The 72,089-nt window shown below is 44.9% G+C and overlaps 3 protein-coding genes and 1 pseudogene across 3 annotated transcripts in view; 2 read left to right on the forward strand and 2 right to left on the reverse strand.

The window, feature by feature from the left end:
• Positions 1 to 4,930: 4,930 nt before the first annotated feature.
• LOC123401049 (SNF1-related protein kinase regulatory subunit gamma-like PV42a) lies at positions 4,931 to 6,748 on the forward strand. The gene is made up of 3 exons (XM_045094764.1): positions 4,931 to 5,517; positions 5,641 to 5,980; positions 6,070 to 6,748. The coding sequence occupies exons 1-3, from the start codon at positions 5,003 to 5,005 to the stop codon at positions 6,532 to 6,534; spliced, it is 1,320 nt and encodes a 439-aa protein (XP_044950699.1). The 5' UTR covers positions 4,931 to 5,002; the 3' UTR covers positions 6,535 to 6,748.
• Positions 6,749 to 31,213: 24,465 nt separating this feature from the next.
• On the forward strand, positions 31,214 to 35,582 carry LOC123401050. The gene is made up of 6 exons (XM_045094765.1): positions 31,214 to 31,596; positions 32,160 to 32,292; positions 32,480 to 32,583; positions 33,145 to 33,289; positions 33,371 to 33,511; positions 33,682 to 35,582. The coding sequence occupies exons 1-6, from the start codon at positions 31,556 to 31,558 to the stop codon at positions 35,266 to 35,268; spliced, it is 2,151 nt and encodes a 716-aa protein (XP_044950700.1). The 5' UTR covers positions 31,214 to 31,555; the 3' UTR covers positions 35,269 to 35,582.
• Positions 35,583 to 57,619: 22,037 nt separating this feature from the next.
• Positions 57,620 to 57,825, reverse strand: LOC123406707 (annotated as a pseudogene).
• Positions 57,826 to 64,494: 6,669 nt separating this feature from the next.
• LOC123404042 overlaps positions 64,495 to 72,089 on the reverse strand; it is an 8,598-nt gene continuing 1,003 nt past the window's right edge. Inside the window, exons 2-4 of the mRNA XM_045097953.1 lie at positions 72,080 to 72,089; positions 71,875 to 71,976; positions 64,495 to 65,035 (exon numbers count right to left, since the gene is read on the reverse strand). The exon at positions 72,080 to 72,089 is cut by the window's right edge and continues 89 nt beyond it. Of these exons, the coding sequence (XP_044953888.1) occupies positions 64,894 to 65,035; positions 71,875 to 71,976; positions 72,080 to 72,089 (254 nt within the window). The 3' untranslated portion in view covers positions 64,495 to 64,893. The remainder of the gene's footprint in view (positions 65,036 to 71,874; positions 71,977 to 72,079) is intronic.

Raw genomic sequence — 72,089 nt, forward strand, 5'->3', positions numbered from 1 at the left:
GGGATATATCCTGATCCAAATCGATTGGGGATTCCTGCTCCTGGATTCCGGCGCAGCTAGGTTAGCACCTGGATTCCGGCGGCGAGGGAGAGAGGAGAGGGCGATTTTGTGCGGCGGCGATGCCGTGGTCTTCTGCTCCTGGATTCCGGCGAGCGTCGGGGAGGAGGGATACGGATGCGAGGTCGCCGGTGCGCTACCGGGAGGACCCTATGGCGTACGAGCCGGCGAAGTTATGCCACTGCACTCCACGACGGAAAGCCCCGAGATGGATTTCTTGGAGCCGTCAGAACCCGGGGAGGAGGTATTACGCGTGTGTCAATGCAATGATTAGCCAATTTCTCTGCTCATTCTTCCTCAGTCTTATGTTCTTCTTCATTTTCTGCTCAATCTGATTTATTTGTTTTGTTCAATTGCATAGCATGGTGGTTGTGGGTATGTACAATGGCATGATGATCCGTTGCCCAAGTTTTTTAGTGATTTAATTGGAGATTTGAGAGATGAGGTGCGGAGGTTGAAGGGTGGAGGTGTTGTTGCTGGAACTGAAGATTCATTTGGTGATGTTGCTGGAACTGAAGATTCATTTGGTGTTGTTGCTGGAACTGAAATGCTGGCTTTGTCTCTGCAAGAGCAGTTGAGGTTGAAGAATGAAGATATGGATGCAATGAAGAGCAAGTATATGAATGTGATATTTGTATTGATTGTCTTTGTGATTGGGTTAGTGCTAGGGAAATTTGTAGTGAACTGAAGGTTGTAGTGCAATGCATGGATCTTGTATGCAATCCATTTATGTTCTGTCAAGTTGTGGAACACTATTTGAAATGCAATGAAGAGCAAGTATCTGCAAGTATCTCTGGCATTGCTGATATAATGTTTGCAAATATCTCTGGCATTAAGATAGCATCTGCAAGTATCTCTGGCATTGCTGACATAATGTTTGCAAATAGATTACAAAAGCTAGGACCATAGCCTTAATATCTCTGGCATTGCAAAAGATTTCTGTTGCAGCACAACCTTAATGTTTGCAACACATCAAACTAGGCAAGATTATACATTGCCACTAGCAGTAAAGTATTTGTAGCTAGGAATAGATGATGCAGGAGCTCTCTTTCTCTTATAGCCAGTAGATGGCCTAGGTTGTGCACTTGTTTGCCCAGCTCTTGCTCTTGGGGGCTTAAATGCAGAAGCTCTTGCTGGTGCAGTAGCAGGTGGAGTAGATCTTGCTGGTGCAGTAGCAGGTGGAGTAGCTCTTGTTGGTGGAGTAGCTCTTGGTGGTGGAGCAGCTCTTCCTGGGGTAGTAGCAGGTGCAGGTGTAGTAGCTCTTGTTGGTGCAGTAGCAGGTGCAGATGATGTAGCTCTAGTTTCCTACATGGAAAAATTGCAGAGAACCAACTTAAATCATTTAAATTTCAGGAAATCATCTAAAATTAATAGAACAAACTGAAATCATTTAAATTTCACCTTTGTTGTGTCTCTTTTTTTGGTACTCTTCTTAAGGTGTGCATTCTTCTTTTTGCCTCTCTCTGGGTTTTGCTTGCAACCTGATCTGTTGTGTCCAGCAGTGCCACACATTGAGCAAATAATTACAGTGCCATGCTTGGTCATTTTTTTGCTGGGCTTAGGTTTCTCAGTTTCTTCTCTCCTTCTATCGTTATTCTTAGGCCTGCCTGGCATGCTATCTGGTATGGTTGCATATGATGGAGCTTGAGGTCTTGGTTTCTCAGAAACAGGCCGCATTTCCTCATCTTCCACAGGCATCAAACAATGTTCATAAATTTTGTTGAAAACTTCTACAAAATAGCAAGGGGCAATGAAATCTTCCACATTTTTTCCACACTTGTAGATAGCTGTTATTGCATGGGAACAAGGTAGACCTGCTAGCTGGAAGTAGCCACATGAGCATGTCCTGTTCTCAAGACTCACTGTGTACTGCCTTTTTCTCCCAGTGACAAGTTTCACTTCAAATCCATCTTTGCCATTCCAAAGTACTTCCATGAATTGGGTCCTTGCTATGCTGCTCTTCAATTTTTTGAATGCACTTGGACATATTTTTCCAAGGAAGTTCTTACCTTTTTCCCTTTGTTCCTGAATTCTAACCATAACCTTTTTCCTTATTTTTTCTTGCATTGAAATTATTGGATAAAACCTTGCTTCAACAATTGCATGATTGAAGGATTCACACAAATTATTATCAACTGACTCACAATTGGATCCCACTGGAAAAAAAGCCCTTGCCCAGTGCACTGGCTCTGTTCTCATGATGTTTTTTGCACCATCTGGTGTTTCTTGGGCAAGCTTAGCTTTATAGTAGTTGAAATCCTGCTTGTTTGCTGCTTTGGCAACTGCCCAGAACTTCTTCTGCCACTCATGTGCCCTATGCTTCTTCCTCCAGTTGGCATAAATATGCCTAGCACACATTCTGTGCTCTGCATTTGGCAAAAAATCCTTCATGGCATTTATCAGTCCTTTCTGCTGATCTGAAATGAAGACCCATCCAGCTCCATTGTTATTAATGTCAAGATCTTTAATTAGCAGGCCAATAAACCACTTCCATGTCTCATTTGTTTCCCTCTCAACAACTGCCCATGCTAGTGGATACATTTGATTGTTTGCATCTCTTGCAACAGCACACAATAGCTCTCCTTTGACAGCACCTTTAAAAAAACAACCATCTAAACCAATCACTTTCCTGCAGCCAGCCTTGAATCCCAACTCCGGTGCATTAAAGCAGACATAGAAACTCTGAAATATGTTATGTTCCATGTTTGTTGGATCCAAACAGACTCCAACAGTGCTTCCAGGATTACTTCTAAGTAGCTCCAACTGATAATCAAAAACCCTGGTGTATTCATTCTTCATTCCAGCCCTTAACTTATCCATGACAAGCTTCTTTGCATGCTTGCACTTAGAAGTTGATACATCAGCAAACATGTCCAAAAGAACTGTTGCTTTCATGCTGTCAATTTTCCACATTGGATTAGCTAAAATGAAGTGCTCATATCTTTCAGCAATAACCTTAGCTGTCACAAGTCTATTCTCCCTGTTTTGTGCACAATGGTGCTCATCATTAAATGTTATGATTTGAAACCTGCTTGTTCTTGAGGTTTTGGCTCCATAAATAAGCCAAGGGCAGCCAGGCCATCCACACTTAGCCCTAACTCTGTTACTCTCTGACTTCAAGAACACAATGCTTTTTTTGGTCACAATTCCATATTTCTTCAATGCTTTCACAAGCTGATTCTTGCTCCTGAATACCATTGTCAATTCAAAGTGTGGAATTTCTGAGTCATTATTGTATCTTGGATACTGGCTCTTCCTCCTCACCATGTGCCCATCAGAATCTTCATCATAAGAATAATCCTCATCAGATGAGTCATAGCCCCACTGTTTCTCCTCTCCCTCTAACTGATCTTCCATATTTGCAATTAAGTCAATAGGAATAGCAGCTGTTGAATCACCTGCAATCCAACTCTTTGTATCTCTCATCCTCTTCTTAAATTTTCTAGCATGCCTTCTGAGCTCAACAACCTCTGAATTTTCTCCACTGTCCTCACTGTGTGCTATGTACTCTGTATCTTCTTCAGAATCTGTCTCTGTCCTCAAATTGCTATGATCATGCACTGCCTCTGTATCTGTATTGCTGTGAACATTTCCTTCATCAGGACTGCATATTTGAGAAAATATGAACTGAGATCCTGCCACGTCATCAACCTCATTGGGCACTGTGGTTTTGCTTGCCCTAGGCTGCTCATAGTGTATGTTGTTCATTTGAGTGAGCACACCATTATCATCTGGTTCTGCACTAATGACCATGTCAGGTTGTTCACCTTCATCATCATCCATATGTTCATCAACAAGCTCATTCTCATAATCACTAGCACTGCTGCTGTACTCACTGTCCTGCTCCCCATGATATTCCACATAAATATCAGCTACATCTCCAACACAAATGTAGTCTGATACACTAACACAACCACTGTCATCAAACAGAAACCTCAAACCATCAGCTAGTTCTTTCCCAGGAAGATGAAAATACAACTTCATCGATTCCTTATACTCCAGATGGTCTTTCAAATGCCCTTGAACTTCAAACAATGATAACTTGTCCCTCTCAATCTCTGAAAATGCTTCATCTCCCCCCACATAATCCAAAACACCACCAGTGCGGATGAACTGTCCCCCAAAATGAAATCTGACATTCAAAATCTCACTAGGGTCCATGATTGAACTGCAAAAAACAAGAATATATCACTACATTGTGCTAATCTGAGCTATTGGACTGATAAAAACGCACAAAAAATCGCCAAAAAACCCTAACTCTGTAATCGCAAAAAATACCCATTTTTCCTCTCTCAAACCCTAGCAATTCCACTGTCGCGAGAGCTTTAATGGCAACCACAGGAGGAGGAGGACGTCAGAGACAGTACCTTTCACGTCGCTCGTCGTCAAGCCGTCACGATCGTCCAAGTAGAACCGATTACCCTCCCGTCGCCATTGTCGCCGCTCGAGCAGGGGAATTTCGGGGGACGCCTCGAGTGGAGAGATGGGAATTTCCTGGGCCTTATGGGCCGGCCCTAATTATGTTCCCAATTTGGACTGCAGCTGCCATTTTATCAATCCCTGTTTGGAAGTGTGCTCAGGGTTCATATTAGACAGGGATTAGAGAGTTCAAAGTGCTAATTACCGGAATTAGGAGTTCAGGGTTCAATTTAGCTAGGGTCTACCAGTTCAGGGTTTATTTTGGACTTTTTCCGTTTATTCCTACAGCGAAACTTTAGACGTGGTGGTCGGTGGCTCGCCACACCACGTTGCTTTCCACACGGCAGCTAGGCAGGCGACGCAGGCTCGCTGCTCGCCACGTACACCCTCACTCGAAACACCCGATCCGGAAGCATTAATAACTCATGTCCGACAGACGCTCATCTCCACACTTGCTTGCTCACTCCGGTACCGGTGCAGTGAACTACTCCGTACTACTACCAAGAAATACCTTCAGAATCGGCAAATGGCGCAGCTGAGAGCGTTCTCCGACGAGCAGCAGCAGCAGGAAGCGCTGCACGGCCACGGCGGCGTCACCAACAGCAACAAGAAGGCGCGCGCGGGCCTGTGCGGCGTGCTCCGGGAGCGCAAGGTGGTGGAGCTAGCGCGCGGCAAGCGCCGGCTGGTGGAGGTCCCCTACACGGCGACGCTGGCCAACGCGGCCAACGCGCTCCTCGCCGGCCGCGTCTCCGCCGTCACCGTGGCCGCGCCGCCGGGCCACTGGATCGGGGCCGGCGGCTCCTTGATCGTCGAGTCCGACCCGGCCACCGGCGCCGCCCGCAAGCACTACATCGGCATGGTCAACATGCTCGACATCCTCACCCACATCGCCGAGACCGGCCACGACGACGACGACGCCGTCGACGATGGCGGTGGCTCGCCGCCGGTCGACCTCGACCGCCGCATGTCCGTGCCGGTGTCCTCCGTCATCGGCCACTCCTTGGAGGGCCTCACCCTGTGGACGCTCCACCCGAACACGAGGTACTTCTTGAGCATGCGTAGCCTGCGATTTTTGTACATACCGCTTTGATTCCTCGCGACGAGAATCAGATCATGCAACCGTTCGCACATTGCTGACTTGTTTGTGATTGACTGCGATTGAAGCTTGCTGGATTGCATGGAGACGTTTAGCAAGGGCGTGCACCGCGCGCTGGTGCCGCTGGAGAGCTCGGCGGACAACGTGGTGGCGGTGGAGCTGGTGGAGTCGGCGCCGGTGTACAGGATGCTCACCCAGATGGACGTGGTGAGGTTCCTGCGCGCGCACGGCGCGGAGCTCGGCGGCGTCCTGTCGCGCACCGTGCGTGAGCTCGGCGCGGCGAGCGAGGCCGTGCTAGCGGTGGCGCGCCGCACCAAGGTCATCGAGGCCATCAGGACGATGCGGGCGGCGTCGCTCACGGCCGTGCCCGTCGTCGACGCCCCCATCGATGCCTACATCCTGCAAGACGTAAGACGCCGCCGCTTCCTCCTGCATCTTGCTCTATCCGTTCTGTTCGTGTTCATCAACCTGACACGGCTGCTCCGTTTGTCCGGCAGGGGAGAGGGAAGAAGGTGGTGGAGACGTTCTCGGCGACGGACCTGCGCGACTGCCCGGTGGCGCAGCTGCGGTCGTGGCTGGGGGCCAGCGTGACGGAGTTCAAGGACAAGGTGGCCGAGTACCGGCGCGAAGGCAGCAAGCCCCTCGACGCGGCGGCCGGCGTACAATCCCCGGACGAAGGCGACACTATTAACACCGCCGTGGACGCCGGCACCGGCACCGGCAACGAGGAAGAGAAGCCGCCGCGGACGCGGGAGATGGTGACGTGCTCCTTCGAGAGCACGCTCGGGGAGGTGATCGAGAAGGCGGCGGCGAGCCACGTGCACCGCCTGTGGGTGGTCGACGGCGAGGGGGAGAAAGAGGGGATGCTGCGCGGCGTGGTGTCGCTGACCGACGTGCTCCGGGTGGTCAGGGAGGCCGCCCTCGGCGAGGACCGGGAGCTCCACGACATCGTGTCGTCCTAGAGCTAGCTAGAGGAACATTTAGCGGGGTGTGTGTTTCCGACGGCGGGCGGGCGTGTGCGTGTTACGTCCCTGCCGCTCGCCTTTTGCTAGAACTGGCATGTAGTGTAACGTGTCTCAGTTTTTGGTGCTCTCCTCTTTGAGTTCCTAAAAGCTTTCCAACTGAATGTAACCTTAATTTCTCGATCAACTAATCGAACTTTCGACATTTTTTTCATTTGAACGGTCACCGAGGAGAGGATCTTCATCTGAATATATTATTCAAAAGGTCATCCCTTAAACTTTGGCTAATTCAGTTTATTATAGGAAAACCGGATCAGAAGGCATGACCTAACAGGCACAAAGACTAACATCAAGAAAGACATAAGTATATCTAAAGTGTTATCGAAGAATCACAAGTACTAAAACGCATCATACCTGTGCGAATCAAGCACACACGATTAGCAGGTTGGGAAGTATCAAGCACAACAGAGGATCAATCCATTATTAACGAGTGTCCAATCTAAACACGAAACGATTGGCAGGTTGGAAAGACACCATTGCCGCGTTATTGGGAAAAAAAGAACCATGAAGCTGCGTTATTGGGAAAAAAAGAACCATGAAGCTAGCATGAAGGTCACCCAAATGGCAGACGAAGAGAAAGACAAAAAGAAGAGCACAACCAGTAAAAAGGCCTTAACTTCGGCCTCAACTTCCATCTTCATCTGACCAATGAAGAGAATCTTGAACGTTGGTCGTCTAATCACCACCCAACAACACCCCACAAGGAGAGAGTTGTCGTACGAGAACGAAGTGGTTCAAGGAGAAGCACACGCCGCTAACCTGGCTTCCGAAGGAAGAACCAAAACCACACCCAAGCTAGTCTCATTACCACCGTTGGTCCCTCCGTCTAATCCCTGCTTCAAAGATGATGATTCCACTAGTGCTGATTAAACAGACAATTTATCAATCAAATTAATCCAGGAATAAATCATGAGCATGATGTTCTAACTCATGATCATATAATCGTGTACTAGACTGATACTAAAAACATCTTTGTAAATCACTAATACGACTAACAAAGTAATAAACATGAGCGGGGTAAACGAGTTATACCCTCAGTTAGGTCAGTTGGCTAAAGCGACGGCGGCAACGTCCTCGGCGGTCTTCTCAACGGCGAGACCGTCGGCTTTGGATGGCCGAGACATGACGAGGACGTTGACACGGACATAGCGAAAATAGTCGAACGAAGGCAAGTAATTGCGTAGGATCATCCCCCAAAACCTAATCGCTTTCGTACAAGATCCGAAGAGTCGGGGTTTCAGAGGCCCGCTCTCATGTCAACCATGTACACGGTGAACGACACGAAGTCGTCGGCGGCAACAGCAAAAGGAACGACATGGGCAGTGCGTGTGCAACAGATGTGATATGTTTGACACGCGGGCTACACCCACATCTGAGTCGGCAACAACCCACGATCCGGCGTCTCAGATCATGGTCCGTCAACCGTGTATGCGGTGACCGAGGTGGAATTACCGGCGGCATTAGCAACAAAAGGAACGATAAGGACGGTTCGCATGGAGCAAACGTGATATGTTCGTCGCGACGCGACGAGGCGTCAGCCGGAGGAGTGAGGACCACTTCTCTTCTCAAGCGTCAATAACATGTGGAAGGGAGTCCCTTATAAGGAGGTCCTACTCTTTAGATTAACGGCACGAGATTAAACTTCCCACAATCCTTTGTCATGACACCTATATGAGTTCTTGAAGATTTTTCTCGAATTGTTTTATGGGCCAAAAACTTACCCGGTATTTAAACAATTAGTTTATGTGAGAGAAGCGCTGTTCTTTTTTTAGAAAACCACAGGGGCATTTTTCCCGAGGAAATTAGACAAGCATTCTTCTCTTTTCCAAGGAAAATCAGAGAAGCATCACTCTAGCAACATGAGATGGTTCAAATCGAGGTAGATATATCTAGGTAGATATTGAGACGCCAAAACCCGCCAAGTTGCACTGAGCACTAGGTGTGCGGGATGTCGGAGTGTGCCGCTCAGCGGTTTGTGACGTTTTTTGTCCGGTTCTTTGTTAATTAACGGGGCAATTCTCTTATGCTTAATTAATGGATGAGGCAAATCTTTTATCTTTGTTTCAAAAAAAATTTGCCCCTTAGTGCCGCTCAAGGTCATCAAGAATTCGCCGATCAAGGTCACCAAGGACTCGAATGAATTAGGGTATCCTTTAGGATTTGAACGAAGAAGTGACTCGAACAAATTAGGGTATCTTTTCGTATTTGAACAAAGAAGTAGAAAATGATTTAACATCAAATAGAAAAATAGTCAAGTCATCAATGCAGATATTAATTTCATTATAACTATAAATTTTATATGTACTCCTTTCGTCATAATTTATAAGGCACGGTTAAATTTATTTGTATTTTTACAATAGACAAGGTTTTAAGGCGCATTGCATTACTTCTAGCAGCTAATTAGTACTTTATTATACTACTTCTATACGCATGCATAGTAAATGTTATTTTTCTATCCATCTCACAGTCAATCAATAACCATCTACGTTTCAGAAAATTTCCAAGCATGCATTCAAAAACGTGACGGAGGAAGTATTACGAACATAGAAAATTATAATGACAATTAATATCCTTTTGAAAGGATTCACTCACAAATATATCTTGCCGCTATTACACACGGTTATTTAAGTTGGTCGTGTCAAACCTCACGCGGTAAGGTGGGACTAGAAAGTCCTAACCCCGTCGGTCTAACACCGATCTACACCGAAACTCCTAAGTATGAACAATTTATTTGGTGATTTAACAACCTCATCGCCCAACATGAACTATAAACAAGCAAAACAATCAACATGCATGTGTTTACACGTATTTCATTTTTTCATTGCTTGTTTTAGATTCGTTTCTTTGGTTTCTTTTTTTCTTTCTACTTCGGTTTATTTTGTTTATTTACCGGTTTTCATTTATTTATTTATAACTTTTTGTTTTTATTCAACATTTTTAGTATATATCAAGCACATGTTTCTAATACATGTTTAACATTTTTAATCAAATAAATACTTTTTAATAAATGGTCGCCATTTTTTCTATATGCAAATTAACATTTCTCAAATGCTTCATTAGTATTTCTTTAATTACAAGTTTAAACTTTTTCCAATACATGGTCAACATTTTTCTATACACATTTTCAAAAAATCAAATGCTTGTTAAATGTTTTTAAAATACAATATTAACATTATTATATATACATTTCAAATTTTCAAATGATTTATTAACACTTATCAAATACTCTTACAAAAATCAAATGCGTGATTAAAAAAACTTTATACATTATTACAATTTTCCATCATTTTTCTAATACATGGTCAACAATTTTCTATTTTACGTTTTTCAAATGCTTGATTAACATTTTTCCAACACTTGTTCCATATTTTTGAAATGCTTGATTAACATTTGGAAAAAAATGGCAAAATTCAAATGCTTGATTATCAATTTTATATACATCATCAAAAAAAATCCATCCCATTTTAAATATATGGACAAAAAAATTATATACCCAATTAACATGTTTCGAATGATCGTTTAACATTTTTCAAATACTTGTTTCACTAAATGTATGATTATAATTTTTCTGTACATGTTAATTTTCATATCATTTATAATATATGGTTAATATCTTTTCTATACACATTTAACATTTTTAAAATTCTATATTAATATTTTTATATTCATGTTAGTTTTTATATCATTTTTATTGCATGGTCAACTTCTTGATTACACACATTTAATATTTTTCAAATGCTTGATTAACTTTTCTCAAATACTTGCTCAACATTATTTTCAAATGTTTGATTAATATTTCTTAAATACATGAACAAATTGTTTCACACACGTTGCATTTTTCTTAATACATTTTTCATATATGTGATAAACATTTTCTATATACACATTCAATAATTTTGAAATCCTTGGTCTATATTTTACAAATGTTTAACATAAATGGATTTTTGTAATATAGTTATTTAAAATATTTGTAAGTACAAATAAAAGTAAAAAGACTAAAAAAATAAAAAAAATAATTAAATTGTGACTTCAGCATCCTGGGCGAGCCCAACTCGCAACACCCCTTCTGCGACAGTTCTTTCTGTATAGTGTCAAGCGAGACATAGTTCCGCCCCTGCGGAACCTCCTATGTGACACCTGCTGCGGTGAACTGCCGCTATTTCACAAAGGGGACTCCCCGCCTGGGCTGCATCACGTGGGAGCAGGCACTCAAGTTTGTGAGTGTAGTGACAAATACGTAGCTTGAATATTAAATAACTAAGTGCAGTTACAGATGCAAACATTTTTTATATTTTTTTAAAAATTCCGAATACTTTCGTAAATTCTAAGAAAACGATTAACACTATTTTTCCAAATATGAACAATTTGTGACCGACTTTAAAAAACAGGAACATTTTTTGAATTTGTGAGAAATATTTGATAAAACGAGAACATATTTCAAAACTCCTCAAAATTTAAAACAAAATCACTGACAATTTTGGTATATATGAACTATTTGTTTTAAATATGAGTAATTTGTAATATTCTGATTAACTTTTAAAACACGAAGATATTTTCAAAAGAAATATAACACGGAAATATTTGTAACTCTTGTACAAAAACTGAAAACAGAAACATTTGTTAAAACTCTGAGAAATTTTGAAAAAGTGCTACATTTTTAATACTCTAGATTTTTTTGAATTGGTGAAATATATTTGAAATTGTCATATTTCCAAAAGTTCTTGATTTTAGAAAACTAGAAAAAACAGAAAAACATAAATCGAATCAAATAAAGCATTAGAAAAATAAACCTTTTCAGGAATCTTCTATAAGGTTTCTAAAACCTGACAGGAATCTACAGTGTTCCCTTCACCAGCCGAGATTGTAACATGAAAAAATGAAAACAAATATGTAGATGTTTTATCGTTGTTAGGATGTGCAAAAATTATCCTCTATGCTAACATTGTCTGCACGCTGTTTCTTCTCCTAATTGTCATCTGACAACGTACGTCAAAAAGATCGCAAATGCTAAAAAATACAGCTGCACTATTTAGGTGAAACGGACGCACCCTCATGGGACATCAAGCCATTCCACTTTATTTCCTTTTATTTTTTTCAAATACTATAACTTTTGAACCGAGCGTCAGAATGATGATCTGTTTTCACGTTTGTATTTTCTTACGACGAGCTCTTCAAAACTAGATCCCATATTGATAGATTTCGATAAACTTTTTTTTGAGCAACTGTGGGTGATATTTAGGCAACTTTAGTGCTAAAGAAAAAATCAACTTCATGCTAAAACAGAAGTACTTCTATCATGACTAAATGCTTAAAAACTTCACCCTTTATCAACCACATGGCAAATATGGTCAGTTATTTGCGAACTGAAATGATTAAATTATGCGTCGGATGTGCATGCTCGGCCCCACATGCGTTAGATGTCCATTTATTTATATATGAAAAAAAATCAAAAAGTATAACTATCAAACCGTGTGTCAAAATTATGATATGTTTTCACAGCTGAGTTCCTCGTGACGAACTCTTCAAAACAAGATCCTATATGAATATGTTGTGAAGATTTATTTTTTAAAAGCAACTTCGATGTTAGATGAGGCAACTTTAGTGTTAAACAGAATTACTTTGATGATAGATGTATTACATCGTGCGTATACACATGAGTTGGTTGTTGAATGCACTCGAGTTGTGCAAAACACAAACTAAGAGTTGCTTACTTTTTTTGTGATGCTCGAGTGCAATTATGGCAACTATCCACAAATAGCACGCAAATGCACATTAACGGCGGGCAACTAAACATTAGATCATCATTAATAGGCAATGGAGCATCAAAATTGAGCAATTTCATCGTATTTTGTAGACAACTGAGCAACAAAATTGAGCAATTTCACAGCATTTGTAGGCAACTGATCATTATTGTTTAATTATGTAAAGCTTTTACACGTTAATCTAGTCAACTGTTAGTCGTGGTAACTGAATTAAAAGAATTCTTCGCTGATAGATAGTCGTACTAACGGGGGAAAGAAGTTCCTTGCCTATAGCACTAAAGTTGCCTCATCTAACACACAAAGTTGCTCCAAAAAATCGTCGAAACCTATCCATATGGGATCTAGTTTTGTAGAGTTCGTCGTAATGAACACAGTCGTGAAAACGGATCGTTATTCTGACGCCCGGTTCAAAAGTTATGACTTTTGAATTTTTTGAATCGTTAATAAATGCACATGGTTGGTTGTCGTGAGGTGCGCCCGCTACCTCAAGCAGGCGCTGCTACGCTCGGTAGCCACGTCCCAAAGAGATACTATCAATTCGCATATTATGGCCCTATCGAAGCTTGTAATTTGATGTGGTTGAACTCAAGCCTTCCTTGTTGTGAGGACTTGTTGTGTCGAGATTGTAACCCTATCATTAAGAAATAAAACTCTTTTTCACCCTTCAAATAAAAAATAAACATAATTTAAAAAAAATAGTCTAAACACGCTTCATTCATTGCTCAATATTGTTCATAGGGATACAAGAAATGATTGGAGGGTTTAATAGCCACACAGGACGCCCATAATCTAAATCGAAAGCATGCTTAGAGAGGCTATGTCCTTCAATATTGGTCGCCCTACCTTCAAAGATGAAGGTGCAAATACCAAACTATTCGTTGTATCCACAATCTCCCTGGTGGTACTGGCGTAGGCACCTCGGTGCGGTTCTTGATGTCGTTGACTACTCCCTTGCTGCCACTCGCGACGAGGATACGAGCAAGGTCCAGGTCAGTAGCGAGAGGAAGTGCCTCACGAAACGCCAATGCTTCGAGCGTCGCCAAATCCGTAACTCCATTGATCTTGATAACTGAAGCGTCCAAGTATGTTCGTGAAGAGTTTCTGCAAACTGCACTGAAAGAACCAAAATTACCATCTCTGCCTCTGGAGACAGCCCCATCGACTCGTATTTTTGCAATTCCTTCTGGTGGAGGTATCCATCTTGGCTGCACTAGTGCTACCGTTGGAGATCTCCACGTAGCTTTCTTCGGATTGCACTCCTCGAGCTCCAAGATGTACTTCAAGATGAAATTGTATGTAGATAGAGGGCTCTGAAAAATATGTTCATGGAGCGCCTCACGTCTCACATACCAAAGTGTCCATAGGGTTACAATTACCAAGATGAATTCTTGTGAAGAAAGCATGTCCTGGATCATGAATAACCACCGTTTTGCATCCGGTTACGTGGTGGTGTTCAACGCCTCTACGAGATCCTGGTCGTGAAGTGCCCATACGCATCTGGCGACTGTGCAGTGAAGTAAGCAATGTTGCCAAGAATCCTCGACTCCACATAGGCCACAACATGTAGTAGTAGGCATGTTCCGATGATGGAGCATGTTCGCTTTTGGGATAAATTGCTGAGCCAATCTCCATAAAAAATATTTCCAGCCACCTTCCACAACATCTCCCATTGCTGGTTTTCTCTGTCCATATCCGAAGTATCACTTCTCCCTTCCAACCAAGCCTCTCTCCTCATCTCAGTCATGCGGTAAGAAGACCGAACTAAGACCACACCTCGTCTTTCATGCATCCATGACCAGAAATCCTCAATTATTCGTGTACACACAGGGATAGAATATATTGTTGCGGCATCTGTTGGCAGGAATACTTCGTCGATCAAGATCCGGTTCCATTCCGCACTGGCAAAATTAGCCCGCTCACCATCTGAGGTGGATTCACCACTCTACTCACAATTGGCCTCATGTTCGAGGGCCTCGGCAGCCAGTTGTGTTGCCAGATGCTCGTCGTTTGGCCATTGTAACACCTACACATGTGGCATGAGGCAATATGGTCCACACGTCTTCATAATCATCCACCTTGCCATATCAAACATATAACATCAACGAAATCTTTTTTGTTTTTGAAATTAAAAGTGTTTTATCTTTTAAATAAAAATCTAATAAATTTTTTGTTTTTACCATTAAATCTGTGTCGACGAGATCTTCAAAACTAGATCCCATATTGATATGTTTCGATGATCTTTTTTGTCAAAAGTTGTCATGATGTTTACACTCAAGTTGCCATAGTGTTTATAGTAAATGTGCCACGACATGTACGACATGTTTCATCTGATTTTTTCTTCTATATTTAGAACTACCATTGTATTTCAAATACTGTTTACGGTGATTTTTATTAATTGATCATGAAAATTTTAATTCATGGATCATGACAAAAAATAATAAATCATCATGGAAATTTGAATTTATAGATCATGAAAATTTAAGTATTTTAACCATGACAATTCTAATATTTTGAACATGGAAAAAAATTGTATGAACAATGACAACTTTAGTGCATGTATATGGGAAATTTAAGTAATTCATCATGGCAATTTTAATTTTTTGTTCATGGCAAATTTGAGTCATTGACCACGCATTTTTTAAGTAATTAACGACATGTTTCTTTTTTACTTATGAACCATTTCAAAGTTATTTCATGGATCATGAAAAAATTTAATAGTTCATCATGGCAAGTTAAGTTTTTTAATTCTTTTTGTACAACATGTCAAAAATTTACTTTAAACATATAATTTTTTTAAATATATCATGACAATTTCAGTGTAATAATGATTACAATTCATGTGCAATAGTTATGATAATTTTTAACAAAACAATTGTTGAAACATATCAATATGATATTTAGTTTCGAAGATCTCGTCGCGACGGATTTATTGATAAAAACAATTTTTAATCAGATTTTTTTAAAACATTTTTAAAATTGAAAGGACGGTAGATTTTTACAGACATCATCCGTTTCATCAGTTGTGCATGCATATGATGACATTGGTCCAATCTATAATTATAAGATATGTTATCAGATATTGCTTCCACCGTGCTTGTGGTGGTTACGAGGACCAAAAGAAATAGTATCGTTTCCTCGAAATGAAAAAAGGATACTCCCGGGACTGAGGGAGCAGTATCGAAGTTCAGACACAGGCGGTTGGGGATGTGATGCGGAGAGATGCCGCGATCTCTATCGAGATGCTCGGTCCAACGAAGCTGAGCTGCAATCGTGAGTTGCACCCGGGAGAATTTATGTGGTTGTGGACACCGCCGCCGCGATCACACGACCGGGTCCGATCCAGTCCATCTCCAGCTTTTCGACGCGACAAAAGGTGAAAGGTCCAAAGACCGGAGTCCACAGCCGCCCGTCGCCAGTCCAGCTCGACGGGGATGGCAGGAAATGCATCCGGCGATTCAGACCGGACGGAGCACCGCCTCCACTCCACCCCACCTGCACGAACCGAACCGAACCGAACCAAACCACGGGCGCGACCGGACCGTCCTCTGAGCTGAGTCTCTGATCAAGCTTGGGCGCGGCCTCCGCACGCCACGCCACCTTTTTAATGCGAGCCCAGCACTTCGTTAATGGCTTGTGATGATGGTGGTGGTGCTCCACCAGACCACCAGCGAGCGCGCTCGCCTCTTTTCCTCCTCGTCCTGATGATCCGGTGGTCCTGCCGGCCCATCATTTCCCGACCCGAATTCGACCGTTGCACCTGCACGCGGCCGTCGTCGTGTTGCCCACTTTTCCGGACTTGTGCCGTTGCCTTCCAAACCCATCCGATTTCGGTTTGCGTGCGTTGCGTGTGCAAGGCATGCGGCGCCAACGGTTGAGGCTATCCGAACAGGGCTGCTCCTGATCTCATCTCAACGGTGCATGCAATCATGCCTGCACACCGTATACGGCGCCAACGCTCGAACGTTCCAGTTGTGCATGCCCACATATCAGCTCTGCGTCCTGTCACAATAAAAAAAAGCTTGTCATTGTGCTCTAAGGCACCGTCAGCTTCTCTTTTTTTTCTTTTTTTTTTTTGAGCAAAGACACCGTCAGCTGGTTCAGTGGTTCTGGTCTAAACTAACCGAGTTCAGGTTAGCCCATATGAAGTTCGGCCTGTTTCGATTCACATGGTTCCAAAACTGTACGAGCAGCAAGTATATACAAAGATTGAGCTTCCATCAAATTTTTAGGACTCAACTAGAACCCTAGCCTCGGATTTTTATTCATAGCAAATCGAAAGGTTTTCATGGTAAATTATGTTTGTCGAGAATGGCTAGTTTAGTTGACGGGCATGACAAATTCATGTCGGTTCAAACTTTTTGTCATGAGATTGGCATGCCTACAAATCAAATTTGTCGTCCTCACATCAATATAAATTATCATAAAAATGTTTGATTTGACATGTGTCTCACGTCAATTTTTTAGTCCTTTTGAGGTTTTATCTGGTTGCACAATAAGAAAAATAAAATAGTTTTTTCATTAGACTTTGTGTCAACAAAAAATACCTACACAAAATTCATTGCGACTAAACATGCAAAAATAATCCTAAGAAATAATAATTGTGTACTTTCGTGATGGCTTTTGAAATTCATGTGAAAATTTAAAACAAGGACATACCGACATGTTAGTTGGGAAGAGAAGCCTATTCCACATTTTTGGAGGCTTGCGAGCGTGCGTTCGAGGGGGGGTTTGCAATCACAAGTTATGTTAGGGTCTTAACTTGCAATCTTTCACAGTTGACGATATCTGAACACGATGCTGGAGTACCAAGGCTTGCAAATGTGTGAGTCTTTTAATCATGTTTCAAGTCAACAATAAAAATTCCTAATGCAAAATTAAATGCAACGAAAATATGCAAGAAGAATTAGTAAGAAATGCAGCACTGCTAATAATACAACCACTATAAGAAAACACAATGATTTTTGTAATTCATACAGTCTTTTTAATCAGAAACACACTGACGGGTTAATTGGGATGAGTTGGCTTTCAACTTTCTTCAAGGATAGACTAACTGCGAGATTTCGGGGAGGGGGGGGAGGTTCAGTTACAAGTTATGTTGATGTCGAACTTGTAATCGTGAACAATAATAGGTTGAACTAGTTTTGAGAATCTACTCATGAAGAAAAACATGAAACGATAAAAAAATAGCTGCCTAGTCCAGCCCCCCAAAAAGCATAAACTAGATTCTAAAAACATTATGGTAGTCTATAGTAACATAACATAAATAAGTTTCAATGGTTAAACTCAACTTTTATCTTTTCAAGATATATATTTGATGTTTGTTGGGCTAAGTCCTTACTGGCTAATGGCTAATGTTGGCTTTGTGTTGGCTTTGTGCATCATGCATAGGCTAGATATGATCATTTTTTGCTCTATTACGAGATAGTGCAACAAAATGAATAAATATTTTTATTTACAAAAAATATGGTTATTGTCATTGAGGGCCTCTTGGATTTGTAGGATTTACAAAACATGAAAAATAAGATAACACGCAGTTAAATGCTTGTATTCATTAGCTCTATTGGTTGAGAATTAATCTAGCACTAGAAAGTGTGGCACGCATGAAAACAAATAAATTATGAAAAACACTACCCTTTAGCCCGACTGACGTGTAGTGTCCGCTGCCTACATAGCCGCCGGATCAATCCTGGTCGAGCGCCCACGCCGACCACAAGACCCCGCGCAACCACCCGTGTGCCACATGTAAAACGTTATCAAAAGGTTTTTGTAACATGGGTCTTGTTATATAAGGTTTTCGCTTGAGAGGTCTTAGAGCAACTCTAGCAGACCCCGCATCCCGCTCCGGCCCGCAAAATAACCGTCAAATTGCGGGTCGGGGTCGGAAAATCTGCACGATCACACCCCACATCCCGCGCCGACCCGCATTATTTTTTGCGGGGCGCGGCAAATCTTCTCCCCCAACCTTCATCTTCACGGGCTGGGAGGCCGACCCGAGCTGAACCCCTATCCGTCGCGAGATTTGACGGGAGGGACATTTCCGCGCGCCCTTTCCCCGCTCCCCGCACCCTCCACCACCATTGCCCCCCTCCGCAAGCTTCGGTTCCTCCTCCCCGGCCGTTCCTCGCCGCCATGGAGGACCCCATGCTGTCCCCCGTCACCGTCGAGGTCGCGCATGCCCCTTCCCCTCGGGCGGATCTCGTCGCCGGCCATGTTGCCCCCGCCGCCGTCACCCAAGCACACGCCGCACCTTCCTGAAAGAGGCAGGGCACCGTGGTCGTGCAGGGCGGGAATCTGGCTGCCCCCGCCGCGACGGCCCGCGCTCCGGGCGCCAACGCCGCAGTGCGATCCCGGCCGGAGGCGCAGAAGGTCGGCAAGGCCGCGGTCGTAAAGCGGAGGAAGGTTCCGGCTTTAAGGAAGCCACCTTATTCAACCTCTGACTTCACCCCCCCCCCCCCCCCCCCCCGCAAGGAGCTGCTCCGGCGATGCCGTTGAACGATTCTGCTCCCCCGCGGCCGAGGTGTTCGACGAAATGGCCGGAAAGTATGCCTCTTCGGTCTTGGCGATTCCTTTTCATTTTTCGCCATTAATCTTGATAGCTCGTGACTAGTTATCGTTCGCTATAGCGGTGGTTCGAACAATGCAACAACCGAGTTCATGAACATGTTCGACACGAACGCGGTTGACATTGATCAAGCCTCTTTCGAACCATTCAACTACAATGAAACGGACGGCGGCGTGGATGATCATGGTGCTGCGGACGAATTGGAGGAGATCGAAGCGGAGGCGTTTGAGCAATCACAAGCAAAGGGTGGGAAAAGCCAATGATCAAAGAACTACACGATCTTGGAAGATCAAGCTTTGATCCAAGCATGGAGTGCGGTGTCTCTTGATGCATGCACGGGTGTTTCTCAAACCGCCAAGAGATATTGGCAAAGGATCGAAGATCAATACTTCCGCATTATGAAAAAGTATCCTAATAGGACCGCGTGCACATTTCGGTCACTTCAAGTGCGTTGGGAGAATATCAAACCAATGTGCAGCCGTTGGGCAGCTTGCTTGGAGCAAGTAAGCAATGCACCTCCAAGTGGCACTGTGGAGTCCGACTAAGTGAGTTTGTTTTTCCTTTGTTCAATTTGTGCATCATCATAATGTATTATGGGAAATGATTGCATGACTTTGTTCACATTTTGTAGGACAAGATTGCTCAACATAGATACAAGGACACAGAAGCTTCGGAAGGCAAATTCTTCAAATTAGAGCATTTTTAGGGGTTGCTTCAAAAGTGCGACAAATGGAAGTTGATCGACAGAGAATCCCCACCAAAGAAAGGCTCGCTTGTAAACATGGATGAAGATGAGAATGATGATGGCCCAAGAAATTCGCACACGTCCGATGGCGACAAGAAGACTAAAAAGAAGATGAAGAGAGAGCAAGAAGCAGCGAGCTTGAGGGAGAAGATTGATGCCATGGTGCAATCAAACCAGTTGATGTTGTTGAAGTCATTGGAGATCAAGAAAGAGTTGGCCGAGAAGAAGGCAAAAGAGAAGCAAGAAAAATGGCAAATGCTCAAGGAAGAGGGGCTCCGCAAAGCTGCCATTGAGGAGAGAAAAGCACGCGCCTCTGAAACCAAATCGATGTCATTGTTGCTCGCCGAGGAGAACAAGATCATATCAATGAACCGCAATGACATGGATGACCTCACCAAAACATGGCATGATATGGCAAGGAGAGAGATCTTGAAGAGGAGAATGGTCGCCTCGACCGGTTCGTGTTCCAGTTCCGGTGATGTTTTCTCTGCTCCATAAGGTGCCAATGTGGATGATTTCGGTGTGGGAGTTGGAACAAGCGACGGATGTGGATTCGGTGGCGCCGATAAACTTCAATATGGACTCCATGGCGCGGAGTGAAGATCGACCCCCAAGATGATGTCGGACATGGGCGTAAACCTTTGCATGCCTCATTTTGCGTAATGAACTTCGCTTTTATTTGCGCGCAAACTGTTTTATTTCGTTTGAATTTGAACTTGTTTGTCAAACCCTATGTCAAATGGGAGATTTGCAGTTTTCTGTTTGCGGGTCGTCGCGATGGAGCCCGAGCAGAACCCGCAGAAGCTGACCCGTAAAAAAACATATTCCGCGAATATACTTTTATACGGGTTCGTTTGGAGGGTATGCATCCATGCCAGCCCGCGCCGGCCTGCAAAAGGGGTTTTGCGTGATCTGCAAACGCGTTTTGCGGGCCGACGGGATGTGGGGTCTGCTAGAGTTGCTCTTATTATAGAAAGAAAGAACAATTTAGTGGCGAAGTTTTTCTCTTGCAACATGGGGTCTTTTCCATAAGGTTTTTTCAAAAGAATTATGCAACATGCACTTTATTTTACAATAATTATAATAATTTAATGGTGTTTTGCAACAAGGCTTGTGTTGTAGTGGCACGAATGAAAAACTAGATTTGTCGCAAAGGCTGGCGCCGGTCATATTACGGTTCCATTGAACGACTGGTGAGATGATCGATACATCATCACTCTATGACCATAATACATAGGTAGATGCTGATGCATATACACAATGATTCCTATAAACACATATACGCACATCCTATCTCTATCTGTATCTTCAAGAGTTCGAGTCATTACAGACACCTTCATAGTCAACGGATACGTCTTCTTTCACGAAGCATACATCATCGAAAGGTGTGAAATAAATCCACAATAATGCTAGCAACAATGTCAACTCTAGAACTTGAAACTTGATGGATTTAAAATATCACGGTCCTTTTAATCATTCGACCACATATTGTTTCAGATACAACGGGCACTGAAAAAGTATTTGCTCCGTTCCCAAATTTAAGTCTTTTTAGAGGTTTCACTAAAGATTAGATACATATGAAATCACTTTTTGTGTGTGTGTGTGTAGTTTTTAATGATTTTTAAAAATATATATATATATATGTAAAAATGAAGGGAGTAGTGAACATTATCCTCGGTGAAAAGTTTACAATCATATACAAATCTAAATGGTCGAATATCTTTCCAAAACAAAGAAAGCTCTCGTGTGCCTTCCTTTCCTGCAAAGGAAGCATCACCGGAACTCGTGAGCTAGCATTCATGCATTGGCATGGTTCGGTCGGCGCTGGGCGGTGGCAGAGCATGTGGGAGCAGGCGAGGCTCCTGCCTGTCACGCTGCGTCTGTCCTAACATCAAGGTTCGGTTAGCCAGCCGAGGCCAACAGTTAATTAATCAGCTCCTACTCTGCACTTTGCAGCCCCGCTCTGCTCATAATAAAATCCCGTACCTCTGCCAACTAGGTGCACCTCCCATTGATATGAATATACGCTGGCTTGATCGGGTTGGGGGTATTTTTATTTTATTTTAATCCTTTGTCCTAATAAATTTTAGAATTGACCTTACTTTCAAATAAGTTCGAATCCGACCTTTTTTTCGACCCCAACATCTGTTAAGGAAATAGGCAATTTTTCGAGCAGATTAATCCATGAAATAATTACTAACATGACATTGACTAGGTTCATGATATACTGATCATGGAGTATACTAGCAAGTACTACGCATATAGCAGAAACATCTACGCATATAGGCAATACTACCAGTGCACACAGAAACAGGAGAGAGACAAACACATCATACCCTCCGATCGGCCAGTTGGCCGTAGCAGCAGCGGCGGCGGAGGCAGTATCCTGTGCCGCCTTCTTCTCGGCTTCGGCCTTCTCGCGGAGACGGTGAGCTTCGCTTGGTGAAGACATGGCGATGACGAGGGCGACGCGGACGTAGACGAAGCAGACGGACGGAGGCGAGCACTCGCGTGATCGCTCCCAAAAACCTAATCGCCCCTCTCCCGTACAGGAACCGGAGAGGCGAGGTTTCGGAGGCCTGCTCTCCCGTCGACCGTGTACGCGGTAAACGGGACGGAGTCGCCGGAGTCAAGGAACGAACGCGTGAGGCAGATGTGATCTGATTCTCGTGACGACTAGGGTAGGCGATAGGGTGGAGAGACGTGGGCCAAACCCACGTCCGAGTCGGTAACAGCCACGATCCGACGTCTCGGATCGTGCCTTGTTCGTTACGTATTCTCCGTTCGTGACCGGCAAAAATAAGTGCGTAGGTATGAGCTCGGCTCGGCTCATTCCCGCGGCGCGGCGCGTCGTGGCGTGGCGAGGCGAGGCGAGGCGTGGCGTGGCGAGGCGGGCGACGGAGGAGGAGTGCGCGAGGGCACCTTCTCTTCTCACTCTCCAATAGCATGTGGAAGAAAGACCCTTATAAAGGGGTCCAACTTCTCCTCCACTAGCGGGGTGGGACTAAACTTCCCACCACCTTGTCATGCCACCACCTACATGGGTCCTTGGAGATTTTTCTAAAATTTGTCTTATGGGCCTAAGGCCCATCTCTAATTTCAACAATCCCCCACCAGATCTCGAGGGCACATCGTGTTCCCTCGTTCCAAACACTGTTTTGATATACCAGCATTTGAGTGAAGACCTGTTAAGGTTGAGCTTCACCTAGAGCAAGTAGCTACACCCCTTTACAACTGAACAATGGACTATGCCTTGAATTGTCAGTTTGGCGTAAAGGAGCTTCACCACAAGTCTTACTAGTACTAGGCTGCCGAAGGTGACCCCTCGGGTGGAGCATATTAGTCACACTCCTGGCCTATTCATGAGTTTACTAGAGATCACCCAAACCTCATAGACTGTGACCAGCAGTCAAGTTCATATAGGTGTGTTCCTCCAAAGATCGCTCTCTAGGACAGCATCTTGCTTACATATAAGCTTTAGAACACATTAAGACAGTAGTCATCCTACCATACAGTATCCGAGAGTATTGCATCTCCAACGGAGTGGGTTAGTAAAGTTACTCTCCTCAGTTCACCACTGGCTTGTTTTCCCACGTCCTACTTAACGGGATCTCCGATCATATAGGTTGGGTTACTGCCATAGCAACTCATGTGGGTCTCATACCCATCTCCCTCGATGCACTGTCTATCACAACACGTGATAGCCCTTTAGTAAAGGGATCTGCCAGATTCTTAGCCGTTTGGATGTAATCCAACGCTATCACTCCGGAGTTTCTCAAACGTCTGACAGACTTCAATCTCATTCTTATATGTTTGTTGGACTTCATATTGTCCTTTGAACTCTTCACTTTAACAATAACTGTTTGATTATCGCAGTTCATAAGGATAGCCGGAACCGTCTTCTCAACCACAGGTAAGTCCATCAAAAGATCTCGAAGAAATTCTGCTTCGACACCAGATGTGTCTAATGCTGTTAATTCTGCTTCCATTGTCGATCTTGTTAAGATCGTTTGCTTGCAAGACTTCCAGGAAACAGCACCACCCCCGAGAGTAAACATATACCCAGTAGTGGCCTTCAGCTCATCAGCATCGGAGATCCAATTCGCATCACTATAACCTTCAAGTACCGATGGGAATCCCGTATAGTGAAGCCCGTGGTTGACAGTACCTTTCAAGTAGCGCATAATTCTTTCAACAGCACGCCAATGAACATCGCCCGGGTTTGCAACAAACCGGCTAAGTTTGCTCACAGCAAACGCGATGTCAGGCCTCGTTGCGCTAGCTAGGTACATAAGTGAACCGATAATTTGAGAGAATCTCAATTGATCTATAGCTGTGCCTTTAAACTTTCGAATAAGCACACTAGGATCATATGGTGTTTGACAAATTTTGCAGTCTGAATATCCAAACCGACTCAAAATCTTATCAACATAGTGGGATTGCAGAAGTGTAATCCCACCCTCATCATCTCTCAACAGCTTGATGTTCAAGATAACATCAGCCACCCCAAGGTCCTCCATCTCAAAGTTTTAAGACAGAAAAGACTTAACCTCCTCAATTACTTTGAGGTTGGTTCCAAATATCAGTATGTCATCAACATACAAGCACAATATAACTCCTTCGCCCCCACCATGGCGATAGTATACACATTTGTCAGCTTCATTAACAACGAAGCAAACAGATGTCAGAGTTGTATTAAACTTCTCATGCCATTGCTTAGGTGCTTGTCTCAGACCATATAAAGATTTCAGCAACTTACACACCTTTCCTTCCTGACCTTCTATCACAAAGCCATCTGGCTGTTGCATATAGATTTCCTCATTTAGCTCTCCATTCAGGAAAGCCGTCTTAACGTCCATTTGATGAACGAGAAGACCATGAGAGGCCGCCAATGAGAGTAGTACTCGAATGGTGGTCAGTCTAGCCACAGGTGAATAAGTATCGAAGAAATCTTCTTCTTCTTTCTGGGCATAGCCCTTGGCCACAAGCCTAGCCTAGTACTTTTCAATCGTACCATCAGGCCTAAGCTTCTTTTTAAACACCCACTTGCATCCCAATGGTTTGCAACCATAGGGACGATCAGTGATTTCCCATGTCCCGTTAGCCATGATGGAATCCATCTCGCTGCGGACCGCAACTTTCCAGTAATCAGCATCTGGAGAAGCATACGCTTCTGAAATAGAAGTGGGATTATCATCCACGAGGTATACGAAGAAATCATCACCAAAGGTCTTTGCAGTCCTTTGTCTCTTTCCCCTACCACGGGCTTCCTCGTCATCCTCCTCTGGATTTTCATCATGTGTTTGTTCATAGTATTCCATAGGAATGGCAGGCTCAGGAGTTATCTCAGATTCCTGTCTAGAAGTGCTTTGCATATCTCTCATGGGAAATATATCCTCAAAGAATGTAGCATCCCTCGACTCCATTATTGTACCGACCTTCACGTCAGGTACCTCAGATTTCACTACTAGAAATCTATAGCCTACGCTATTCTTAGCGTATCCCAAATTAACGCAGTCCACAGTCTTTGGTCCAAGCTTACGCTTCTTGGGGATCGGTACATTGACTTTCGCCAAGCAGCCCCAAGTACGTAAGTACGAGAGCGTCATCCTTCTCTTCGACCACTCCTCGTAGGGAGTGACCTCATTATCTTTTGTAGGAACTTTATTCAGGACATGACACGCGGTCAATATAGCCTCCCCCCACCATGCCTTGGATAAACCTGATGTATCTAACATGACGTTAACCAAATCAGTTAGAGTACGTTTTTTCCGCTCGGCAACCCCGTTTGACTGGGGTGAATAGGGAGGCGTCCTCTCATGAATAATGCTGTGTTCCGCACAAAATGAATCAAATTCGTTTGAGAAGTACTCTCCACCACGATCAGAACGGACTCGTTTAAATTTCTTTTCAAGTTGATTCTCAACTTCTGCCTTATAGATTTTAAAGTAGTGTAGAGCCTCATCTTTAGTATTTAACAAATACACATAGCAAAATCTAGTGGAATCATCTATCAATGTCATGAAGTATTTCTTTCCACCTTTAGTCAACACACCATTCATCTCACAAAGATCAGAATGTATGAGTTCTAATGGTGCCAAGTGTCTCTCCTCTGCAGCCTTGTGAGGCTTGCGAGGTTGCTTTGCTTGCACACACGAATGGCACTTAGAACCTTTGGCTAAAGTGAAAGTTGGGATTAAATTCAGTTTTGCTAGCCGCGACATAACACCGAAACTTATGTGACAAAGACGTGAATGCCAAACTTCAGATTCATTAACACTCGAATGAATATTGTTCACGACTTTATTACAAAAATCTGCAAGAGAAAGGCGGAACAGACCTCCGCATTCATAACCTTTTCCAACGAAAAGTCCATATTTCGTAACTACTACTTTATTAGACTCGAATACCAACTTAAACTCTTCTCTACACAGAAGGGAGCCACTAACGAGATTCTTCTTGATGGCGGGGACATGCTGCACGTTCTTCAGCTGCACGATCCTTCCCAAAGTAAACTTCAGATCGACCATGCCAACACCAAGAACAGAAGCACTCGCGCCATTCCCCATCAATACGGACTCGCGACCGGTGGCCTGATAAGAAGAGAACAATGATAGATCAACACACACATGAATATTTGCACCCGTGTCCACCCACCAATCGGTGGACTGACAAACTGTAAATATAGTAAGTAAATTACCGTACCCAGATGCACCACTTTTATTGTTGCCCACAATCATATTGGCAGACTTGGAGTCCTGTGCCGGCTTCTTGTACTTGTTTGGGCATTTGTTCGCCCAATGTTCCTCTGAACCACAAGTATAGCAGCCATCTCCCATCTTATTCTTCTTGAAGGGATTCTTTCCCTTCTTCTTGAAGTCGGTATTCTGTTGGACAGAATTCTTTCCCTTGGGCTTGTGAGAATTGAAGTTCCTCTGATGTACCATATTGGCAGCAGAAGAGCTTTCCACCGCTTTCCCACTGGAGTCCTTTGCTCTCGAGTTCTGCTCAGCACTCAGATGGCCGATGATGTCCTCTACTGAGAACTCACGCCTCTGATGTTTCAGAGTAGTAGCAAAGTTCCTCCAGGAATTAGGTAGCTTAGCAATTATACAGCCCGCGACAAACTTGCCCGGCAAATTGCACTTAAGAACCTCAAGTTCCTTAGCTATGCATATTATCTCGTGAGCTTGTTCCAATATAGAACAGTTGTCAACCATCTTGTAATAGTGGAACTGCTCCATAACATACATCTCACTCCCAGCATCGGTGGCCCCGAATTTAGATTCGAGCGCCTCCCACAAGTCCTTGGCAACATGCATATGTAAATATGCATCAACCAGCTTATCTCCGATCACGCTAACGACTGCTCCAAGGAATAGGACGGTGGCCTCCTTAAACATCTTCTCCTGTTCAGGAGTGATAGTTTCCGTAGGAGTGACACCGCCTACCCAGAACACGTTCATAGCTGTGAGCCATAAGGTGGTTCTCGTTTGCCAACGCTTGAAAAAGGTACCCGTAAACTTATCCGGTTTCAGTGCAGCAGCAAAACCATTACTCGAAAAATTCCTACACATTAGGTTTTTGGATTGTTAAGGAAATAGGCAATTTTCCGAGCAGATTAATCCATGAAATAATTACTAACATGGCATTGACTAGGTTCATGACATACTGATCACGGAGTATACTAGCAAGTACTACGCATATAGCAGAAACATCTACGCATATAGGCAATACTACTAGTGCAGACAGAAACAGGAGAGAGACAAACACATCATACCCTCCGATCGGCCAGTTGGCCGTAGCAGCAGCGGCGGCGGCAGTATCCTCTGCCGCCTTCTTCTCGGCTTGGGCCTTCTCACGGAGACGGTCAGCTTTGCTTGGTGAAGACATGGCGATGACGAGGGCGACGCGGACGTAGACGAAGCAGACGGACGGAGGCGAGCAGTCACGTGATCGCTCCCCAAAAACCTAATCGCCCCTCTCCCGTACAGGAACCAGAGAGGCGAGGTTTTGGAGGCCTGCTCTCCCGTCGACCGTGTACGCGGTAAACGGGACGGAGTCGCCGGCGGCAACAACAGTCAAGGAACGAACGCGTGAGGCAGATGTGATCTGATTCTCGTGACGGCTAGGGTAGGCGATAGCCTGCTTATAAAGGCGCCTGGGTGGAGAGACGTGGGCCAAACCCACGTCCGAGTCGGTAACAGCCACGATCCGACGTCTCGGATTGTGCCTTGTCCGTTACGTATTCTCCGTTCCTGACCGGCAAAAATAAGCGCGTAGGTATGAGCTCGGCTCGGCTCATTCCCGCAACCCGCGGCGCGTCGTGACGAGGCGGAGGAGGAGTGCGCGAGGGCACCTTCTCTTCTCACTCTCCAATAGCATGTGGAAGAAAGACCCTTATAAAGGGGTCCAACTTCTCCTCCACTAGCGGGGTGGGACTAAACTTCCCACCACCTTGTCATGCCACCACCTACATGGGCCCTTAGAGATTTTCCTGAAATTTGTCTTATGGGCCTAAGGCCCATCTCTAATTTCAACAACATCCCTGAAGTCTGGTTTACATGGGAGACATCAAGGTCCGTGATATCTGGTACGGGCTGGCATGACCGGTTGACCCGTTGAGTCTCTGACGTGACTTTGGTACCAAACGCCAACGATCTTGGCATATGGATGACGTGTCACATATTATAAAAAATATATTTGTGTGATCTGCTGGGACCAGACGCCAAGGTCCCTGACGTTTGGTAACAGACGCGAGGGTCCTTGGCATCTGGTCCAGGACCAGACGCCCGGGTTCCTGACGTGTGACTCTTTGCCACGTGAGAGACTCAACGAGTCAGCCGGTGATGCAGGCCCGTACTAGACGTTAGGGACCTTGACGTTTCCCATGCAAACCAAACGTGAGGGATGTTGACGTCCCAAAAAAAGGCCTGATTCGATTTTTTTAAAGTAAGATTAATTTTGGAATTTGTTAGGGTCAAAACAAGAAACCTGTCCCGAGTTGGGTTGGGTTAAGTCTGGTGGAAGCATCAAGCCTTCAACTTGTCCGTTGATTCCGTGTCACCCCGAGGAGCTTTCATAAGTGGAGTTGTGAACGACATAAAGGATGTTGTCGCCGGCCTGGGTTCGAATCTCCTTATTTTTATATAAAAATAAGATAAGGAGCTTTTTTTCCTCTCTTCTCATTCTTTTTCTGATTCCATGTTACGTGTCTATTATGGCTGCATGCATCGATTGATGCAAAGGCCGGGGGATGATCCTCCTTATCTAAAAAAACGTCACACGTCTACCGACCGATGATCTATTGCTCGTTTCATAGAGTATGATGTCATAAACGTTCTTATATTACGATGAGGAAGTAAGTCTTAGAGTTGACTACAATTTATATCAATCACCATCCAATAAAACTAACATAAATTAGCAATATGAAAAGTGCATAATTTTATCAAAGCGTGGCTGCGGTTTCGAGTCTCTATCTTCTATCAGAGTGAGTTAGGTGAGAACACGACACTACACCAACAAGTTCATAGATATGATAAGTTATCGACGTCTAAAATACATATATATATATTCATATGTGATTTATATTAAAATCTCTAAACGGTTTTATATCTAGAAAATAAAGGAGTACACAATAGTGATTTTGTACCGTGAATGTTGATATGATTTTATTCAAACTTAAACATGTTTGACTTTCAGGAAACAAAATCTGCATTACACTATGGAATGTAGAGAGTACCATATGATGTGTTTAGATTTGTCCATCGTAAAACGACATCGTCCATTTTTATTGGAAATATATGTTAAAAATTTACCTCATCTAATAATTAAGCAAAAAAAGGTTGCTCGGTTAATTAAAAAAATAAACCATCATAATGCGTAACGAGACACACAAAATACCCATCCATGCACGCATGCGCGCGCACGCACATACACTACTTTGAAGAAATATTTATCAAGGTGGCACATTGACGGCATCTTCGTCCAGACAAAAAGGCCGTGCAATGAGAGAATGAACGGGCTTCCAGATTTAATATTTTGAATTTTTAGATTTTTTGAAAACATATTCTAATGATACTTTTATATAGTGATGCATGTCATTCGAGGGCTCCAATGCATTTCCCCGTGCAATGTAACTAAAGAGTGTGTAATTCTAGCAAAGCGGCACAATATTTTTTTTTGCCTTTGTCGTCTATGAGAGTGAGCTGAACACGACATGACGTTGTTCAAATGCTTATTAGAAACTGACCGGAACGTCGTGTCGGTCACTAAACGGGGAGAGATTATTAATTCCTTCCGGCATATTGTGCAAGATATATGATGGAAGAAGATAATCCATTTTTCTCTTTGCAACCGAGGAAGATAATCCTTACGGGTCTCTGCATCATCACAAGATGTGTGCACGTATAAGTCATATAGTACTCCTAGTGCGTACTTAAGTGTATATCCACATCAAATCATTAATGCACATATCATACTCCATTTTCTCTCGGTGGTTATCCTGATCCTTATCATCCCAGAAGCATCGACGCACAAAACAGGGACTAGATCAGTGATATGCTTCCACGAACGGGTTCACTGGGGGGGCAGTCTTGCAGGATTAGTCAGCATTTTGTCTGGTCGGTGTACCTAGTGGAGATAAGATTGTGTGATCTAGAAGCAGACTAGCACCACCGAGTCACTGACAGCCTAATTAATCAACAGTGATGAGTGTGATTAAGATTCTCTACCTATCACGGATTACATGTGAAGTCTTCAAAGTGGACACATATTGGTATCGGTGGCGACGCACAAACAGCCCCGTTTGGCGTCACTTTATTTTAAATAAATCCGCAGGGGCCCACTTCCGGTGAGTGCTGTACTGCAAAGTGCAGGTCATGGAGCCCATGATCGATCGCATTTCATTTCCATCTAGTACTAGTATTTTATTACCGTTTAGACCACAGACAAACCCAGAGGAAAGCTAGCTAACCGCCCGAAAGGAAGGCAGAAAAGTGACCCCTGACACTATTCATATCAAGAGTAATATAGAGTAGTAAATATACATATGTTTTTAAGTTATTAATTTTACAGTGAATAGTAATATAGGAGTAATAACATTAAAATTTTCATATATTAACGTATAGACTTATCTTATCTTGGCAACATACTTCTATTATGAGTAAAATGCTAAGTTATTAATTTTTTCTGTCTTTTTATTAATTAATTGTCATATTATGTTTTTTGTTTAAGTAACATTTATGTTAATACCTATGTTATTTTCATTATGGATAGTCTGAATTTCAGAGAGAGAACCCTAGTTTTTGGCCATGAATCATGGACGCAGAAATACTTTGGCATTGCCCAGAAACAGAATTACTTTGACCGAGGTTGAAAACGCGGGAGCCCCCACATGGTAACAGCGCCACAAATGGACAATAAAAATTGGATGGATGTGCATAAATTTCCAAGAGCAGTTACTCTCCCCCTCTCTCTAGAAGCTGTTCTCCTCCCCCATTTTCTTCTTCCTCCAAGAAGAAAACCCAACCAATTTTCTTCGACAGAACAGAAAGGTCTTCTTCTTGGCCACCTGGCTCCTGTTCAGCACCAGCTGACATTAACATTGATTGATTTGTTGGCCTTTCTTCTCCACCACCACCACCTCCACTCCCCCTCACCCCACCATCTCCATCACCTCCCCTTTTCTCCTCCCCTTTTCTCATGCCTTGACGCCACCATTGGCGGCTCCCGCTTCCCCTCCCCACCCCGCCTCCGTATCCTCCTCCGCCGCCCACCAGTCGAAGCGTAGGCGAGGAGAGAGAGAGAGAGAGAGAGAGAGAGAGAGAGAGAGAGAGAGAGAACAAGAGGCGGCGCAGGGGAAGGAGGAGGAGGAGGCGGCGGCCATTGGAGATGTTTGATAGCTTGCTCAACTCCAAGTTCTACAACAAATGGTACGCCCCTGGATCCCTCCCTTCTCCCTCTCGGTCCGGCTCTGGCTCGCCAGAGCTTCAGCTCTCGCTTTTGCTGCTCGAGGCTCGAGCTAGCCCGAAATCCAGCGTTCGAGGATTTTTCGTGGTGATTTCTTCAGCTTTTCGAGTCAGAAGCGGGACTGGTTTTCCGGCATTCGTTCGGTTTTTGGATTGCTGCGGCCGTGGTTCTTCACCTGTCCGGATTTTTCAGTTTCTGAGCTAAAAATTGTTTGGCCTTTACCTACCTACGTATTCAAGGATTGTTTCTCTGCCTCGCCCACCTTTTCCCCCTCTTGTTTGGCCGGAGATCACCATGCCTGATTCACGATTCGCGTCGCCGTTGCTCACATGTGTTCGTCCAGCTTTCCTTGCTCTCTTATGGTCTGTGAATCACTGAATCTGTCTTTCGAGGGACCGTGTAGCTTGTTCGAAAAGTTGCTGCATCCTCGATTTGGATTTGGACGGATCGCCTTTTGTTCAGCTTCGTTCCTTGTTTTTTTTCCCCCTAATCTGATGGCTGGATTTGCTACCGCTGCCTGACGCAGCAAGCACGCGACCAAATGCACCCGGACCCGGCTGGATCTGGTGCGCAAGAAGAAGCAGGCCATGGTGAAGTTCCTGAGGAAGGACGTCGCCGACCTCCTCACCAATGGCCTTGAATCGCACGCCTTCGGACGGGTACGGCCTGCACACACACTCAACCCACCGACTTGCACTGCCTAGTAGCAATGATTGTTACCACCAGCAGCAGCGTACTCTTTAACTTGGTGCAAACCAAACCGCTGCACTTTTTTTGTTGGTTGTAAATGTTGAGCATGGGATCCGTATATATGATGGGTGTTTCCTCCTGGGGTGTATAATGCAGATGGAAGGGCTGATTGTGGAGATGAACCAAGCATCCTGCTATGACATGATCGAGCAGTATTGCGACTACATAGGGAAGCAGCTCAACAACCTGCAGAAACAGAGGTATCGCTGTTGATCTTCATGTTGGGATTGTTAACAATGGACTTGTCGGTCAATGCTGCAATCCATAGTAATTAAGTTCAGGACGAATTGATGCCATATGTTTCGTTCGCTTGCTGCGACGCAGATGTGTGCTCTGCATTGTATGAGGTCTTGCGATTTCCTCTCGTATATGATGTTTCAAAATTGTTGCTTAGTTGACAGCAATAGCTTGACTCTCTGAACCATTTTCTGCATAATGCATGGCATACCGCAGTTTTGATTGGAAACCTAAAATGACAGAATTTTCTGTCTGTTTATAGCTTAATCAACCAATTTAGTAGCATTAGCTATGTTCTGTAACTCGATGCAGAGGCCCGGGCTTGCTCCCGTTTTTTTAAAAAAAAAAGCCATGTTCTGTAACTATTTGCAGTTTTGCATGGTGTTTCCAAAGTTTGTGTTTTGCTATATCAGTCAAGCATACGCAACTCTTTCAGAAGTTAGCGATACTTCTGGTTGCATTCAGTTACGATTACGCAACTTCTTTCTATAGTTGATCACTAATATGTGGTGCTCTATTTACAGTGAATGCCCTCATGAAGCCTTGGAAGCTGTGTCAACTCTGATTTTCGCTGCTGCTAGATATCCTGATTTACCTGAACTGTGTGAACTCAGACATGTCTTCACAGAGAAATATGGGGCTTCCATTGAACCTTTTGTTAGCTCTGAGGTGCATACAATGCTGTGATTTTTGTGTTTTGAGTTGCTCTCTTTTGTTGCACCTATGCTGATTAAACCCTTATGTGGACAGTTTGTTCAGAAGCTTCAGAACAAATCATTTACTAAGGAGGAGAAGTTGCAAGTGATTGAAGACGTTGCTGATGAATTCGCAATCCCGTTTAATACCAGGACATTCGAGCTGAAGATATCTGGTGCACCTCCAAATAAAAATGTATGTTTTAGCGAACTTACTGGTTTTTCCTGCCTTCTTTTTACTCCCTCCGTAAACTAATATAAGAACATTTAGATTACTGAAGTAGTGTTCTAAATGCTCTTATATTAGTTTATGGAGGGAGTATTAACTACTCGAATGGTCATTTACTTGTGATCTTTTTTTATCAGGAACTTCTGAAGAAGGGTTCATTCAACGGCGTAGAGGTTGAAGCATCAGGGCGCAACGGACACAGGGTAGATAAGCATGCTGCGCTTGAAAGGAAATCTAAATCTATACCTGACGGGCGTGAGTGGAAGCAGGAATTCCAGCTGAAACCAAAAGATATTCATGTCGTTCCTGATTACATTGGTCAAGTTGGTGAGAAAAGCAGGAAGAACTATCCAGATAAACCTATTGAGAAGAAGCATTTGGATAATGATGTGCCTCCTGTGGACATGATGCGAAGGAATGGTCATCAAAAGGAGATGAACAAAGATGAGAAAAAGGGTGGTCAGTCTTGGAGGGAACTGATGAATGCAGAGGAGCTGGATCTCAATGGCTCAAAGAAGCAGGAGGTTGCCGTGGCAAAACCTGCTCAAAGAGAAATGAAGAAAATAGTTCCTCCATACACAGACCTAAAGGGAACTGAGAAGAAAGACGGCGCCGAAAAGGCTAATGGAAAAGGCTACCATCGAACCAACATGGCTGGTGGCACTGATCATAACTGGGGACATGCTGACTTGGGGCTTAAAACCCTGGGCCTGGAAAAGCAAGAAACTGAATCAGCTGGCACCTTGAATGTCAATGGCAATGGCAAAACAGTAAACAAGGTTCCTCCTTATTCTAAGCCATACAGACCAGCGAGTGAGAAGTCTGCTGAAGACGACAATATCGGTGTGTATAATCGAGGGCGGCATATGGGAGAGTTTGGACAGCCGGTGCAAGACAGGCAGCAAATGCCAGAGAAGCTAGTCAACATGCGACCTCCCTATGTTAAGCCAAGCTCTAACACAAAGTCCGTGCATGAAACTCCAACGGATGAATCTGCTAATGGTTACAAGCTCAACGGTTCTGAAGCAACAGGTCACTGGAGGGACGGTCTGGTTGACGATGATGGTGCACCTCGGCCCGTTTCTGTCAGAAGGAAAAGTTCAAGGCCACCAACACATGGTTCATTGCATGATGAGGCGACCAATGATGAAAAGGCGACAAACCAAGCTCCTGGTGGCCGAACAAGGCGCCCAAGCAGCAGAAATGGCTCCCAAGACGACTATGAGCGACGGAAGCACTCGAGCAGGCGTAACGGGTCGACAAGCGGCAGTGACTACCAGACGGAGGAGGATGAGACCGACACCGCGATTGATTTTGGCAATCTGTTGCCCCGAGCACCTCGTAAGCACCGGAGCAGGAGCGCTCATCCCCGTGAAGGAGGAGGCCACGACGACGAGGAGAGGATGATGGACAAGCTTCTGAGGCACTACAGCAAGAAGGGGATGGAGAGGGAGGAGGAGCACAGGACGAGGACGAAGTCCAGGATCCCTCGGCCTCGACCCGACCAACCTGCTGACGGCAACAACAGAGATGGAGCGCCCAGTCATCCAGAGCGAACCGTGTCTCTGCCTGCAGAATCTGGCTCCCCGGTGGCGAGGACGAAGGCTCCTGCCCCTGCTCGGTCCACCTCGCTGCAGCAGGACACGTCCAGGGGGAACGTGCACCCGAGGATGCCGGATTTCGACGAGCTGGCTGCGCGGATCAGCGCCATGAAGAGGGCATGAGTTGCCTGTCACCAGGCCTGTTTTCGGGCTTCCAGCACGCCCCGTGTTGTACAACCGCAGCAGCATCTCGTGACGGCGATCGCATATTTAACATGAACCAGAGCATCTCCTGAGGTAGTTGCATGCTTTCTCGGGCCTTGGCGGCCTGGCCTTGTTTCGTTCGTTCTTTCTTTGGTGGTATACTTGCATTGCATTGCGTTGCTCCATGTGTGATGTCTAGGTAGAGATCATTGGGCTGGAGGATTCCAGTGGGCGATTTGATAGGGAATACCATACAAATATATATATATGCTGTGTTTGGTGCGGTTGTTTGATTTGTTCATGTGCTCAGCTGCCAGTGTATGTATTCTTGTTTTCTTGGTGCTCTCAGCCTTGAATTTCTGGCACATGGCAACGTTTTTATTATTAGTCAGGCTGGCTACACTGAGTCGAAGCATGTGGCCGCCGGCGCAATAAACGGCGCCGACAATAATAGTACGTACGTAGGTACGCACGTTCTCTTCAGATGGACTCTTCAAATTAGCTGGGTCAGTACCGAACTAAACTACTGGAAACCCGTTCTCTTCAGATGGACTCTTCAAATTAGCTGGGCCAGTACCGAACTAAACTACTGGAAACCCGATGCCGGCGAACGCCGTGGATTGTCGTGGCAGAAGAGAAGGAAGCATGGCAGGCACGGCACGCCTCGCGGCTAGCCCAGGGACCTCATGACGCCGACGACGAGATGCAGGATGCGGCTGTCGCCGCCGCCGCCGTCCAGCATGCCGTCGCAGACGAGCCGCTCCAGCCGGCGGTCCCTCGGCAGCGCCCCGCCGTGGTACAGCACGGTCGCCGCGACGGCCGACGGCGGCCGGCCCGCCACGCACGCCGCCAGCCGCGCCACCGCCCGGAGGAACAGCGGCAGGAGGCCCTGGAAACCCACTAAGAAATCAGCAAACCAACGAACAGAGACAGAGCACGTCTACACGGTAAGAAAAATGGATCAAAATGTTGGTAGAAACAGAGCGCTCACCATCGCATGGCCCTCCGGTTGCCTCCGGCGAGCGTTCTCTCCTCACGGTCGGTAGATGGATGCCTTTTTCTAGGCTTCTCCTTCCTGGGGCCGATTTCAAGCTATCCCATTTATACGCGGGCACTCCAAGCTAACTGCCTGCCTAGCCCAGGCTCTGCTTGCGACGCAAGAATTTCTTAGGATGCATCGGAACTGATTACTAGGCAAAAAGTATTCTCTTGCGACGCAAGATGTTTTTCCGGATAATAAATTCAGTTTCGGCGCAAACTCTGAAAGAAATGGGGTTTTGCATGTGGATGTGGGGCTCGACGCGACGGGATTCGCTAGGTATACGAGCGGTTGGCGATGGCAGCAACGACGGTTCGTTGCACCCTAAGCAAACTTGGCACGCTCTCTTTGGTGCCTCCACCTTGCCTTTTGTTCTTCACAAAAAGGAGGTTTTGTACATATATTACCGGTTCTGCTTGGGGACACCGAATATACATTTCTTAGTGCTGGAATGTATTTTCCGCCTCTTTTCATAGGTTTGGATTTTTGAAGTAACTTGTTGAAGCATGAATTTAGTTTGATGTCAGAGTCAAGAGGTTATAAGTTCAAGACTCGGTCAATGAAGAAAAATAGTTGCGGCCTACAAAGATATCACATCCAAGGCCTACTGAAGCTTGGACGGGAAGGGAGTACTGAAATATTTTAAACATCTTTTTTACCAGTTTGAACTTTTGAAGCAATTGATTGAAGCATGATTTCAATGCTTAATGTTTTTGGATATACTAGTAAAAGTGTTTGTGCGTTGCACGGGGTTAGATTATCGATTTTGGATCATGAATTTTGTATTTGAAAAGCCCGTGCCTCCCTCCCGCTCCCCTCATGTCCTCCGTCAAAATTTACTTGAACTTCGCACCGTCATTGAAGTGCAAGTAGATATGTAAACATATGACAATTCATTATAGCAACTAATATCTATAAAACCTTATAGTAGGAATATTATTGTAGGGGAGTGGGATCCAGGGGAGCGACGAGAAGGGGAGATACCTTGCGACAAGTAGGATGCGCCCGCTGTCGAGGAGGCCGGGCACCATCGGCGGCAGGGTTGCGGGACGGACGTTAACGAGTAGCTCGTCCGTGCTCCTCGCATGGTCGACCAGCAATTGCAGCTTTATTTATTTTTTCATAAAACATGACTGAATATTTTTTTAAATCCTTGTATCCGTATATAAAAAAAGACACATCGATATATAAAAACGAAATGGTCGAAAGAGTTGCTCATAAATACAATGAATTGACACAGTTTGGTTTGAAAATTCATCTCATTGACAAATATTTCTATGGAGGAACTTGGACCATTGTTTTTTCTCCAAGACCCTCATATTTTTGTTGTGTATCTTTGGTTGTCTATACACCCATCCTGCTGCTCATCCATCCATGACAGTTCTGCTCATCCACCCATCGCGTGCTCTTCCGAGTGCCTCGTATCCCCTATTCACAGCCGCACGCCGCCTCTTCTCGCGACGACGTCGCCCAACGCATCCTCCCTCCCTCCCCATGGCCTCCTCCAGACGCCTCTTTGGTATTCCCTAGATCGACTCTGGCGTTGCTGTCCACATGATGCGAGCTAGAGGGGCATGCCGGAGACGATGCGGGAGCGGACCGAGGTTCAGTTCTCCCGTGCCCCCTTGTTCGGGGCGAATAGCTCCCATGCGAGGTTTTTGATGTGTGTTATCTCTCATGCGACGTCGTTGGTTGTAATGGCTCTCATGCGACATCTCCGAGCACAGAAATAGCTGCCGTGCGACACTACTGCCTAATCGAAAGACACATGTTTAAAACTCGAATCAGGTGAGCCCCTACGTAACAAAGCGGGACCCACATCATGGGACCCAGTAACTTATCCAGCTCAGCATTGGTACAAGAGCAATACCGCGACCTTCCCATCCTGGCCCCGCTCCCGACCGTTGTTGTTCTTCTTCTCCGACGACGACGAGCAGCAACGCCGTTCGGGGCCGCGACCTAGCAATGTCGAGCTCCGCTTCAGCCTCCCGCCGCTCATGGCCGCGCTATGGCGAAGTGCTCATGACAAGGTGCCTTGCATGTCCACGTACCACACCCCCTGAAGCGGCTAGTCACAACGACCGACAAGAATGGCAACCTTGGGCGGGAATTCGTGAAATGCGAGAGCAAACAAGAGCAGGGAAAGGTGAGATTTTACTTCTCAATATGTCAATTTTGGTTTTTGTCCCCCAATTTCATATTTTTCATCGGATTTGGGATTTAGGGTTCATCTTTCCGATTTCAGAAATTGAAGCAATGCGCCCATTTTGAGTGGCTAGATGAGTACATAGAGCGGATTCAACTGGAGGGTGCATCACGGGAGGTCAATTTACCGTTGGAGGCGGAGAAGTTTGGATCTGCCCCCCCCTGGATCTGGCATTTCCATTGGTGCTACTGTGGGGGATGCAGCAGGGAAGACAGAGCTGAAGAAGCTCAACAAGAAGATGAAGAAACTAATCGAATTGAAGAAGCAGGGCAATTTGATGGCCGGAATTTTTTATGTTTGTGTAATTGCTCTCGCATTTGTTTATGTGATGATAATTAGTCGTTAGTGAATAGATTGGGCATCATCTGTAATCGTAATGATATGGATGTTTGAATAAAACTGTTGTGCTGTACGAATTCGGCATGTTTTCTCGTCTTCTCCACTCTGTTTCGGCCCCGTTTTTACAGTTCTGCAGTTCGCCGTCAGTTTCAGAGGGAAAAAAAGAAAAAAAGGTTTGTCGACACCGAAAAGGCGAGACCCATATAGAAGGTAGGCAGGGCCGAATATAACATATTCAGGCCCATTGATAAAAAAGGTGTAGCTAGTGCAAAAAAAGTGCACACCATCATTGACATCGATATATACATGCCCATTGATAAAAAAGTTGTATCTAGTGCAAAAAAAATTTAACGTGCGGTAACCTCCCGGCCAGTAAACGAACCATCATCGCGCATGCACTGGTGGAGACCGCGGCGAATAGAACCGCATGCAGTTATTCCACCCCCCGCATACACATCCGCATGCAGTTATTCCACCCCCCGCATACACATCCGCATGCAGTTATTCCACCCCCGCATACACATCCGCATGCAGTTATTCCACCCCCGCATACACATCTGCATGTAGTTATTCCACCCCCCCGCATACACATCTGCATGGAGTTAAACCAAGTACTGCCGCTTGTTTCATCCGGAGTAGTTGCATGCATATTAATTAGACCTCATCTATTAATTGAAGGAACAATGCATGCAGTTTATGCGTCATGTTTTTTTGGGTTTGAAAAGATCTTCTAATTAATAGCATTGACTAGCAGTGCACCCAATCTCTACGTGCCTAGGTTGCAGTGCACCTTCTAATATGACTAATGCACTGAAACGGAGGGAGTATCATTTGACCGCATATGCAAGAATAATATGACTAATACATATAATATGACTTGCATGTCATATACTCCCTCCGTTTCTTTTTAGTCCGCATATAATATGACTAATGCATATAATATGACTTGCATGTCAAAGTCAAAGTTAGCCTCTGTCATTTCAAAGTTTGTGGAGTAGGTTGTTATGGTGTTTTCAAAGTTTGTGCACCGGTGTTTACAAAGCTTGTGCACCGGTGTTTCTGAGCAGTTCTTTGTCATTTCTATCGAGAGACATTAATATATTGCATAATGCATAAAACATTAATATGTTCCGAGTAGGTTCTAAGGGTTTAGGGTTTAGGTTTATGTTAAAAATGTTCTTCCTTCCTCACTCATGGTTCTCTGGCAAAGATAGTGCATGGAGAGAAAACATAAAACATATAATGCATAAAACATAAAACTAGATAAAACTAGATAGGAATATTACGATAAAACATACTAGATAAAACATATAAGGGGCATCTGGTATCCTAGTAGCATACAACATATAAAAATACTAGATAAAAATATAAAAAGACGGGCACACAGGCCCCAACTACTAGATAAAAATATAAAAAAACTCCTCGGCCAACAGAAGTCTCCTTGGCCCCTCCTTCGCCGGTGCCCCTCACTCGCGGTCCTCCGGGGGTGGCATCTGGTAGGGGAGGGCGTGCATGCCGTTGGGCTCGGGGAAGATGTGGTGGAAGTTGGTGAAGATGTTGTAGGTGGTGAACGCGATGAACTCGCATCCACACCAAAACACCTGGCCGAGGAGGTGGTGCGCGTCGTAGCGGTTGGTGAAGGTGACGAAGAGGCCGATGACGAAGCCGTTGGGGTTGCCATCGACCTGCTCGTGCAGGTGGAACATGGGCGGAGTGCCCGGAGGGAGGTGGCGGTAGCCGGCGTGGAGGAAGAAGTTAGCCAACTCTCTAGGGCCCCTCCACCTTGAGATGGCCCAAATCCTCAGGCTATTCTCGACGACTTGGCCGGGCGGGTACTGCCTCTCCGGCACGGTGCGAGGGCGACGGTAAGTCGGGCCGTTGAACTGCATCGCCACTCGCTCGAGTGGGGGTTGGATTTCGCTCGGGAAGAAGAAGAAGACGAGGAGGCTTGAGAGATGAGTGTGAGAAGGATGATGATATGGTGCCCTTTTATAGCCCCATTGCAGTCGTAGTCAATGTACACGATTGATCGTTTTCTCTCCTCCGCGTGGTGGCATAATTAATGGGCGTGCAAAAAACGGCAGAGCATCCAAAGAGGCACGGGCGGCACAGGTTTTTAATCGGCGTGAGAAACTGTTTCACCGACGCGTCTGTCCCGTGTTCTGAGGTTCGTGCATGCAATTGTTAAAAAAAGCTTAGATGCGACGTACTGCTATGCCCGTGCCGCCCATTTTAATGTGTCGCTGCATGGCGGCTTTGGCAGAATAGCTAGGCCGCGACGCCGTTGCATGGCATGCACGGTGGCCCATCTCGCTACGACGCACGCCAGGCTCTGCCGGGCCGATCCGCTCGGCCCAACGGTCACTGAGATGCTCCCTCGCTCAACGTTATCCGCTCGGCCCAACGGTCACTAAGATACTCCCCCACACCCGCGGCCTATCCGACGGCCGCAGTTTGGCGTTAGGGTTAGATCGACGGTGGACATTTGGCGTTAGGGTTAGTGTTGGAAATATGCCCTAGAGGCAATAATAAAATGGTTATTATCATATTTCCTTGTTCATGATAATCGTCTATTGTTCATGCTATAATTGTATTAACAGGAAACAGTAATACATGTGTGAATAAATAGATCACAATGTGTCCGTAGCAAGCCTCTAGTTGGCTAGCTTGTTAGTCAATAGATGATCATGGTTTCCTGGTCATGGGCATCAGATGTCATTGATAACGGGATCACATCACTGGGAGAATGATGTGATGGACAAGACCCAATCCTAAGCGTAGCACTAGATCGTATTGTTCGTATGCTAAAGCTTTTCTAATGTCAAGTGTCTTTTCCTTCGACCGTGAGATTGTGCAACTCCGGGATACCGTAGGAGTGCTTTGGTGTATCAAACGTCACAACGTAACTGGGTGACTATAAAGGTGCACTACGGGTACCTCCGAAAGTATCTGTTGGGTTGGCACGAATCGAGATCGGGATTTGTCACTCCGTGTGACGGAGAGGTATCTCTGGGCCCACTCGATAGAACATCATCATGAGCTCAATGTGACTAAGGAGTTAGTCACACGATGACGTGCTACGGAACGAGTAAATAGACTTACCGTAACGAGATTGAACAAGGTATAGGTATACCGACGATTGAATCTCGGGCAAGTTCTATACCGACAGACAAAGGGAATTGTATACGGGATTGATTGAATCCTTGACATCGTGGTTCATCCGATGAGATCATCGTGGAGCAAGTGGGAGCCACCATGGGTATCCAGACCCCGCTGATGGTTATTTGCCAGAGAAGTGTCTCGGTCATGTCTACCTGTCTCCCGAACCCGTAGGGTCTAAACACTTAAGGTTCGATGATGCTAGGGTTATAGGGAATTGTTATACGAGGTTACCAAAAGTTGTTCGGAGTCCCGGATGAGATCCCATACGTCACGAGGAGCTCCGGAATGGTCCGGAGGTAAAGATTGATATATAGGATGGATGGGTTTGGACGCCGGAAATGTTTCGGGCACCACTGACAAAGTGCCGGGACCACCGGAAGGGTTCCGGAGGACCACCGGGAGGGGCCACAAGCCCCGGAGGGCTACATGGGCCAAGTGCGGGAGGGAACCAGCCCCTAGGTGGGCTGGTGCGCCCCCCACACCCAGCCCATGCGCACCAGAGAGGGAGGGAAGGGGAACCCTAGGCGCAGGGGAGACCCAAGGCCCACCTAGGGCGCGCCCCTTTCCCTGCCCTGGCCGCCACCCCCTCTCCCATCTGGGCTACCGCACCACCTAGGGGGGGGGGACCCTAGGGGTGGCGCACCCCCTCCCCTCCTCCTATATATAGTGGGCACTTTTGGGCTTTTGGGGATAGACTTTTCCCTCTCCCTCGGCGCAGCCCTCGCCTTCTTTCTCCTCCTCTCTGCCGGTGCTTGGCGAAGCTCTGTCGGGAGACCTCGTCTCTCCATCGACACCACGCCGTCGTGCTGCTGGAGTTCTTCCCCAACCTCTCCCTCCTCCTTGCTGGATCAAGGTGCGGAAGACGTCACCGGGCTGCACGTGTGTTGAACGCGGAGGTGCCGTAGTTCGGCACTAGATCGGAATCACACCGTGGTCTGAATTGCCGCGAGTACGACTCCATCAACCCAGTTCTAGTAACGCTTCCGCTTAGCGATCTTCAAAGGTATGAAGATGCACTCACCCCTCTCTCGTTGCTGGTCTCTCCATAGGAAGATCTGAATATGCATAGGATTTTTTTTGAATTTATGCTACGTTACCCAACAGTTAGATGGGGTTTGGAGGCAGTCAACACGGTTTTGAAAGGTTTGACTGAACATTCAAATGTGTGTAACTAATTCAAAAAAAAATCTAAAAAATGAAAAATAAGCGCATATAGTCTTGTTATGTTACATAGTTATGATATAAAATGATAAACTTGATGTAATGATCTTTGCATGAAAAAACCTTCACAAATTGGACTATCTCGACTGAGGTTGCATAGAGTTCAAAAGAGTGAGAAGAGGGTTTCAGATTTTGAAAATTCAAAAAATCAGAAAACCTCACCTTAGCTTCATTTTGGAGTGACTAAGTAGGATCTGAAGTTATCTTTGCATTTAAACTTTTTAATTTTTTTTGTTGCTGACTTTGTATTAAAGGGTGTTTTTTTAAAATAAATTAATAATATGAATACTTATTCAAAAAAAGTTGAGAATTCGTATTGATCCTATATAGGTATAATATAAGCTAAGAAAATCTTTTTGGGTGATTTTGAGAAGGTTGAAAAAAACTTGCTTAGAAATGGGGTCGTTTTCCCTTATTTTGGAGCCTGTTTGGACAACATTTTCGGTGACTATGAGTTGGACTTCGCAAAAAGGGTCGGATTTATGAACTAAAGTGCATAGTAGTATATAAAACAGTGCAACATCACAGAACAAACAAATGAACTCCAAAAGTATTGGAGACAGGTTCAAATTTGAATGTCGGTTCAAATTTGAATTTTATTTTCAAGTCAAATCAACATCATAGCACATAAGTTTTACATCAAAGAACATAAGTTTTCACATCAAATGACAACAAATTTAAGTTTTCAAATCAAATCACATCACATTTGAATGATTTCGACTCTATTTCTTTTGCTTCTTTCTACCACTCGATTTCTTCTCCTTTTTTCCACTGTTTGGTTCCACGGCGCACAATTTGTTGATGTTGATGCTCTTTCTATTCTTGCCAACAACTCCACTAGGCCCCTCAACTTTTACACCTGACCATGTCCCACTTCTTCAGTTTGCACTTCTGCAGATTGAATAGATGGCACACATTGTTGAACTTCTTCAGTTTGCAACTCAACACTTGGCAGCACAACCTCCAAACATGGCAACACAGCTGTCAAAGCAGATTCAGTAACAGTTTCAGTTTGCAACTCAACACTTCACAACACAACCTCCAAACATGGCACAACCTCCAGGCATGGTAGCACAACAGCTGCTTCATCTGCAACAGTTTCAGATTGTCCTAGCGCCTGCAAAAAAGATTCAGTAACAGTTTCAGTTAGCTCATGTTCAGCAGTGACAGTTTTAGTTTGCTCATGTTCAGCAGTAACAGTTTCAGTTAGCTCATGTTTACCAGTAACATTTTTAGTAGTAATAGTTCTGTTCCTTCTAAAGCCATTGAGTCTTGCTTTTTTCACTGGCCAGCATTGTTCAACAACAAGAGGTGGGCCTTTTTCTGCACGCTTCCTCCTAAAACATAAAGCATTTCACTTGGTTAGATACTAGAACAAGTAGCAAAATCAAAAACTTGCAAAAACAGTAACATAAACATACTTTGGCCTCTGAGGAGTGTAGATGCATTTGGATGAACCAATTCTGTGCCCAAGTACCTCACACAACTTGCACCTATTTTTGTTACCTCGTTGAGCCCTTTTGGGCTTTTCATTCTTTTCCTTTTCCTTTTCCTTTTCCTTTTTCCCCTTCCTACTACAACCACCTTTCTCAAACCAAGCTTTGAATCTGCTCTGTTTTGGCCTCCCAGCCTTTCTTCTAGTGAGGGGGGTGGGACAAAAGGTAAATTCTATTTCCACCTCACGCCACTGAGATTGGTCAGTTAGTGCAGGAATTGGACTTGCATATGCAGCTTTGAATTTTTATACTGAATAATACTCATGCAAATATGGGTGCATATTTAACCTGGGTTTAGATGCCAAAAAAAGTATTGCGTGCTCACATGGTTTTCCAGTGTGTTGCCACCCTTGGCAAGTGCACTGATGCAACTCAGTATTTACCACATGCCTCTTGCCACTCTTTGTATCTCTAACTTCAGCACCCCACAAGGAAGATTTCTCAACAGATAGATGTGAAAGATTTCTACTCCTGTTGACCACCTGTTGTACCACTGCTGGAAGCTTGTCCCCTTCCGAAATATTAGCAATTTTTCCTCTCAACTCCCACAAACGCATGATCATGATCCTTATTTGGTCCACCATGTCATGCACATGCAAGTCTTTAAATTCCTTCACTTTGTTGTTAAAACTTTCTGCCAAGTTGTTATTGATATGATCACATTTTATGGCAGTATTAAAACCTGATCTGTACCACAACAGAGAATGGTGGTTGTTCAACCATGAAGCAAATTCATTATCACTACATGATGTCAATATCTTACCAAGGTGATAGGAATGTGTGTGTTTGGTGTACGATCTTGCTGCCGGCCACATGCGCCCAAATTCATCTCCTCTGATTTTTTTTATCAGATTCATCCACATATGTCCAAAGCACTCCGTGTGCTCAGCATGGGGGAAAACTTTTTTACTGCATTTTCCAACCCTTTACATGCATTTGTGTGGATGGCCAAAGGAGAAACTGGCCCTATGCATCTTTTCAGTTGCATCATGAACCATATCCATGATGCCTCTGTCTCTGATTGAAACATTCCTATTGCAACTGGGAACATCCAGTTGTGTCCATCTAGAGCATTGCATGCAGCCAACTGACCATTCCACTTTCCAGTCAAAAAAGATGAGTCTATGCTCAAATATGGACGACAACCTGCTTTGAATCCATCTACGCAAGGCTTCAAACACATAAAAAACTTGCTGAAAAAAAACTTGCCATCCTCTGTTACCTCTGTATCTATATCCACCACACTTCGAGGTGACCTCTTCTCCACCTCTTCTTTAAAAATATACAACATCCTAAATGTATTTGCTCAGTCACCATACAATGATTTCATGACCCTTTGTTTTGCTTTCCACACTGTGGTATATTGCAGTTGGATGGGGTACAACTTCTCCAAGTCAACTTTAAGCCTCTTTGCAGTACTGTTTGGAGTCTTGGCTAAAATAGGAGTAATCTTCTGTGTAATCCAAAGCTGTGATGTCATCTTTGATGTAATCCAAAGCTGTGATGTCATCTTTGAAGCTCTCTGTGAAGTGGTCATACATGTATATTGGTGTGGTATTTGATTTACCCTTACTGTACTTCCATCAGGTTGTAGTCTGGCAGATATGTACCATTTGCAAGCATTGCCACCACCATCATAACCTTTGCACCGAGCATAAAATTTCTTTCGATCAGTCCACATAGTCTTGCCCTCGAACTATTTTTTCACTGCATAGGTCCTGAAAGACATCCTAAACTCAACCATGCTTGGCCACAACTTCCCCACCTCAATAACTGGGTTCTCTTTGTCATACAAACAAACCAGCTCATTATCATTTGTATCATCCACATCATCTGCAGCCATTCTCATCAGCTCTTCTTCATCCTCATTTGCATTTCTAGGGCCTGTGTTACCATCAGTAGGCAAAGAACTGTCATCCTTCTCCTTATCTTTGTCATCAACTTGAATGCCAAACATTTCGGCCATATCAATGTCAGATATTTGTGCAATGACCAAATCTGTTTTTTCATTCAAATCTACTACATTCCAGTCAAGAACAATCTTCCTAGCACCATGGGTTCCCTCCTCTCCATCTGCATCAATCCCTGTATCATCATCTAGTATAGACGGTTTAGTCAACAATGCCAACATACTATTCTTTTATGAAACCCACACATCATCTTCCAGCTGCGCAACCATCTTTGATGGCACATAACCAACTCTGTAATTAGTTTGCAGATCAATTAGCTCTGCATAAAATGTTACTTGTTTGCATGCCCACCCTTCTTGCTGATCAATTTCAGCAACCATGGATTCTCCATCTTCAATTCTAACATATTCACCATAATAGTTGTCGAAACGTTGCACATATACCTCTTGTTCTAGACCCAAACAGTATCTCCCCAATTCTCTCCACCAAATTGCCCACGGCCTTCTCCTTCATGCTCTCTAATTCCTCGGGATCAACATCTGCAAGTTCGACATACAACCTCACGGAGGTATCTCTATAAATGTCTTGGACACTGCCATCACTGAGCTTGGCTTTACAGGGAAATTTTTTTCACTATAATTGCGAATGTGGTGGCAGAACCAGAACCTCCCCTGTTTTGTCAATGGCGGGCAGCGGCAGTGTAAGCTACGGTCACTACCAAATCGAGTTTGATAACAGCTAAAAGAGAAAAGAGGGAGGGGCGGCATTACCGATTTGAAGCACTGTCTCCTCGCTCCATCTAATTCAGCCCCCGTGCTCCTATCCAATCGAGATTCTAAATCGCCAAGAAACAGAGCATGAGGCCAGAGATCTATCCAAAATTCTCGGGAATGAGACTAGGGTTTCGAAAATACTCACTCGCAATAGCTGTGCCGCTGCCGAGAAAGGCGCTCCACCACCGCGGACCTCTGTCGGAGAAGATGCACACGGCAACGCTGCTCGCCCAGTCGCGCACGGTCGAGTAAAGTATGGTCACATAGTCACCGGTCGAATAGTGGACGGTTGACTCTTGACGACGTGGCCCTAGGTGGACCACACCAGTCAGAGCACATTCCTAACCAGATCTCAGCCTAACTAACAGCCAGCCAGCCCCGTAAACGGGTTGTGTTGCTTGAGCTTTTTCTGCGCTCGGAGATGTCGCATGAGAGCCATTACAACCAACGACGTCGCATGAGAGATAATTCAACTCAACGACGTCGCATGGGAGCTAATGACCCCCTTGTTCGTTGGCCTCATGCTTGACCCCACACTCACTCCGGGATGAGCCGTATGGAGCTCTGGGCACGGCGCCGACACGGTTAGGAGCTGCGATGTTTTACGACTACGGGCGGTCGATTGGTCTGTCGTCGGGTTCAAATTTGTTGAAACTATGTAATTACAGCAACACCATGTTCTTTATCTGAACAACAGTTTTAGCAATTTGTTTTTGCCCGTTTGTTTTACATACGCAGTTGTGAGGGTATTCTAATGGCTGACCTGGTTATTTAGGTTCTGGATTCAACTGTATTTGCGATTTGGGCAAAGAGTTGAGTAGATTTTTAAGCAAAAATAAGGTTGACCAGCTGAAGGTGGGACATGCTCCCTGCAGCCAGCCGGGCCTGCCTCCCGCGAGCGCAGCGACGGCCGATGAACGTGGCTGGCGGCGGACAGCTGACGGTGGCGCGTGCTACCCGCAGCCAGCTACGCGTGCCTCCTGCGAGCGGAGCGACGCTGTGCTCGAGCCCGTCGAGCCTCCTCCCTCCGGCCATCTCCGGGATCCCTTGGAGGCTCCGCGTAGCCGCCGCCTCTGGTTGCCTCTCGTCTATGGATAAGAAGACTGTTGTGGGGAGGGGTGAATTCGTAAAAGCGAAAAGCAAATCGTTTTTAACTTAATAAATGTATTGCGGGTTAATTTATCAGAACCAGGAGGGCCTTTTTGTAAAAACACCATGACGGGTTTTCCGACATAAGCGGTAGCCTCTTTAGTATTAGATAAATATTTATAACTCTAGGGTTGCTTTGAGACCCTAATTTGTTCACGCTGCCTCCTTCTAACCCCTACAACACCCCTCTATCGTCTCACTTGGAATGTTGTTGTTGCAACCGACAACATGCATTGAGTAAGAGTGTTGCCGCACACCGATAAAGCACCTTCTCTCAGTTCATGGGGCACACATTACCTTCTGACCATCGTTGCACACCACCTTATCATCATCATCATCATCATCATCTTGCCGGTCAATGACCCTTCTTCTTCCACTCTTTCATGCTTTCTCCAACATGACCCCTCCACCGCCACCTATATCACCCTACCGGACGACATGATGCTATTTTAAGACCTTTTGATTTATGTAAGAATGGTTCAGAGAACCTAAATACATATCCGGATCAAAACACATAACAAAATCGTTGATCATAAGGACACACACTCGCAAATACCACAATCACACCAACACATCCATGCATACACGTGCGTACGTCCAAACAGTAACACTCATCAAGAGCCGAAAACACTTACAAATCACATATTTATCATGTACAGCACATATGATGGAAACATGTAAAAATGCATTTAAAAAAGGGGGGAATATATCAATATCGCGAAGATACCAATTACGCTCAGCCTCTGCACCAACAAAAAGTCACAAAGAAATCCATGATGCACATAACCCAAAAAGGAAAAAAAAGAGCCCTCGCCACAATGATCAACTCTTCTCAGCAGCAGCACACAACCACCACCAAAGACAACACATGTAAAACATAAAAGGTCTCCAAAATTGACGCCTTCAAGAAGAAAACAGTGCACAAACGCCGCCGTCGCCTCATCCAAGATCATAGATTTTCATCCTAGAGAAAGATCAAGCTCTCAAAACAATACCTTCAACAAGGCAATTGCAAGGCACAACCAATGAAGGTCAAACTCTAGGTTTTCATCTGAAAGTCAGGACTCGGCGCCCGAGTAGCACCACCAAAAATGAAATCCTCCAATGATGTCACCCCTACTTGACACCGCTCCTACAGAAAGTTATCAAACAACTGGATGACTCCATCGCCTTCAAGGTCCCCACCACCCTACTAATCCTCCGATCTCAGCCATCAAGATTTTTTCTGCGCCTGTCTATGTCCTCGAAATCGAGATGCCTACATGTCCCATGGTGTCAACAGATAACAGAGCTTCGCACCACGTCCTCCTAGAGTCATGCAGGCTCATATGGATGCACATGACCGAATATATCCGATCCAGATATCCTTGGGAAAGATCTATGATAGTGGTTATGGAACATGCCGACGGCCAGATCGAGAAGGACCGATCAAATAGAACGTTGCCATGATGTGATAAGTGCACAAGGCCGTCACCACATTGCTGCCTCCATTAAGTCGACGATATCGCCGCCACGGCGGAGGACACCCGCCCACGGTGTCCACAGCCTGCGGCTCCAAGCACCAGATTTGACAGAAACGACACCGCCGGCCCATCTCACACACCAACACCATGCACGCGCATCGCCAGTATGCCCGACTCCAGCTGAAACAGGTCAAACTTGGTGCGCACACCAAGCCCCAGTTGCCCCCATGCGACCACCTCCTTGTATGGACGCTAAAGCTGTGTGACGACGTCCCTCCAGTCCCGCGTCATCAACGACTAACCGTCGCCGCTGCAACTAGCCAGAGACGCCGTCAATTCCACCCGCCCGCACACCAACCCATGCAGCACAACACGCTGCGGATGATCCCCACAACTATCACAAATGAGCGACGCCGCGCAACGGCAACGCCGCGTCCCGGCCCAAATCCACCTGCCCGCGCCGATGCATCCACGCGGGAAGGCGAGGAAGCCCCGCCGGCTGGGCTTTGCTCGACCATGCCTCTAGGGACGACAAGGGAGGTTGGGGGGAGAGGGGTATGGACGGCGATGATTGGATCTCCCTTCCTGTCTCGTGCGTGGACGATGAGGGATGGTCCCTTTTTCTTCGTTTAATATCCGTCGCGAGCAGCTTCTAGATGAAAGGATGTAGTGTAAAAGTTGAAAGGATCGATATGGCTGACTGGAGGGGGGGGGGGTGAATAGGCAACAACCAATTTTAAGATTTTATTTAAAACACTTAGGATTAGCAACAAATAGGTTGACAAGATATGCTACTAGACGAACAACCTATATGATGCTAGAAACAATAATAACAACAAATAATTTTGCACAAAGTAAAGGTTAGAAATTACCACAAGTGGAACCATTGGAGACGAAGATATGTTATCAAAGTTCCTTCCCTTTGAGGGGAAGTACGTCTCCATTGGAGCGGTGTGGAGCCACATTGCTCCCCAAGATGCCACTAAGGCCACCATGTTCTCCTCACGCCCTCACATAATGCAAGGTGTAGTGATTCCACTATTGGTGCCCTTGAAGGCGGCAACCGAACCTTTACAAACATGGTTTGGGCAATCTCCACAACTTAATTGGAGGCTACCAACGAGACCATGAAGCTTCACCATAATGGAATATGGCTTAGAGGTTACCTCTTCCATCTAGGATGCTCAAACACCTAAGAGTAACAAGATCCGCAAGGGATTAGTGGGGGGAATCAAATTTCTCTTGGTGAAAGTGTAGATTGAGGCCTTCTCCTCCAAACTCTAGAATATCGAAAAGAAACGTTGGCTAGGGAAGGAGATCGGGCAAGAATGACCTTAGGGGCAACAATGGAGCTTTTGAAGGATAAGGGATGAGTCTCCACGGGGAAGAAGACCCACTTATATAGTGCTGGGAAATCTAACCGTTTTCTGCCTACAAAATGTGCATAAGCAATAGTACCGCTCGGGGGAGCGGTACTTCCGCTTAGACGAAATTACCGGGTTGTGCACTCAATCTAACATGCGACAGGGGGGCGGTAGTTCCACCGGAGCGGTACTACCGCTCCTGCAAGCTGTACTTCCGCTCAGCATTGACAGACAGCCCAAACGAGTAAGACAGAGGGGAGCAGTACGGTAGTGCCGACCAGAACGATACTACCACTAAGAACTGCCGCCCAAAAATCTACTTGAAACATATTAAAAAAAGAAAACGTAAGTGAAAGTGGGGCCGGAAGTAGAGAGTGGCAGTATTGCCCAAGCGGTACTGCCGTGCTACCCCAGCAGTACTTCCGCTTACCAAGAGACTAGGACCCGAAGCCACGAGGTGCACAATCACAAGTGGTACAAGTCCCGGTACCGCAGGGCGGTACAACCGCTTGAGCGGTACTACTACTCGTGGTAGCGGTACTACCGCTTATGAAGGTGCACATGATCCTAAGGTTAGAAAATAGCTCCAAAGTGATGGGGAGGAAAGAAGGAGATGAATGTGTACGTGAGAGATTCTCCCAACATTTCGAATTACGGACCCCCCCCTTGATAGTACGGATTATCCTATGACTCAAGTCCACCAACACTAAATCATACGAAGTACTCTGTCTTCCCGTTTAACATCTGAGGGGTAGGATAACCGTCTCGTGCCACCTCATAACCTCTGAAAGCTCAAGGCACATGATTACTCCGCAAAGATATTGTCATCAACCAGCAAAACTACTTAGGGAATATTATGCTCTTACAAAAGTGACTCCATGTAAAGATTCAGTCTTTATCTTTTTTTGCCAAAAAACGAATACAAACCTTTGTTGAAGCACTTTAAGATAAGCTTCTTTGGAGTTCTCTTTAACGGTATTGTGACTGTTCGACCCCTTTTCCTTGATTTGATAGCTTGGCCTCCATTCGTTCATAGGATAGGTATACCATAGGAATAGGAAAGTCACGGGAAGTGAGATGACATGCATCTCAGTTCCTATAAAGAAAGACATGTCATTTGATGCATATAATAGGATTTTTTTCATTGGGTCTAGGCTATGTTTTTTTCTTTGAAACGTGAAGGATTGAATCCTATCCTACACAGGAATAGGAATCCATTCCGACAAACCAAAGGGCTTCAAAGGATTTTTTTTTCCTAAAAAGTTCCTATCCTTTACAATCCCTACAAAATTCCTATGAACCAAAAGAGGCCTAAGGGTGGCCGCTAAAATGATACAAACATGGTTTCAAAAATAGGAATTCACATTTACTATTTCCTATTGTGCGAAAGATGATTTTTTGTAGGAGAGAGAAATAGTAGTTGGATACATCTATCTCTTTCCGGTTCTTTGGAGGTACATCTTTGAATGGCCTCCTTGAACGAGGTCTCTACTTGACTTTTCTTTTTGGTGGTGGTGGTGGAGGGGGGATCTACCGGACTTGTGACTATTGCAGATCAAGCATTTTGTTAGGCTAAACATAATCCACTTTATTGATTAACAAAGTTCATAGGGATACAATTGAGGTCCGGAGGCTGGTTAATCCACAAACGTCGCCCTTCAGAAAAGCCTAGGATGTGCTTTGCGAGGTTATGTGCCTCGACATGAGATTTTCTTCCTTCCAAGATGATGGAACACGCGTGAAAATAAGAGGCAGTTACTTCTATTTCACGAGCATGATTCCCGTAGATACCTCTTATGTCATTATTAATATTATCAATACACCTTTGTAGTCGGATGCAATGACAATCTGACTTAACATCAAATTAGTAGCCAAAGCCAGGGCCTCATGGCATGCCAAGGCTTCTACAGAGGATGGGTCTGTTATACCGGTGAAAGAGATAAATGAAGAACCGAGGTATACTCCATTAGAATTTACGTAAACATGGCTAAAAGCGCCATTGTTGGAAGCTCTCGCAACTGCTCCATTTACTTGAACCTTAACAAAACCCATAGGAGGAGGGAGCCAACATGCAGAAGCGGGAGATTTACTTGGCCCTTTGGATTGGCACATGAGGGAGGGCCGTAAAATCAAAGATGTAATGTCTCACAGACACATGTGTAGCTCCCGTACTCCAAAATTCCTGCTCATGCAAGGCCTTCCTACGAGCAAGCCATATGGACCAAAGCGTTACTAGAAGTAGCACAAAATGATCATTTGTTTTTTTCAAAATGGAGGATCATTTCCGGCCTCTGCATCATTTGGTAAGCTCCATCAAAGTAAAATAAATCTCCTCGCATCCGATTCTCAAGTGGTGGTCATGGCTTCAACCAGATCGGGGTCCGCCGGTGCTTGCACACACCTAGCAATAGGAGGGAGTGTCTCCAAAACTCATCATGTCTACACCCACGAAAAAAAAACTCGTCATGTCGACAAAGACTACATGCAATTGTATGTGACATGCTCCTCTGCTGAAGAAGGTCTGCTGCCGACAAAGATTGTTGCCCCAACCTCCACAAGTTTTTTTTTTCAACATTGAAGGTACCTGAACCGACTAGATTCTTGTCTGTGTTTTCTGTCCCCTCTCAGAATTTGAAGAATCAACATTCCCTTTCATCCAGGCCTCACGTATGTGTTTGATTGCAACCAAACATGGGATAGGCTGAATTAACAGAAAAATCTCCCTTCTCGTCATAGTTCCATGACTAGAAATTATACAATTGTTGTTGCACATCCGAATAAAAAAAAATCACCTCACCATCAATCAAAACCAAAGTATCCTGAGTTCACTAACAAGCTGTGGGGGATTATTATAGAGACACATGCTATAGGCCCAAGATAAGCAAACATGGCCCGTGCAAGTAGATCAAGCAGTTGTTACAACTAGCCCGTGGGAGTTATATCCCTTTTATAGAGAGACATTAGGAGCTCTCGTTTCAAGAGTCTACAATACGGGTCGGCCATTTATAACATATTTAAAAGAAATAGATTAGAGGAAAAGGCGAGCGGGGTTCAATCCCTGGATCTCTTGGTTACTGTATAGCTCCAAACATGCTAAACGTACAAAGAATTACACATGGTTACACGCTGAGTAGGATTCTTTCTTCGTAACTAACCTCTCCCCTCCCTGATTTTTAAGGAGGTGGGGCCTCATTCCTCTTAACCTTCAATCAAAATCCACCTATCTGTAAAACCCCTGTAAACTTATGCACGGTAGTATTACTGGTGTAGCCCTACTTGCCACTAAGTCACTGTTAGTTTTTGTTTTATTCTTGGTTTTCGACAGTTTTTTTCTTTGTTTCTTTAGCGATTGTCATTGTTCTCCATTATTTTTGCATCTGTTTTTTCAAATTTTTTTGGGTTTTCATTATTTTTTTATATTTTCTTTGTTTTTACCGATTTTCATTCTACATTGTTTGTATACGTCAAGTTATTCTTCTGATACACATTTAGTATTTTTGAAATACAATTTAATATTTTTGAATACACGATCAGCATTTTTTATACATATAATTGTAAAAAAATTCCAATTGCTTGATTTTTTTTTTCAAATAGAACATGCACATTTTCAAATACATGGTCAACACTTTTTCGAGAAATTTGTCTTAATAATTTATCAAATGATTGATTAAACTTTTTGTAATGTCATATTAACATTTTTGGATAGTTGGTCAACCTTTTGTCTATATTTTTTCAAATACTTGAATAATATTTTCAAATATTAGTTTAATATTTTATGAATAAAATACATGATTATTTTAATACATGTTCAACATTTTTTATACATATTTGACTTTTTAAAGTATTTGTTTAACATTTTTAAAAGGTTTATTAATAATTTTATAAATACATGATCAACTTTCTGTATACAAATCTCATTTGTTTGCAATGCTTGGTTAACATTTTTTTTTCAAATATTGTATGTAAAGTTTTTTGAGGCATGCTCCGTTAGATCCAACCTCCAACACTGTACCCATCATTGCAACAAGGTTTGTGTTGGAGATTATTTTTTTGCAACAAAGCGTATGTTGCTGAAACCTTTTGCAACATGGATTTGCTTCACAATTTTTGCACTATGGGTGTAGTTGTGGGAATTCTTTTGCAATACCAATTATGTTGGAGAAAATATTTGCAATTTTTTGTCTTCATTTTCTTGCAACATGGGTGTTGTTGTGGAAGATAGTTTACAACATAGATGGTGTTGCAAAAAAAAACATCAAGGGAAATGATTAGGATCGACTGTACGATTAAGCGTAGCGTTCCGCTAGTCGTGCAATGGTTGGATTCAAGTGTCATCGGACGGAGCACAACATGCATCTTAGTGCAACACAATAGGTGTTGCAAAACACATGATCAACATGGTAAATATTGCAAAACCCTCAAGTCTTCCGTCTAGATCGGATCGGGAGCCGCCACACCAATTCGACTGACTCAATTAACACGCGATGCGTGCCTTTGCCACCTTAACAATTTTTCTGCAACATTATCTGTGTTGCAACAATCATTCTGAAACAACACCAATGATGCAAAAGATTAAGACAAAAAAAATTATACAACATAATTTGTGTTGCAGAAATCGTTCCGCAACAACAACCAAATTGGAAAAGAATCAAGATGAAATAATAATAATTCCATAATAGATCTCTTTTGCAATGTTTCTGCAACATATGGTATGTTGCAAAGAAGGATTCTGCAGCAATGCCTTTGTTCCAATGATGAGGAAAGATTTGTGCCACAGGATAATGCCGGATCAAATGACTGTCGAGGCGGCGTGTCGTTAAAAAAGATTCGTCGTCCGGCGGTAGCATCGTCAAAATATTAAACACAAAAGACACGCACCATACAAAAGAGACATTCTTTTTTTGAAATACTCGGAAGTAGAAACAATAGTATTAAAAAAGAAAATAAAAAGAAAAAGGTGAAACAATAATACTCCCTCCGTTTCAAAATAACCGTCTTAACTTTATACTAGCTCTAGTATAAAGTTGTACTAAGTTTAAGACACTTATTTTAGGACGGAGGGAGTAATATAACTAGGCCGTGGCTCCGACCGATTTAAGCGTAGCGTTCCATGAAAGGCCGAGCCCCGAGATAAGCAAACCTGGGCTCTGTAAATTACCAGTCGAACAATCCACACGGCCTAGCCTGACCAGACCCCTCCTCTATCTCTCTTTGACTCTCTCCGACTTCGAGAGGAAACAATGTCTCGCACCCCTGCCGTGCCGCGTACGTGTCCGACACGACTCGCGCCTCCTCAGGGCAACCAGTAATATATACGCGTCCCACGCCCCCAAACCCTGCAACGCGTAGACACTTTTGTTCGTTCAACGCCTGCCGCCGTATACAAAGATCGTACGTCATCGTCTACATCGACAAGAGCTTCTCGACCAACTTCGTCTTTCCAGCCGTCATCGCCAAAGACATCAACATCAGCCATGCCGCCCAAGCCTCTCAAGAAGCCCAAGGTCCAGAAGAAAGAGTACGACGAGGTACGTAGCGCTGATCTACAAGCGTAGACAATTTACTACTTCTGCATAATTGTTGAAGCTTGAGATAAATCGAGTAGATTGGACTAGAGCAACAAGGACTGACGAGCGTGGGTTTTTCTCTGTTTTTGCAGACCGATCTGGAGAACCTGAAGAAGAAGAAAGAGGACGAGAAGGCGCTCAAGGAGCTGAAGGCCAAGGCCACGCAGAAGGGCCCGCTCGGAGGCGCCGGCCTCAAGAAGAGCGGCAAAAAGTGATGCTACCACTGCTAGTTTTTCCAACAACTTGGTTATCTGAACTTTACTTAGGAGCCTCTGAAGAAATATGGCCGAAGAAAGCTGATTTAGGATAGTTGATTTTTGGTTTCAGTGTTTGGGGTCTCCTTTTCTGTACGAAATTGAGATTTTGACGACAGTAAGCTATAATAAATTTACATGAGTACAGAATTGAGATTTTGACGACAGTAAGCTATAATAAATTTACATGAGCTAAATTACTTCTTCTGTTGCCAACTTTAATTATATGTGTTTCTTCAGTTAGCTACATTGATGATGATAGTACAGCAAATGAGCTCGTAGCTACGGAAATACTCGGAAAACGTTGTGAAATAACCCTGATCGGTCAATTTATGACAATCTTATCTTATATACTAGTAAGAAAGGCAAAAAAGAAAAAGAATTGGGTCCCTGTCAGACACACTGGAAAGCCTGAAGCTACCAGGAACGACCCTCCACAGCTTCAGGTCACACACAGAGCATGATCTGAGCAGTTAATCACGCTCTAGCCCACAGGTCAGACTTCATCAACCAGGCTTAAGTGCTTGCCTCCTTATTAGTCAAGGATGCAGCGATACGCGCCTATAGAACAGATCCTGTTCAAGTAAGGTCGCACTGTGGTGCATTGCTTGATGCTATTTAAGCTGACGCATTTATCTGCAAGCTTTCTAGGTGGTACTATCATCTGGCTGCCTGGCTGGTATAGCGCCTCGCTTACCATTCGGCTCTGGTTTAACTGCATCTGTACTGGGCTAGACCACTTATGGCCCGAACAGGAGCCCATGTCTTCAATGGAGCAGGTTAAAGTTTATGCCCATAACTTTGTTTTTCTGAAAAAGTTTATGTCCATAACTTGAAGCAGCAAGGTTAATCTGTAAAACATGCATCACGGTCATCAAATATTCCCAAGTTTGAAGCTGGGGATATGCAAGATATATAACTTATAAAAATACACTGTTTGATCTGGAAAGTATTTCAGATGTTAACACCCCGTTTGCCCTTGGGAAGCATATTCTAACGTTAGATGAGAGAACCCTCTTCACGATGCTCCAAAAAATTGCCTTTATAAAAAGGGAAACGCTACGCATCCGTCGGATGATTTCTAAAAATTATCCGTCACCTAGCTAACCGTCGGATGGCGATCTAACACCCTGCATCCCCGCCGCATGGTTCTGAAACGACGCTCGAGTTGCGGAAACTTTCGCTTTGTTGCAAGAAATAAACTTTGGATCTGTTAATTCCTGAAACAACGGTCGAGTTTCAGAAACAATTTGCTTGTTGCAGGATTTTTTTCTTCGTTTTTGCGGGAGAATTTTTTGCAACAAAGGTCATGTTTCAGGAATTTTTTGCAACAAAGGTCAAGTTGCAGAACCACTACCTAGCGAGCAGGGGACTCTTGGCGGCGGGGCGCCCGGCGAGCTCTAGGCGGCGGGGCCGCCGGCGAGCTCTTGGCGGCGGGGCGGGGCGGCCGGCGAGCTCTAGGCAGCGGGACGGCCGGCGGGGCGAAGGGGCTGCCGGAGGGAGCGGCTGGCAGCAGTGTGCGTTGGGCCGCCAGCGTCGGAGGCGAGCAGCTGGCGTCGCGGGCGGTGGGGGTAGGGAAGGGCCGGCCGGCGTCGTGGTGGAGGGACTGCGGCGGGAGCGGCCGACGTCGGGGGCGAGCGGCCGCGTCGTCGCCCTCCCAGATCCGGTAGCCGCCGCCTCCTTGCAGCGAGCGCGAGCGTGCCCAGCTTCAGAACCGTTTCCTGAAACAATGCTCCAGTTTCAGGAAACGGTCTCGCTAGGTCTCTGCTCTATTGGCGCGCGGATACGATCTGGGCTGTCGGTTGAAACAAGATCAATGGCCGAGGAAGCGGTGGATAGATTGCTCGGATCAACCGGCAGGAGGTAAGAATTTTCCTTATAAAAAATACTCAACATATCGGTGCAACTTATGATGAATACAAACATAAATAACATATCACTCGCATTTTTGTATCTAATGTTGCCTAAAATTAGGCTTGTTTGCAAAAATGCCGAGGTGAGCTTAAGATGCGTTAGTAATTTGGAAAGGAACGACCAGATGACCTATAGCACTATTTCCTCTTGTTATTTTAAAAGGTAAATAAATTAGTTTGTCATAAAATATTGTGTTTCAACCACACATGGATCTACAATGTAAGTCCTATTTTTTACGTTAACAATCTTTTTTTAGAACACCGCAAGAGGGGTAGGGGGTTCATACATTTCATTAAGAAGAAGAGAGTTGGTCTATTTTATAAGAAAAACCGGACCAAAGACCTATCATTAACAAGCTTTAAGATGCTATATTTGAAATACTTTACATGAGGTAAAAATAAAGTACACCATATTATATAATCTAGTAACATTTATGTGATGTACCCCGCAAGAAAACATTTGTCTTGTGTGCATTCTTTATTTGCAAATGATAATTTTCAATAAAATTGACTATACATATTTAAGAAAAGACAAATGAAGACGACTCAAAGATGTGACACTATTGTAGAATGACAAATGACAACGACGTTCCGTTGAATCCCCCTCTCACTAAAGAGACTCGTGCTGAGTTCTGGAGTGGAGACCATTGTTAGGTGCATAGTGGCCCATTAATGGTACTACATCCCATGCTAGTTGGCAGGACCATCACAAATGTGCAGGGGCGACACTAGCGTGGGGTCATGTGGGGGCGATCGCCCCTCCTACTGCGTTTGGCCAGCGGCCATCATGGGAGGCGAGCAGATTTGGGAGCAGGTTTGAGATGAGGTCGAGCATGATGAGAGAAGGAACACACGATTCGCTAGAATCAGCTACCATGCTTTGTTTTGAACTGCACCAGCTTACCGCTCCACCTTTTAGAATAAATACGTATCCGGTTTGAGACTTAGAGTCATCTCGATCTGTGTCAAATCTAGCACCTACGTAACCCTTTACGATGGGCTCTTGATCACATCCATAAACGAGAAACATCTCCCTAGTCCTTTTCACGTACTTAAGGATATTCTTGACTGATGTCCAGTGTTTCACTCCTGTATCACTTTGAAACCTTCCGGCCATACTTATGGCAAGGCTGACAACTGGACTTGTGCATAGCATCGCATACATAATAGAGCCCATGGCTGAAGCATAGGGGATGACACTCATCTTATCTCTATCCCGTGTAGTCACTGGGCATTGAGTCTTACTCAACTTCACACCTTGTAAGACGGGCAAGAACCCCTTCTTGGACTGATCCATTTTGAACTTCTTCAAAACCATACCAAGGTATGTGCTTTGTGAAAGTTCAATTAAGTGTCTCGATCTATCCCTATAGATCTTTACGCCTAATATATAAGCAGCTTCTCCGAGGTCTTTCATTGAAAAACTCTTGTTCAAATATATCTTCACGCTTTCCAAAAATTATATATTGTTTCCAATCAGCAATATATCATCCACGTATAATATTAGTAACGCTATAGAGATCCCATTCACTTTCTTGTAATACACGGTTCTCCATAAGCTTGTATAAAACCAAACGCTTTGATCACCTCATCAAAGCGAAGATTCCAACTTCGAGATGCTTGCACCAGTCCATAGATGGATCGCTCGAGCTTGCATACTGTGTCAACATTCTTTGGATCGACAAAACCTTCCGGTTGCATCATATATGAATCTTTCTTATGGAAACCATTAAGGAACGATGTTTTGACATCCATCTGCCACATTTCATAATCAAAAAATGCAACTATTGCTAACATGATTATGTTGGACTTAAGCATCGCTATGGGAGAGAGAGTCTCATCGTAGTCAACTCCTTGAACTTGTGAAAACCCCTTTGAGAAGTTGAGCTTTATAGACGGTAACATTACCGTTCGCGCCCGTCTTCCTCTTAAAGATCCATTTGTTCTGAATAGCCTTTAGACCTTCAGGTAATACTTCCAAAGTCCACACTTTGTTTTCATACATGGATCATATCTCGAATTTCATGGCCACTAACCATTTGTTGGAATCTAGGCCCACCATCGCTTCTCCATAACTCGTAGGTTCATCGTTGTCCAACAACATGACCTCCAAGACAGGATTATCGTACCACTCCGGAGCAGTACGTGTCCTTGTCGACCTACGATGTTCGGTAGTAACTTGTTCGGAAGTTTCATGATCACCATCATCAGCTTCCTCTTCAACTGGTGTAGGCGCCACAGGAACATTTTCCTGTGCGCTGCTACTCGATGGTTGAAGTAACGGTTCAATAACCTCATCAAGTTCCACCACCCTCCCACATAATTCTTTCGAGAGAAACTCTTTCTTGAGAAAAGGACCTGTTCTTAGAAACAAACACTTTGTCTTCGGATCTAACATAGAAGGTATACCCTACTATTTCCTTTGGGTATCCTATGAAGACACACTTATCTGCCTTGGGTTTGATCTTATTAGGCTGAAGCCTTTTGACATAAGCATCCCAGCTCCAAACTTTAAGAAATGACAATTAGGTTTCTTGCCAAACCATAATTCATACGATGTGGTCTCAACTAATTTAGATGGTGCCCTATTTAAAGTGAATGTGTCTGTCTCTAATGCATAACTCCAAAACAATAGAGGCAAATCGGTAAGAGACGTCATAGAACGCACCATATCTAATAAGGTACGATTACAACATTCGGACACACCATTACGCTGTGGTGTTCCATGTGGCTTGAGCTGTGAAATTATTCCATAGTGTCTTATGTGCATGCCAAACTCATAACTCAGATATTCTTCTTCTCGATCAAATCACAGTAACTTAATATTCTTGTTACGATGATTCTCAACTTCACTCTGAAATTTCTTGAATTTTTCAAGCATTTTAGACTTGTCCTTCATTAAGTAAATATATCCATATGTACCCAAGTCATCTGTGAAGGTAAGAAAGTAACGATATCCACCGCGCGCCTCAACACTCATTGGACTGCACACATCAGTATGTATGATTTCTAACAAGTCACTTGCCTGTTCCATTGTACCGGAAAACAGGGTTTTAGTCATCTTGCCCATGAGGCATGGTTCGAATGTGTCAAGTGATTCAAAATCAAGTGACTCCAAAAGTCCATCAACATGGAGCTTCTTCATGTGTTTTACACCAATATGACCTAGGCGGCAGTGCCACAAGAAAGTGGTACTATCATTATTCACTGAGCATCTTTTGGCATTAATGTTTTAAATATGTGTATCATTACTATCGAGATTCAACAAGAATAATCCATTCACATTGGGTGCATGACCATAAAATATATTACTCATATAAACAGAACAACCATTATTCTCTAATTTAAATGAGTAACCGTCTCGCATTAAACAAGATCCAGATATAATGTTCATGCTCAATGCAAACACCAAATAACAATTATTTAGGTTCAAAACTAATCCCGATGGTAATTGAAGAGCGAGCATGCCAACGGAGATCACATCAACCTTGGAACCATTTCCTACGCGCATTGTTACTTCATCCATTGCCAGCCCCCGTTTATTCCGTAGTTCCTATTTCAAGTTATAAATATGAGCAACCAAACCGGTATCAAATGCCGAGTCCACTACTACGAGAGCTAGTAAGGTACACATCAATAACATGTATATCAAATATACCTTTGTTGACGTTGCCAGCCTTCTTATCGGCCAGATACTTGGGGTAATTCCGCTTCGAGTGGCTAGTTCCCTTGCAATAGATGCACTCAGTCTCGGGCTTGGGGCCAGCCTTGGGTTTATTCACGGGAGCGGCAACTGAATTGTCGTTCTTCTTGAAGTTTTCCTTCTTCTTGCCCTTGCATTTCTTGAAACTAGTGGTTTTATTTACCATCAACACTTGATGCTCCTTTTTTATTTCTACTTCCGCGACTTTCAGCATCGCGAATAGCTTGGAGATTGACTTGTTCATTCCTTGCATATTATAGTTCATCACGAAGCTCTTGTAGCCAGGTGGCAGTGATTGAAGAACTCTGTCAGCAACCGTCTCGGGCGGAAGCTGAACTCCCACATGAGTCAAATGGTTGTAGTACCCAGACATTCTGAGTATGTGTTCACTGACACAACTGTTCTCCTCCATCTTGTAGGCAAATAATTTATCGGAGGTCTCATACCTCTTGATTTGGGAACATCTCATATGCTCCATGGCGTTCAAAATGCCTTTGAAGTCCCGATTTCAAGCCATACATGATGGTGCACTGAACTATTGAGTAGTTATTCGCGCGCTCGTGCCAAATGTTCACAACATCTGCAGACGCTGCTAGAGGGGGTGCTGCCTCAAGTGATGCATCAAGGACATAAGACTTTTGCGAAACCGTGAGGATAATCCTCAGATTACGGACCCAGTTTGCATTGTTACTTCCATCATCTTTCAGCTTAGCTTTCTCTAGGAATACATTAAAATTCAAGGGAGCTACTGCGCGAACCATTGATCTACAACATAATTTGCAAAAAAAACTTAGACTATGATGATAATGCATTCAATTAATCATATTACTTTAGAACTCACACTCAAATTAACACCCCTCAGGCTGTTTGAGTGTGACATGACCCAAATCCACCAACCCAAGTCTGATCATCACGTGAGATGAGGTAGTTTCAATGGTGAACATCTCCATGTTGATCATATCTACTATATGACTCATGTTCGACCTTTTGGTCTCCTATGTTCTGAGGTCATGTCTGTACATGCTAGGCTTGTCAAGTTTAACCCAAGTGTTCTGAATGTGCAAAATTGGCTTATACCCGTTGTATGCGAACGCAGAGTCTATCATACCCGATCATCACGTGGTGCTTCGAAACAACGAACCTTCACAACGGTGCACACTTTGGGAGAACATAATTTTATCTTGAAATTTTAGTGAGGGATCATCTTATAATGATATCGTCATCCTAAGCAAAATAAGATTTATAAAAGGATGAACATCACATGTAAATCATAATAGTGACATGATATGGACATCATCATCTTGTGCTTTTGATCTCCATCTACAAAGCACCGGCATGATCTCCATCGTCACCGGCATGACACCATGATCTCCATCATCGTTTCGCCATAGGGGTTGTTGCATCAACTATGCTTCTACCACTATTGCTAACTCATAGTGATAGAGGCGAGGGTCCCAATCTTTCGATGAGATGATGGCTATCGATTTGGTGGAGGTGACTTTGACGATCCCACTACAAATATGCACGACATTGTGCCTTAGCAATCACTAAACAAATATCCAAGGGGCTATTGACCATGCCGAAGCACGATCAACCTGACCACGAAGGTCTATTTCCTGCAAGCAATCGAAGAACAAGCAAGAATATGATATTGTAATCTGAATATTATGAATATAGATGAAGTATTGATAAGGGTGGGATACGAAAGCGGACTTAGCCTGGTTGTTGGACACAAATAAAGTACACGAAGTTACAATGACTAACTTTCAACTGAACAAATCCCGAGTCTAAACCCTAATTTAGGCTAGCTATTTATTAAGAGCTACAGTTGTCTGGCGTGTTGATTCACGAAACACAGGGTCGTACAAAGACCAAATACTGCACGACTCCGCTGGACTTGATGTTTGCTTTGGTTGTCGATATGGGTTTGCCCAACGTAACAGTCCATGCACAACTCGGTTACTTCTCTTATTAATTCACATAGTCAAAATCGAATTTGATTGGCTCTTGTGTTGTTGGCTTCTTGCATCGGAGCATGTGCTGGTTTACACATGTATTATTGAGACAAGCAAGGCCGGCTCCTTCTTCACGATGCAAGCACGTATAAGCATGTTTGCACTTGTTTGGCTCATGTAAGCTTCAAGACCTCTCATCTTTATATTTCTTTTGCAACCGCCTTCAATAATTCTACACAGGAAATAAAATGGCGTAGTATTTTTGTCCGTGATAACAAAATATAATATTATACAATTATTAATATAAATTACCTCATAAATATGCAAATATGAAATATTTTTGGTCGTATTCAAGGTAGTCATGTCCTCATCACATAACTATCAAGTAAAGCAAAAAAAGCACAAATAATTAAAGACAACCATATGGCTCCTGCCGGTTGCCATACTCATCGACATGGAAATCATGATAATTCTATACAAAACATGATTATCACATATATCTCATCATGTCTTTGGCCATATCATAGCACAACATGCCATGTAAAAAAATAGACGGCCTTTACTTTGTTGTAGCATGTTCTACGTGACTGCTATGGGTAACTAGCAAGAATCGTTCTTACCTACGCAAAGCCACAACCGTGATATTAAAGTTGCTATTTAACCTTCTACAAGGACCGCATGTGTCTAATCCAATTCAAATAAAGTGGGTGAGACAAACACCTGCCATCCATCTTTATGCAACAAGTTGCATGTCAGTCGATGGAACCGGTCTCTCGTACGTGGACGTGTAAGGCTGGTCTGGGCCGCTTCACCCACAATACTACCGAATGAAAATAAGACTAAGGAAGTAAGAAATCTGAATATCAACACCCACAAACTCTTTTGTTTTCTACTCGTGCATGCTATCTACGCATAGACCTAGCTCATGATGCCACAGTTGGGGAACGTCGCATGAGAAACAAAAAATTCTCAACGCTCACCAAGATCTATCTATGGAGATCAACAACTACGAGAGAGGGAGTGCATCTACATACTCTTGTAGATCGCTAAGAGGAAGCATTAAGAAATGCGATTGATGTAGTCGAACGTCTTCGCGATCCAATCATGATGCATCCCACGATCCAGTCATGAACGTCTCGATCAAGTGCCGACTTCATCACACGTACAGCTCGATGACGCCTTCACCACCTCGATCCTACGAGCGTGGGTGAAGTAGTAGGTGAGTTCTCCATCAAAACGACGGCGTGGTGGCGGTTGTGATGATGCTATCCCGGCAGGGCTACGCCGAGTACTACCGAAACCGCAAATGGAGGAGAAAACGATCTAAGGAGAGAGAGGTGCGCCAAGTGTCGTGGTAACGATTCTGACAATAGAAAGGGGTAGGATAAAGGAGCATGATCTATCGAGATGCAAATGGGTGACACTAGTGTTTTAGCGAGTTCAGGCCTCTCACGATGGAGATAACAACCCTACGTCTCTTGCTCCGGAGAGGCTTTGCTTATTCTCATGAACACGGAGTTACGTGGTGTATTTGAGGGATAGATAGGAGACCGAATCTTCATGAGAGAGCAAAGTCCTGAGAATAATGGCGTGGAAGCCAAGGGGAAGAATGAGCTAGCCCTTGACTATGTGGAGGGGGTGGCTTATATAGAGTGCGCAACCCCTCACCTCTCATGTTACAAGATGGGGCATTGATGCCATAATGTCAGCCCACTACAGAACCTCCTCTATGCTTCGACTGCCTTGCTGACTGCTGGTCTTCACATACCCGAGTGAGTCATACGACCGAGTGGTTGACTGTCATCCGAGTGGATGGAATGTACTTGTCCGAGTGGATAGTATGTATGTATTTGTCTGGACCCACCTCATGTGTGGACCCCATGCTATTATGGTATTTCGACCCTTCATGGGCCTACCCGTTCGTGTATCCCCAACAGTAGTACCTCAGACTCCGACTGATTGCTGGTAGTCGGTTGGAGCCTATAGAGTCTGTTGAACTTGAACGTTGTTGCTGGACCTGACCAAGTATAATGTGTCTTTTTTGTATTCTCTTCCAGTGGGGGCACGCTCACTGCACCCACTAGGTGTAGCCCTCGAGCCTCTGTCAGACTAGATGAGTCTCGCAGAGGGTTTATGTCTTCTAGTGCTTGTCATGTTGAATGTTTGTTGAGTGTGCCTTATATGATTTATGGATCAAGGTCGAGTCCCCGAGTGTATTTTTGAACTTAGTCAACACAGGGTCGCTAATCCCCCGAGTATGGATGATGTTTATAATCGGAATAGTTTTTAACTTAGGCGAAGTCAGGTTCGTAGCTAAGTTCCCGAGTGTGGAGCATGTCCGTACTCGGAGTTGTTTTTAACTGAGGCGATACAGAGTCGCAGCTAAGTTCCCGAGTGTGGAGCATGTCCGTACTCGGAGTTGTTTTTAACTTAGGCGATACAGAGTCGCACCTAAGTTCTTGAGTGTGGAGCATATCCGTACTCGGAGTAGTTTCTTACTTAGGCGTAGTCAGGTTCGCAGCTAAGCCCCCGAGTATGGAGCATGTATGTACTCGGAGTTGTTTTTAACTTAGGCGATACAGAGTCACAACTAAGTTCCCGAGTTTGGAGCGTGTCCATACTCGAAGTAGTTTTTTACTTAAATGAAGTCAGATTCACAGCTAAGCCCCCCAAGTGTGGAGTATGTCCGTACTCAGAGTTGTTTTTAACTTAGGTGATACATAGTCACAGCTAAGTTCCCGAGTGTGGGGTGTGTCCGTACTCGGAGTAGTTTTTTACTTAGGTGGAGTCAGGTTCGCAGCTAAACACCAGAGTGTGGAGCATGTACGTACTCGGAGTTGTTTCTAACTTAGTTGATACGGAGTCGCAGATAAGTTCCGGAGTGTGGAGCGTGTCTGTATTGGGAGTAGGTTTTTGTACTTAGGCGAAGTCAGGTTCGCATCTAAGCCCCCGAGTGTGGAGCATGTCCGTACTCAGAGTTGTTTTTAACTTAGGCGATACAGAGTCGCAACTAAGTTCCCGAGTGTGGAGCATGTCCGTATTTGGAGTTGTTTATAACTTAGGCGACACGGAGTCGCAACTAAGTTCCCGAGTGTGGAGCGTGTCCGTACTCGGAGTTGTTTTTAACTTAGGCGATACGGAGTCGCGGCTAAGTTCCCGAGTGTGGAGCATGTCCGTAATTGGAGTTGTTTTTTAACTTAGGTGATATGGAGTTGCAGATAAGTTCCCGAGTGTGGAGCATGTCCATACTCAGAGTTATTTTTAACTTAGGGAATATGGAGTCACAGCTAAGTTCTCAGCTGTGGAGCGTGTCCGTACTCGAAATAGTTTTTTACTTAGGCAAAGTGAGGTTTGCAACTAAGCCGGTCACCCACTAGGGGGTTGTGGAATAGATGTGTTCAGCTGAGCTATGGCGCACGGGCCGGCTGAGTGACGATGCGGGAGGCATCTAAGTGATGAAGACATCTCCAGCTGAGTGGCTACGCGATGGGCGGCCGTGTGATGAAGATGCATTCAGCGAAATAATGGCGCGCGAGGCGGCCGGGTGATGGAGACGTGTCCGATAGAGTGGCAGCCCACGGGGCGGCCATGTGATGAAGACGCGCTTGGTGGAGTGATAGCGCGCGAGGCGGTCGAGTGATGTAGGCGCGCTCGGCGGAGTGGCGATGCGCGAGGCGGCCGAGTGATGAAGACGTGCTCGGCGGAATGATGGCGCGTGAGACAGCCGAGTGATGGTGATGCGTCCAACCGAGTGGCGACACGTTGGGCGGCAAAGTGATGTCGACCGCTCAGCAGAGTGACGGCGCGCGAGACGGCCGAGTGATGGAGACGCGTCCAACCGAGTGGCGACACGCTAGGCGGCCAAGTGATGTTGGCACGTCCAGCAGAGTGGCAACGCACAGGGCGTCCATGTGATGAAGACGTGCTCGGCAGAGTGACGACGCGTTGGGCGGCCATGTGATGAAGACACGCTCGATGGAGTGATGACGCGCGAGGCGGCCGGGTGATATAGGCGCGTCCAGCAGAGTGGCAATGTGTGGGGCATCCACATGATGTAGGCACGTCCAGCAGAGTGGCGACGCGCCGGGTGTCCAAGTGATGAAGACTCGCTCGGCAGAGCGACGACATGCGAGGCGACCCTGTGATGGAAAAGCGTCCAACCGAGTGGCGGTGCGCTGGGCGGCCAAGTGACGTAGGCGCGTCCAACCAGATGACGACGGGCGGGGCGTCCGAGTGACTGTGTAACCTATGTACGAAAAATAGCACAAACCAACGTAAAAAAATTCCCAAAGCAATATGAGTTTGCTAATGGGTGTGCGAGGTGATTGCTGGTTTGGAACCAGCAAGAGTCAGCAAGAGTCTAAAAGAGTGAAGGATCCGGCTAAACTCGTTTGAGTTCTGAACCCAAATAAAGCGGAAATGAAGTGTTTCGATATGAAATAAAAAACCAAACGCTGAGGTACACTCACTAGCGTGGCCTCCGAGTGAACATCATGTGTGACTTACAAGAGACTCAGTAATGCAGAAATGACTACTTAATTGAATGCATCGTGTGAAGAATGACTTAGCTGTCTAATGGCGCGTGCGCGGCCGTGTAGCGAAGACGTTTTCAACCGATGGCGAGATGTAGGGAAGCTGAGTGATGAAGATACACCTCATCGGGTGGCGACGCGCAGAGCGGCCGAGTGATGAGGTCGCTTTCGGTTGAGCGACGGCGCGCGGGGCAGTCGAATGATGAAGTCGTGTCTGATTGAGCGACGACACACGGGGCGGCCGAATGACGAAGATTCGTACAACTGAGGGACGGCGCGCGGAGTGACAGATTGATGACGACGCGTCCGACTGAGGGATGGTGTGTGGGGCGACCGAGTGTTAACGACGCGTCCGACTCAGCAACGGCATGCAGACGGTCGGTTTATTAGTACAAGTCCGACTAAGGGACGACGCGCGGTGCGGCCGAGTGTTGACAACGCGTCCGACTGAGGGAAGCCACGTAGGGCGGCCGAGTGTTGACGACGCGCCCGACTGAGCGACGGTGCGCGGGGCAGCCGAGTGTTGACGACACGTCCGACTGAGCGACGGCGCGCGGGGCTACCGATTTATGACGATGAGTCCGACTAAGGGACGGCACGCAGGGCGTCCGAATGATGAAGTCGTGCCCGGTTGAGCGACGGCGCACGGGGCAACAGAGTGGTGAAGTTGCGTCCGGTTGAGCGACGGCGCACGGGCGACCGACTGATGAAGTCGCGTCCGGTTGAGCGACGACATACGAGGTGGTCGAATGATGATGTCGTGTCTGATTGAGCGACGGCACACGGGGTGATCGAGTGATGAAGTCGCGTCCGGTTGAACGACGGCACACAGGGCGGCTGATTGGTGCACACGAGTCCCGAGGAATGGAACGTGCAGGACGACCGACTGATGCATACGTGTCCGATGGAGAGACGACGCGAGGGGCGACCGACTGACTGCATGTTGGTCGTCTGTACGTAAATTTCATTTGCGTGTCCTCGTGTTAGCGGCTCCAACGGAATGTCCGCCCGGGTAAGTGTTGTCCGAAGACGATAACGAACGAGTAATCCTACATGTTAGTAGCAAGTATAGCTATGAATATATTTTTTGTTGGATCAAAACGTGGCCATTTTATGAGGACTAGTTAGCATGCACGTGCAACGCACGACTAACTGAATAATTTATAAATTGCTTTTAATATTAAAATTTTAGTATATATATATATAGCTGCAAAAATATTAAAACACACACAATATACACATTACTTGCACTCCATTGAAAAATTAAAAATAAATGTATTCGGTGGAATAATGGAAAAAATGTTTGGAGTAACATAAGACAAGGAGACCATGATCAACAACAAATCATTTTGCTAAATTGGATATGATCAAGTTGAAATTCATATTTCTCTTCAAATTCCACGTAAAAGGCCACTTGAATTATATGGAAATAAAATAATTCCTCAAACAACATCGAAAAAATGTTGCACAATTGTCAAATAATCCAAAATAATTATTATTAAGGAAAACAACATCACCCTCGATGTTGGTGTGGACCCCACCATCAAAACAGAGTCATTTTTGCATTTAAAAGTGCTCTTAAATTCCATGAAAAAAATCCAAACATATTTCAATGGGCCCAATTATTTTTGTGATCATTCAAAATACTGTAAGATATGTGTTGGACCATGTCACACATTTTTTCTATAAGGAATAGTTGCTGGAATTAAATAAAGCAGAAAATAATAAAAGAAAGCATAAAAAAATAAGAAAAAATAAAAAGTAGAAAGCTACTGGGCACTTAGGCCCAGCTGGTACAGGCTGGCCCGGCCCAGCTAGGCTGGCCTTTCTCCCACCTCCCGACAGAGGCAGGGGAGGCCATGGCGCCATAGCCGTCCGCGTACGGATGCCCTCGCTGGCGAGCATCCAACGGCTCCCCCGACGCGGATAATGCGACCCTGAGCGTCTCTCCAACCCTAGCCTCCTTTTCGCCTCGCCTCGCGCCCCAAGGAGCTCCTCTCCTCTCTTGCCCCCTTTCCCATGTCCAGCCGAACGCCGCCATGGCCATGCTACGGTGAGCTCGCAGCCACCGCCAGCCTCGCTCCTATCCGTCGAGCCTAGACGCTCCATGACATCCTCCTCGACCCCCTCGAGCTCTGGATCGAACCGGAGCACGACGCAGCTTCGTCCCGTTCCTCTTCTTCAACCTCGGACCCGAGAGCTCACCGTCGTCGATCTCCTCTCTCCGAGCTCCTCCGACTGCACCGGGCCTTTCCATCGACGTTGGTGAGCTCCTCTCGCCGCTCCTTCGCCTCTGTGCGCTCCCGTAGCGGTGGCATGTGGCGACGGCGAGGAAACAACAGGCATACAACTCCATTGAGAAATTAGTAAATCACTAAATCTTATTTCACTGAAAGTTTCAGTGGGTGTTGCTAAGAAATGTTTCACACAAGCGCACCCAATGCACAAAAGAAACGACATTGCTATCCCTGGGTAAAATCCTAAATACGAAAACTGTAAGCATAAAAACCAGACCTCTTGTGGTAAATTGTCAGCTTACTTGTTGAACAAATTCGAGGGATGTGTCCGGCCGTCCGACATAGAAGAAGATGAGCTGTGTTCTCCTGAGGGACATGAGATCCCTGGGGAACTCCCTGAGCAGCTGTCACACACGAGCAAGAACACTCTTCAGTTTCACCAGTAAACTTTGTGGCTCCTTCCAAATCGGCAGGAGAAATCAGATGAAAGCTGCCGCGAGAGGGAACCTGGAAATGC

This window comes from Hordeum vulgare, chromosome 6H (genome assembly GCF_904849725.1).
Source record: "Hordeum vulgare subsp. vulgare chromosome 6H, MorexV3_pseudomolecules_assembly, whole genome shotgun sequence".
NCBI classification, from domain to species: domain Eukaryota; kingdom Viridiplantae; phylum Streptophyta; class Magnoliopsida; order Poales; family Poaceae; genus Hordeum; species Hordeum vulgare.

Coding starts and splice junctions, on each gene's coding strand:
- LOC123401050 (XM_045094765.1), top strand. CDS start 31,556: ATGTTTGATAGCTTGCTCAACTCCAAGTTCTACAACAAATG. Junction 32,293..32,479: donor AATCGCACGCCTTCGGACGG/GTACGGCCTGCA, acceptor TGTATAATGCAG/ATGGAAGGGCTGATTGTGGA. Junction 32,584..33,144: donor AACAACCTGCAGAAACAGAG/GTATCGCTGTTG, acceptor CTCTATTTACAG/TGAATGCCCTCATGAAGCCT.
- LOC123401049 (XM_045094764.1), top strand. CDS start 5,003: ATGGCGCAGCTGAGAGCGTTCTCCGACGAGCAGCAGCAGCAGGAAGCG. Junction 5,518..5,640: donor ACGCTCCACCCGAACACGAG/GTACTTCTTGAG, acceptor CTGCGATTGAAG/CTTGCTGGATTGCATGGAGA. Junction 5,981..6,069: donor ATGCCTACATCCTGCAAGAC/GTAAGACGCCGC, acceptor TTTGTCCGGCAG/GGGAGAGGGAAGAAGGTGGT.